The 70,581-nt window shown below is 35.5% G+C and overlaps 9 protein-coding genes across 11 annotated transcripts; 4 read left to right on the forward strand and 5 right to left on the reverse strand.

The window, feature by feature from the left end:
* The first annotated feature begins 2,850 nt into the window (after nt 1–2,850).
* Nucleotides 2,851–4,553, forward strand: LOC118744703 (60S ribosomal protein L11). The gene is made up of 4 exons (XM_036477914.1): nt 2,851–2,871; nt 3,043–3,162; nt 3,231–3,528; nt 4,384–4,553. The coding sequence occupies exons 1-4, from the start codon at nt 2,866–2,868 to the stop codon at nt 4,509–4,511; spliced, it is 552 nt and encodes a 183-aa protein (XP_036333807.1). The 5' UTR covers nt 2,851–2,865; the 3' UTR covers nt 4,512–4,553.
* An 847-nt stretch (nt 4,554–5,400) lies between these two features.
* On the reverse strand, nt 5,401–7,265 carry LOC118744700 (WD repeat-containing protein 47). Its single transcript, XM_036477909.1, has 5 exons — nt 7,051–7,265; nt 6,626–6,783; nt 6,165–6,561; nt 5,801–6,024; nt 5,401–5,734 (listed from the first exon to the last, which is right to left on the reverse strand). Exons 1-5 carry the CDS (start codon nt 7,081–7,083, stop codon nt 5,509–5,511), a joined length of 1,038 nt encoding a protein of 345 aa, XP_036333802.1. The 5' UTR covers nt 7,084–7,265; the 3' UTR covers nt 5,401–5,508.
* A 535-nt stretch (nt 7,266–7,800) lies between these two features.
* LOC118744697 lies at nt 7,801–9,196 on the forward strand. The gene is made up of 2 exons (XM_036477907.1): nt 7,801–8,426; nt 8,486–9,196. The coding sequence occupies exons 1-2, from the start codon at nt 7,839–7,841 to the stop codon at nt 9,143–9,145; spliced, it is 1,248 nt and encodes a 415-aa protein (XP_036333800.1). The 5' UTR covers nt 7,801–7,838; the 3' UTR covers nt 9,146–9,196.
* Nucleotides 9,197–16,761: 7,565 nt separating this feature from the next.
* On the forward strand, nt 16,762–20,112 carry LOC118744696 (tubulin beta-1 chain). Its single transcript, XM_036477906.1, has 2 exons — nt 16,762–17,015; nt 18,715–20,112. Exons 1-2 carry the CDS (start codon nt 16,959–16,961, stop codon nt 19,999–20,001), a joined length of 1,344 nt encoding a protein of 447 aa, XP_036333799.1. The 5' UTR covers nt 16,762–16,958; the 3' UTR covers nt 20,002–20,112.
* A 4,253-nt stretch (nt 20,113–24,365) lies between these two features.
* Nucleotides 24,366–36,166, reverse strand: LOC118744693 (probable ATP-dependent RNA helicase DHX35). The gene is made up of 6 exons (XM_036477898.1): nt 36,048–36,166; nt 35,151–35,371; nt 32,033–32,209; nt 31,386–31,968; nt 30,794–31,123; nt 24,366–25,182 (listed from the first exon to the last, which is right to left on the reverse strand). Exons 1-6 carry the CDS (start codon nt 36,085–36,087, stop codon nt 24,500–24,502), a joined length of 2,034 nt encoding a protein of 677 aa, XP_036333791.1. The 5' UTR covers nt 36,088–36,166; the 3' UTR covers nt 24,366–24,499.
* Nucleotides 32,982–36,179, reverse strand: LOC118744699 (ceramide phosphoethanolamine synthase). The gene is made up of 2 exons (XM_036477908.1): nt 36,048–36,179; nt 32,982–34,469 (listed from the first exon to the last, which is right to left on the reverse strand). The coding sequence occupies exon 2, from the start codon at nt 34,279–34,281 to the stop codon at nt 33,169–33,171; it is 1,113 nt and encodes a 370-aa protein (XP_036333801.1). The 5' UTR covers nt 34,282–34,469; nt 36,048–36,179; the 3' UTR covers nt 32,982–33,168.
* A 4,075-nt stretch (nt 36,180–40,254) lies between these two features.
* Nucleotides 40,255–41,086, reverse strand: LOC118744708. The gene has a single exon (XM_036477917.1). It carries the CDS (start codon nt 40,580–40,582, stop codon nt 40,418–40,420), a length of 165 nt encoding a protein of 54 aa, XP_036333810.1. The 5' UTR covers nt 40,583–41,086; the 3' UTR covers nt 40,255–40,417.
* A 4,462-nt stretch (nt 41,087–45,548) lies between these two features.
* LOC118744710 (alpha-catulin) lies at nt 45,549–56,900 on the reverse strand. Of its 3 annotated transcripts, none has more exons than XM_036477918.1 (7): nt 56,732–56,899; nt 55,870–55,991; nt 53,400–53,580; nt 51,677–53,187; nt 49,073–49,387; nt 46,410–46,616; nt 45,549–46,019 (listed from the first exon to the last, which is right to left on the reverse strand). In XM_036477918.1, exons 2-7 carry the CDS (start codon nt 55,894–55,896, stop codon nt 45,891–45,893), a joined length of 2,370 nt encoding a protein of 789 aa, XP_036333811.1. In that variant the 5' UTR covers nt 55,897–55,991; nt 56,732–56,899; the 3' UTR covers nt 45,549–45,890. The 3 variants fall into 3 exon arrangements, with proteins under 3 accessions (XP_036333811.1, XP_036333813.1, XP_036333812.1); XM_036477919.1 differs by having other exon boundaries at nt 45,926–46,237; nt 56,732–56,900; XM_036477920.1 differs by lacking the exon at nt 49,073–49,387 and having other exon boundaries at nt 56,732–56,900.
* A 288-nt stretch (nt 56,901–57,188) lies between these two features.
* On the forward strand, nt 57,189–60,055 carry LOC118744711 (5-aminolevulinate synthase, erythroid-specific, mitochondrial). Its single transcript, XM_036477921.1, has 2 exons — nt 57,189–58,557; nt 59,554–60,055. Exons 1-2 carry the CDS (start codon nt 57,285–57,287, stop codon nt 59,943–59,945), a joined length of 1,665 nt encoding a protein of 554 aa, XP_036333814.1. The 5' UTR covers nt 57,189–57,284; the 3' UTR covers nt 59,946–60,055.
* Nucleotides 60,056–70,581: the final 10,526 nt, after the last annotated feature.

Consider the following 70,581-nt stretch of genomic DNA (forward strand, 5'->3'; position numbering starts at 1 on the left):
AATGAATTCTTGAAATTACATATAGTAAAGTATAAAAGGACTAAGTGGTGATACCACAATACTTCCCTTCCTCCAAATGTCATTAAGAAATAAATATATATACAGTTCTAGAAAATTACTTCAGAAACTACCTGGCGTTTTTGACAAAAACTCTGAATCCTCATGTCACACAGAGGCCAGATTTTGAACATTTTATCGTTATACGTAATTGCAAGACTATTTAGTTTAGTTGTATGATCTATACATCTCTGCAGAAATATGCATTATATAAGTTTCACTATGTAAAGGAGGACCACGCCCCTGGACTGATTTCATATACTATCTCCATACCAAGTTCTAGTATTCTACTGCAAACTCCTCTTCATATGCAGTATGAAAAATTCAGTTTGTATGGGAGGTGCCACGCTCACAAGACATATCCGAATTAATTTTGGTCTATAACCATGCTTGGAAAGTCGGAAATAGGTGTTCAAAACTTAAAAAAATCGGAACGGCTGTTCTCAAGCTTTTCGAACAGAAAAAACCGGCTTTCAAAAAAATTGTATTTATTAGTATAGACGTGCCCGTTGTACTAGAAAAGCGACAGCTAAGGAAATAGCTGTATAAATCCATCAAATAACAAACCGTTATACTCACTGTTAATAATTTGATTAACTTACTCTTTTTCTACTTTAAAATGGCGGGTATTTTAAGGCAAAGTGCAATAATTCAAGAAAACATCGCAGCTTTTCATGTGGGCCACTTCTAATGTGAAAAGTTGATTTGTAAGTGTCCAAATCCGGTATCCCCAGTTATACCTATTTATCTTTTATTCTATCTCAAGTGAAATTAATACCAGTAGGTGCAAACTTATTAAAGCAACTTCGTTTTAATAATAATAATACACTTTTAGACGTGGGTTGAATTGGTGTCGTTTATATAGTACAGAGAGCGCAAATGGGTTAATACTACTACTAATAATAACTTATAACAGGTTCATTCCTTATCTTTTTGGACTAAAATCTGGAAAGTGTCAAAATGCCAGAGCGTAAGTAAAATGCGCTCACTAAAAGAGAATAACAGGAAAAGTAAAGCAACGCAAAAACCCAAATTTTTAGTCCAAAGAATGGCAACAACAAAACTAACGTCAAATAAGAATGGAAATGTATGTACAAAACACATTCACACAAGCACAAGCACAATAAACACTTAGTATAACAATCAAGGCGTATTTAACAAGGTGGTGTTGGCCGTATATAAGTAAAAAATTACACTAACAAATAATACGCTGATGTCCATACTGTCATTGGTATGAGTTACAACAAACACATCATTTTGACGTAATGGCCTCCACGGCGAAAAACTCAGCTGGCGCCCCAACACCACCTTGTTTAATACACCTTGATAACAATTATCTTTTGCCTCCTTCCAATTTCAATTCACTTTTTTTACTTTTGAGATTATTATCACTTTTTGCGTATTCTTTAATTTCCGTTAATTTAAAATCAGTTCAGTTTGACACTTTTCAGGATTTTGCGAGAAAAAATTCTTCCGACTATGTGAATACTTCGGACTGATGAGAGTCACTCTCACTTGTTGCGTTCCAGATGCTTCACGATATTCACGATTTGCAGGAATAGATGTTTTCTTCATTAGTCTGCGTTCAAACACGGAAACTCGAGTTTCTTATTATCGGCGATTTCTCTTTTGGTGTTGCCCTTTGCATTCACACACAGAAACTCTTTTGTACGCAATTGTTGTTGTCAGCTGTGAATCGCCAACTTGAAATACTCAGACGAACGAGAGCACAAAGCGTGTTTCCCGAGTACGGGCGACTCGGTACCCGTCCCCTTTCCTCCTCGCTCTCTCCCCAACAAGCTTCGAGTTTCCGCAACAAAAGTTTTCGTGTCTGAACGTCGACTTAGTAAACCTTATGGGAGGTGGTCACCTGGAACGACTTCCTGTAAAAACCTGTAAATCGTGAAGCATCTGGAACGCAACTACTGAGTGTTGATCTCTAATTTTTGCTGTTATTTCCGAGTTAAGGAACGCTTTTTGGCCTAAATCTGACTACTTCGGACTTTTTTGGCTATTTCTGGGAGATAAGGAACGCTCCTAATATAAAGCACTCACCAAATTTTATATATGGTTTCCACTCCATGAATTTTCTTGCACTTTTAACCCACAAAACGTATAGTAGCAATCGCGTGAAAATCTAGAGATGTAAAAAGACATCGATGAATCGAGCAATAGCGATGGTCGTGGCTTCAAGCATTAACTCGTGTCAGCGGAGCTCGCTTGAAATGCAAGTGTTTATATGCAAATCAAGAGATTAGTCGATCGGACACACTTTCAAATAGAGTTTATCCCGATGCAACTCTGTTAATACATGTATCAATTCTTGAAAATAATTAACATTGAAAAATAATAATTAAAGACTCAAACAACCTTGTAAAAATGCATCATAAATGATGATAAATGAAAATAACGAAATTCTTACATTTGGGGTGCTAAAGGCAGGAACCGTAAAATGAAAAAAAATTAATTATAAATGTTTGGCTTAGGAACAAACGTTAAAAACGGACGAACAATGAAGAACAAACGACGAACTATCGATTGCAATAATAATTAACCCAAAATAATCTGTTGCGGGGGCTAACTTCAGGAATTACGTAAAGTGAAAATTGAAAAATTAATTATAAATTGTTGGCTAACGAACAAACGTTAAATATCGTTATCGATTGCAATACAAAAATCGTAATATTTTCACAAATGGGGTGCTAACGTCGGTTGGGTAATATGGTAGCATTTGATCACTGCTTTGCCGACGAAAGGAAATGACCACTGAACCATAATTGACATATCTCTCTTTTTTCTTCTACTACCATGGCGGTGGGTGTTTAGAAATTTTTCAATCCATTTAAATCAATTCTTTTAATATAATTACACCTAAAATGAGTTGTGAATTTCCCAGATTTTTAGTGCTTTATATCCATTGCAATCATATTTCTTCAATTCAACTATGTTTTCATGGATTAATTGGTGTTTTCTTTTCATGTAAAGAATGTCAAGAAAATCAAACGCGATCCTGCTAAGAACCCAATGCGGGAGCTTCACATCAGGAAACTATGCTTGAACATCTGCGTCGGTGAATCTGGTGATAGACTTACTCGTGCTGCTAAGGTAATATGGATTTTGCAATTAGTATTCTACAGTTTGTTGTAATTAATGTGAACCAAATGTCTATGTAGGTGCTGGAACAACTGACAGGTCAACAGCCAGTTTTCTCAAAGGCCAGATATACTGTTCGTTCCTTTGGCATTCGTCGTAATGAAAAGATCGCCGTCCACTGCACAGTGCGTGGTGCAAAGGCTGAAGAAATTTTGGAACGCGGCCTGAAAGTGCGTGAATACGAGTTGAGACGTGATAATTTCTCTGCCACCGGCAACTTCGGTTTTGGTATTCAGGAACACATTGATTTGGGTATCAAATACGATCCTTCCATTGGTATTTATGGTCTGGACTTCTACGTTGTACTGGGTCGTCCAGGTGAGCATTATCTATGATTTCGCGTTTATGTGTTTTGCACTTAATTAGGTGTTTGTGGGTAATTCGCCTCTGGCACTCAGTACTGTGCATAAAGTAAGATAATCGGAATCTATGCTTAATGTGACCAAAGATTTATTTGGTTGCACGGTATAGATTTTACAATTATTAACAGGAATGAAATTCGGATATCAAGACGAATATAAAAAATATAATTAATGGCTTCATTTCTTTATTTATTCTGAACGTTTGGAATAAAGCTTTTTGTTTACTTATTCTTTGGAACGTTCCTGATGATATGCTAACGTATATTTCAAACGCTTTCTGTTTATTCTGGCTGGATTATCTGGAATGTATAAAGAAACGCAGCCAATATAAATTCGCCTTGTTTAGATATGTGAAAAAGCAACGGGAATGCGGTAAAGATATGCATATATCGCACGATTAATAATAAAGATAATTATTTCAAAACATTTTGTGGGAAAATGCAATCAAAGTAGTTAACATACAAAAAAACAGATGGAAAGACATCTTCGACATCTGTTAGACAAAACTAAATATCCGTTTCAAGCTTTTTAATTGAATGATGGAATCTTCCAAAACGTTAACGTTAATATATTTTAAACGTGCGATATGGTTTAAGTAGTTTCTTTATTCATTGAGCCGTTTAGGGTCGTTTTTGCATTGTGGAGTTAACTTACGATTAATAGTTAACATGCCAATTATACACACATTTTACTTCCGGATGAGTGCTAATTTGCCAATGTAAAAAGGCAATGATTATTAAAATTAAATAATTTCCCCTTTCATTAATTAACTTTATGAATTTCATTTAAAAGCCTTTGTTTTCAATTTCAGGTTACAATGTTGCACATAGGAAGCGCAAGTCTGGAACAGTTGGCTTCCCACACCGCCTTACAAAGGAAGATGCCATGAAGTGGTTCCAACAGAAATACGACGGCATTATTCTCAATAGTAAAAAGTAAATAATACCAACGTTTGAAATATAACTTTTTTTTTTAAACTTACTTGGTGCATTTTTATTGTGTTAACACAACATATCGTCATTATAATGTGTCTCTAAAAAGTATAAAATTTGCGCCAGTTATTGATTTTTTTTTTTAGAAAATAACATAAAAAATCCGACAAATTTATGACCTACCCTTTCTCCTTTTTGTGAAGTCGGTTAAAAACATATCTTTCAGGCAGTTTTTAACCGACTTCCAAAAAAGGAGGAGGTTATCAGTTCGTCGGAATATTTTTTTTTTTTTTTTTTAATGTATGTTACCGCATAACTTTGGACCACGTCAACCGATTTGGATAATTCTTTTTGCATCGGAAAGGTAGTGTCTCAGAGGTGGTCCCATACTAATCTGGTTAAGATCCGATCAGCGGATCATGAGATATATATATATATATTTTTTTTTTATATGGGAGTTGAAGTCTGTTTTTTTTTGCTAAAAATTACTAGTTACAATTCGCTTCGGAGTGAATTTCAACCAAAGTCACTTTGGGGCAATTCATCTAAACGGGTTATTAACCAGGTGGAATTTACTCGTTTTGAATTCAAATTGAATGGGGTTAACAATTAACTCGGAAGTTAATCGCGGGTCTTAATTAATTTTCTTTCGAAACTGCTTTGTACAAAAATCGCTCGATTACTAAGGAGCTAATAGGTATAATAAATTTTTAAATTATTTATTAAAAAATAAACTTGCAACTGAAAATCTTTAGATTTTATAACTAACAACCCGTTCGATAGTTGTCCATACAATGGTGACGATATGCCTGCATACAAAAAAGGTCGAAGTAATTGTACAGGCCAATGGCGTTTTAAACTCCAGCAGCGCTATACAAATATACAACTTAAACTGGTTTTTCTAATAAGGCATCGTATTTAATTTTGGATTTATAAATAACATAAAAAATAAAATATTAATTTGCGTAGATATTAGGATCACTGGTAGGTGTCAATTAAGGCATTCAGAACGGTGGCAAGGCCCATAGTGTTGATGTTTTATCAGCCGAAGTGGAGAGGAAGGAGAAATCAGTCGGATGCCAACGTGCTGAAATAGCTTTATCGCTGTGCTGTGCAACTAACACAGATGGAAGGGGAAGGGTTAGATCGCCTTGTAAATCAGTAAGTACAATATTATTGTCATATCCACATGTAAGTAAATAATATGCCGAGGGAGAAAAACGTATCGATCTGCAACAAGTATAAATATTTCGTAAATGCGAAAGCAACTAATTCAAATATTCATTTAAAACGCACCTTATATCCGAAGTATGTGGTTGAAAGCATTGTATCGGCCTGTTTCCACGTATATCGAAAAGCACACAGGCACTATCCTCGTGACCAGAAACAAGTAAACGGCCAGAGGGATCAACACATACTGAAGCGACAGGTGAACCAAATGTAGACCCCTGAAGTGTTATTGGAGCTACTGTGTTTACACATTCATTGGTTCGTAAATCCCAAAAACGAACTGTTTTGTCCTAAATCATTAAAAAAACATCAGTCTAAATTTTATAGGTGGTAAAAACAAATTCATTTTAAGAAAATGTTCAGTCATCAAAACAAAACTATTACAAAAGAATTTGTTTCACAATGATATAAGAGCTAATAATAAACTCACCTGCGATCCTGAAACAAACATAACACCTCCCCAGTTATATAAAGACAGTATATGTCCGCTGTGACCACTGAGCGCCTGATAGGGGGTTGCAGTTGCACAATCTGTAACATAAATCTTACAATTGCCAGCTCCACCACTTATAAGCAGCCGTGATTTGTTTATGGAATCTTCTAAGAAGCATAGATCTCTAACTGTGCCATCGTGCATAGTCAAATCTATTTCCCGTCCCTCCAATTGTGTTTCGTCGTTATTGAAATGCATAAGCTTAACGGTTTTGTCATTGGAACCCGTTGCTATAAGTAGCCCATCTGCCGACCATGCTGTACAGTAAATTGAGCCTTTATGGTGTTTTGTGCGTTTAAATAAAACAGTAGGCTGTTGTACTTCCTGAAACTTTCTAAATAGAGTAAAAGAAAACGTATTAAAATTAGGAGTATTATAAAATCAATTGAAATATTTACTTTAGTTCAGACAATTGCGGATATTTGCAAATTCGAAATGTTTTCGAATTTGATCCGACAACATATAACTTTCCATTCGGATGAAATTCGGCGCATCGAACAGCTTGGACATCTGTTAAGGTAGTGACGGGTACAAATCTTGGGCGTTTTGATTCGTTCTATATTTTAGAAATACAAAAATATGCGTAATTAGTAATTGAATACATTATATGTATGCCTATAATATCAATCAATATAGCAATAAATTTTATATATAAACACAACAGTTTTTGCTTTTGTGTACACAGATACACCCATAAAGCACCTGCATCTACATATTTACATTAAACGCATGAATATGCAGTACACTGTACACTAGATACAAAGCTAGAAATTTACAGCACAAGTAAATAAGAACTCATTCCGAAACATGGCTAAATACTCACCTCGTTAGATGCTTTTGTTTTTCCCGAAATCATTTGCAATTATAATGCACCTATTTTTTATTAACGGAAATTTATTACTGATTTCACTCCTAACCTTCGATTATGACGTACTTTACTAACTATGTCAAGATTGGAGAAACTATGTGGTAGTTGAACCATGCTTCGCTGTTGTTGTATGGGAAAGTATCTTTCACCTGGCTGTAGCTTTTGATTTAGCAGTTTTTATTTAATCTAATATAATAATCTGTTTTTATTTAATATTTAAAAAATAAGATTTGTATATAAGTATGTATGTATGTAATAGCGAAAATATGAATATCAAGCCAATTTTTTATAAATGAATTATTGTAAAAGTTTTTAATGCGGTTCGTCATAAATTTATAAAGAAACAAAAAAGATTTAAAATGATTTATAAAGTATGACTTAACAAAGCTTTTAAACCTGGACATACAAATTTTTTTTCAAAAACTTGCAAAAAATTTTTTAAAAAACTGTCGAACACACATACATACGTTTTACTTTGGACCGTCAGCAAAATAAATTAAAAATACCAAAAATCAGATATTATACCAAAATTTAGGGCAAAAAAAAAGGTTAACCTTCATACTAAAAAAAAAAAAATCTGTTAAAAAAGGTCAAAGATTTCATTTAGTACACCCTGCAAATTGAACCCTGCCATGTTTTAATCCATATTTTTAAATGTAGGATTTTTGGAAATTTATTCATAAGCGTACCCTGTGTTTCACTTCGTTTCTTATTGTATAATCAAAACCGAGAATTTGCGAAAAATGTTTAGGTTAAAAATACCTCGCACACAATTCAAGTTTGGTATCCAAATATGTCGAAATTATTTATCACATGAATATAAAAGCGTTTTAAGTGAATTTGAAATAACTGCAGCAGACGTAAATTATGCGCGTACCAAGAGTTCGCCGGCGCAAGGAGTTATACGGATTGACATAGTGAATGGCATTGCACATGATAACAGGAACAACGAATTCAGTGAAACATTTCTGAAGTTGCGTTCAGAACCACAAAAGGCAACTGTATTCGAAGCCACGAATTATGCTATATTCCGAAACTTCATTGATAACGAAAATTTAGATGAATTATTGGCCAACGTCAAGAATCGACTGCAAAGCGGTTTATTCGTAGATGATTTCATCGGTTGTTATCTTTTGAATCATTTTCTGCAAGAGCAAAATTATTTGGCTGCTACTGAAATTGGTTTGGAAATCTTTAAACAAGACACTTTGGACAATAAACTACTAGTCAGTTTAATGTTAAAATCGTTCTTTGAATATTTAAAGCAAAATCTTGAACAAATTGCTACACCTTTGGTTAAGGAAACAAAACCAACAAAAAAAAAAGATGAGGTGGGTATGCTTTTATGATAAATGTATAATAAAATCGGACTTATAACTTATTTTCCTAGGTAAAAGTACGAGTGAAATTTCTTCGAAATACCGAGGATGGTCAAGATTTACCTACCCAGATTGGAAGAGCTATTTGTAAAATATCCCAGTTGTACTCGAATCACGTCACTTCCAACTTTAAATTATTAGGAAGTTTGTTGGCTAATAAAAATGATTTGGCCACATCGCTTTTGCTAGCAACTAATACTAATTTCTGTAAGGACACGTTACAATACAGTCAAATTCTGCTAAAAAACAAGAAGGGCGTGGATGAGAAACTAGTAAACGCCATAAATTCTAGTTTGGAACAAACTACAGATTCCAAAATGCTGCATGATCTTCTGTCATCGTTTTTAGAAGCGGTTAAAAAAGAAGAGGAAGTAAAACTAATCGAGCAGCAAAAAAACAAATACGCCGCATGGAAAGAACAAGATGTTGTAGAAAGGAATAAGAGTATAAACGGAGTGCCATCTGGTCAGCGAAAAGAAAATATTGACCAAATCTTAACAGATCTGGCTCAGAAGAAGCAAAAGCTTTGGTATTTTGATAATGAGGAACTAATTGATCTTGAAATATTCAAAAAAAATAAAAGCTACCCCAAGAGATGGTTTGGAAAGAAGAAAAAGCCTAAAGTAGTTGATGACAATTACGTTCCACCTGAAATAAGAAAAATAGCATGATACAAAATTTGAATTAATATTTTTATCATGGAAAAATAGTAAAAAAATAAATGTTTGTTTTCTTTTTTGTAAAGGCCCATCTACATAGAACTTTCGCGTTGGCTATTCCTTTGGTGGTGGTTTGACAGTACGCCCGTTCAAAGTATGCTGGCTACAATGAACGCTTGGTAGCTAATGCTTTGCCCAATAAATTTACATGCTAACGACAGATAAATTCATATCATTCACATCAATAATTGCATGAAAAGCTATAGATAGATAGATAGGATGATGCCGTATGCAGAACCGGCGAAGGTCATTTAGTCGTATCCTCAGCTTGAATATAAAGATGTCTTGTTGTTGTTGTTGTTGTAGCGGCTACAACAACCCCGCCCAGATCGGTAAATATCTCAGTCGCTGTCGTCAAGCTCCACTAACGGAAGCCCTAAGAAGCGTGCAGCCTCAATAGGGCCGATCCACAGGGACAAAGGCGTTAGGGTTTTCGGGTTTTCCGGGCATATGAAGGGATGTTTCGAGTCATGGGGTGTCTCTCCGCATGCCGTATACTCATTTGAGACATCTGCGTCTAATCTGCGTAGGTATGAGTTTAACCTGCTGCAGTAGCCAGAGCGAAGTTGGGCTGTTGTGGTTCTCTTCTGGTGAGGCAGATGAAGCTCCGTCTCGTCAATGTCTGGTGGTTGTGCGCCTAGAACGGCATTCACAGGTCTGGAGTCTACATAACTCGAGATTGACGGGTCCAGAGGTTGTTTAATGAACGTCAGTTCGTAGAGATGCCTCCTGACGTGCTTGGGCGAGGGCTCTTCAGCAAGCAGTTGTCTATTTGGGTGACCACGTTTATGGCTCTCAATAGATGCCCTCTTAGTCTGCAGTGTCCTGTAAGAAAACCTGTTAGTATTCTCAGCTTCTTCCTTCTTGTTATACCCGCCCAATAGGCTTTTTGTCTGACACATTCCTACCGAACTATACCAGTTCGAGTCCCTCATATTGTTCCTCTCCTCCCTGAGCTCTTTTCTAATAGTGTTGGGACCCATTTATATTAAGGGCTCAGGGCCAACTGGAGTAATGGCTGCCACCTCTCTTGCAATCGGTCCGCCGCTTCATTTCCCTCTATTCCCATATGGTCAGGAACCCACGCCAGTCTGATGTTATTGTGCATACCAAGGGAGTTGAGCCTCTCTATGCACTCAAGGACCAGAGACGATTTGATTTCAAAAGATTAAAGAGGCTTGAGTGCCGCCTATCTGTCACTTAAAATTACATTTCTCTCATTACAGTATCCTCTGTTTACGATGGTCTCCGCACACAAATAGATGTCGTAGATTTCTGCTTAAAATATGCTCGGGTACTTCTCCATAGGAATGGAGATCCTGGTCCTGGGTCCAGAGATTCCAGCCCCGATTCCTTCTGGGGTCTTCGAGCCGTCTGTGTACCACTGCAGTGTACTAACTGAGTAAAGTTCTTTTGGCGACCTGCTCTATGGTTATATAAAGGGGCTCCAGTTCAAGGACCACTTCCAGCGCTGTCGTGCGTATTGCTCTCGTTGTGCATACACATGCCAGTCTTTGTAGCTTAGCGAGCGATTGTCTCACGGTAACCAGAGTGATTGTTGAAACCCAAGCCACTGCCCCATATGTTGCTATTGGCTGTACTATCAGGGTGTAAAGCCATCTTAGGATCCTGGGGCTACATCCCCAGGATTTTCCCGTCAGACGCTTACACACCGTTAATGCTTATGTGACCTTGGATGGGGTCGCATCCACATGTTTCTAGTATGGGTCAAATGAATAGACATCAGCCGTTTTTGGCCGATTCATGAATGAGGCCGATACTTCGGCCGATTAAATTCTGAAATCCATTTCAAGAACAAATTTTAATAATAATAAAAAAACATAATCAAATAACTAAATAACAATACCTCATTCAAGAATCAGCCAAAACCAGCCGATTCCGATTCCTTAGGCCGATAATAGCCTCGGTCTCGGCCCATTGCCCGGTAGGGCCTTTTTCCTAGTAAATGGAACGATGGCGGTTTTTGGCTGGGTTTATACTAAGCTCTAACTTGGCACACTACTCCTTTGTTAATCTTAAGCCTCTTTGAACGGTGTCGCAGAGGGTGCTCTCAAACCTCTCTCTAGGAAATGATCACTAAATCGTCCGCATAGCCTTGGTAGCGGATACCACTGTTCATCCACTACTAGGCTCCATAGATGGAGAGATACCACCATTTCTCGACATTCAAAGGCCTGCCGAATCCCCGTTGCCAGTTTGTACAGATTTGTGTCCGTGGACCTTCCAATTCTGTATGCGTGCTTATATGGGTGTTGCCTTGAGAATGTTATATCTGATATAGTTGACCACTATCTTCTCCATTGCCTTCAAAACAAAGGAGGTTAGACTTATTGCTCTGAATGGCTTCGCTAGCGAATAATCTCTTTTACCCACTTTCGGGATAAATATTACTCGTGAACTTCAGCACAACTGTGGAATGTAAGCATCCGCAAGAGTGCTTCTCATTATGTCCACCAGGTGCAGTGTTAGGTTCTCTCCACCCTGTTGAAGCATGACTGGCCGGACGCCATCCCACCCCTAGGGCTTTAAATCGCTCAAACGAACCCAGCGCCCATCCGACTGAATACTAGGTGAATATACTTCTGGCCAGTTTCCATTCAGATGGTCGCGGCCTGGCCTGCCAAATCTCTGGCTTCAGTTCAATGGGAGTGGCCTCCGGGAAGTGAGTCTCAAGCAGAGTGGTAGCCCTCTCTTCCCAGCTTCGAGTGTAGGTGCCGTCACTGCGTTTTAGCGCAAGTTACGTTTCTCACCAGTTCCTCTGGCTAGAACTTTGTGTAGCCTCGCAGCTGCTGGGGTTTTCGAAATACCTTCACAGAAGGTTCTAAAATAGGGCTCCCTTCGCCTTCCTAATCTCCTTTCTGTAGATCGTTACTTTAGCTGCATACTCATACCAATCTCCTGTATATTTAGCTTTGTTGAAAAGTTTGTGTACCTCTTTCCCGAGCGCTGAAAGCTCCCTTAACTACCATGCGGTTTTGGTCGTCACTTTCGGTTTGGTCTCAGGGCAGCTATAGTTACAGGCATCGGTCATTATGTCCGTTAGCCTGTTAGCATTATTTTCTAGCGAAATACAGCCATCTTTTCTATGTTCCCTCTCTAAACCCGGTAGGTTTATAGCTAAAAGCTCTCTATATTTATCCCAGTTAGCGTTTCTTTGGTTCCTCATCGGAGCGTATGCCTTGACCTCTCTCAAAAATCCTGAAAAGTGTCAAACTCAACTGAATTTAAATTAACGGAAATTAAAGAATACGCAAAAAGTGAGAATAATCTAAAAAGTAAAAGAAATGAATTGAAATTGGAAGGAGGCAAAAAATAATTGATATAGCAAGTGTTTATTGTGCTTGTGCTTGTGTGAATGTGTTTTGTACATACATTTCTGTTCTTATTTGACGTTAGTTTTGTTGTTGCCATTCTTTGGACTAAAAATTTGGTTTTTTGCGTTCCTTTACTTTTCCTGTTACTCTCTTTTAGTGAGCGCATTTTGCTTACGCTCTGGCATTTTGACACTTTTCAGATTTTAGTCCAAAAAGATAAGGAATGAACCTAATGAGAAGGAGCATGAATTTCTTTGATTCAGAGTTGCATACACAAGTACTATGGTATGAAAGGGAGCAACAACGGTACTAAGGCAGAGTGGCACAGGTAATTTTATCAACGAACACTTTTCTTAACATTCTAAAGTGATAATTGCTATTTATTTTTCAATATTCACATTGGAACAGCTACGGCTAATGGAACATTGAATGTGTTGGCTGAACTTATGACCGCCATGACCAACGCACTCGCCAACCGAATGCGTGTCTTGAAATTATACGGTAGCAATTCATAGCAATTGCTATTGCATGTGTGTATGATTCATATTTGTGATATTCTATACTTTGATGTTAAGTATTTTTGAGGAGTTCCGCTCAAACTTGGGTGTGCTTAATGAGTTGTCTGGGCGAAGGCGCTGGCAGGCATTGGCGTCCCTATAACTAAACAAACCTTGTTTTTTTTTTGAATAAAGATTTCAATATATTCGGAAATTTAGAGTTTTCTTTGATAAATACACAAAATTCACGTTTTTTAATAAAAAAAATACGACTTAGTTGCCAGTTTATAGACACACAAGCGTTAATTATGTAGTTAACTTTTGATTTTATTCTTAATTAAGCATTGATACTATACTTAATCTACATTTTGTTCATTGTTAATATATGAGTGCGCGGAAATTTCAAATCTGTGTTTTAAATTAAAGCTCAATCTTTTAACTACACGGGTAAGTGCTCATTTACACACGGCGATTTTTGTTTCCGCAACTCGACGAGAGAGCGTGACGACGAAAGGAGAGGGGCACCGTGTTGCTCGTGCTCGGGCAACACACTTTGTGCTCTCGTTCGTCTGTGTAAATTGAGTTAGCGGTTCACAGCTGACAACAACAATTGCATACATAAAAATCGCCGTGTGTAAATGAAACGAGCAACACCAAAAGGGAATTTGAAAAATCGCGTCGACAAAAGTTTCCGTGTACCTATAAACACAGTCTGAGTTGAAAGATTTTAATTTAGATCGCGCGTTTTCTTGTAATAACCCGAAATAAGTGGGCAAATAGGATAAGAGTACCCTTTGCTAAGTCCAGTTTTCACTGTAAATTTTGGAAGCCACATTATTAATGCTCCGGAAATTTAAATATTAGTGCTAAATTAAGACTTAGTCTTTTAAGTACACATGTGAGTTGAAATATTTTGATTTCAATCGCGCATTTTCATGTAATAAACCAAAATAAGTTTGCAAAAACCAAAGGGTACCCTTTGCTAGGTCCAGTTGCCACTGTGAATTTTGGAAGCAGCATTATTAATAAACTAGTGCTCCAGAAATTTAAATATTAGTGCTAAATTAAAATTTAGTCTTTTAACTACACATGTGAGTTGAAATATTTTGATTCCAATCCCGCGTTTTCATGTAATAAACCAAAATAACCTAGCTTCCATTAGGCTTATTAAGATTTCTACCTGTTTCTCATTTGTTGCCTTGGACCTAAAATTAAAGGTTTAAACGTTTTATTACACCAAATTTCCTTTAAATTGTAATTAACTTACAAATGCTTTCGGGAAAAAAGTAGGTATTATGAATGTCAAAAAGGAGGAGAATTGATTTCGTTGTTCTGGGAGAATTTTCACCGGTATTTTAAAAGGGAAATCAATTCTCCTCCTTTTTGACATTCATAATACCTACTTTTTTCCCTAAATACATTTGCCCTTTTTCGAAGATCGTTTAGAATAGGAGAATAGGGAAAAGGGGAAAAATCCTCAGGAAATTTTTATTCACGATACGAGAAAGAGAAATGAGCAAAAATTCCTAGGGACTTTCTATTCAGAATCGGGCTGTATACTACGCTAAAACCGATGATATCCCAGCTCTATTGTCTGGTGGAAACCCTGGGTAATGCTGCTATCTGTTTAGGCCCTGTCACACGATCAGTAGTTATCGCGATATTTGGATCGCGATCCATATTGATCGCGCACGAATGCTACATGTTCAATATATATCGCGTCAGTATTTGCATAATTTTTCTGCCGAACGCTTATTATGACGCAAGAAAATATTTTTATTTTGTACGTATAATTTACAGATGATGCATTCCACAATTATTTTAAGATGTCCAATGTTAATTCAAATTTGTTTCAATTTGTTTTGAAAAGTTTTTAGCACAGAGAGCGAAGGCAGAGCAGTTACGTGTTCGATGTTCGCATTATGAGATTAAAAGATGTACTGACGAAATGTATGGATTGCGTTTTGAAAATGCTACACGTTCAATACTTATTGACGGTATTGCGATCCGCGATCCAGATTTCAAATTTTTTTGGGCTCTGTCACACGGTCAGTAATTATCACGATATTTTGATCGCGATCCATATTGATGGATTGATGGATCGCGCACGAATGCTACATGTTCAATATTTATCGCGTCAGTATTTGCATAATTTTTGTGCTGAAAGCTTATTAAGACGCAAGAAAATATTTTTATTTTGTACGTATAATTTACAGATAATGCATTCCAGAATTATTTTAAAATTTCCAATGTTAATTAAAATTTGTTTTGAATCATTTTAAGCCCCGAGAGCGAAGGCAGAGCCGATGTTCGCATTATGAGAGTAAAAGATGTACCCGACGAAATGTATGGATCGCGTTTTGAAAGTGCTACACGTTCAATATTTATTGACAGTAGGTGCGTTCGTTTAAAATCTCCAGCAGAAACCAACCAACTGCCAAATTTCGGCGAAATGTCATCTGTTCTCTCACAAGAGAGAAATATCCAAAATAGTACGCGAACAGAAAATTTGCAGAAACTTGCAAGTTAGACGAACAGCTGATATAATTTTTGTTTACATACAAAAGTGTAAAATTTAAAACGTACGAAAAGTCATCGCAAGGTGTTATACTGACACAGTTTATTGATTAAACAAATAACTACTTATTTCTTACAAGTTTAATTAGTCGCATTTTGTAATTTTTATCTTCCAAACCATCAAATTCAATTTTGTGATTTGCGTAAATGCCAACCAGCTGTTTTGATCAGCTGTTTTCCTGTTGGCAAAAATTTTTCCAGCAGAAACCAGCAGCTTCCCCTCAAAATGAAATGTCAGTTTGCTCTCTCAATTTCCCCTACTTTGCAAGTTTTTTGCGTACGCGAACGTAAAAACTTGTAAGTTTTGGTTAAACATGAACATTTAACAGCTACGGGGACGAACATAATATTGCGATCCGTGATCCAGATTTCAAAATTTTTAGAAATTTTACGATATGGATCACGATCCATCAATACTGCATGCTACATCATCAATAAATATCGCGATACTTGGATCACGTCAATAAATACTGACCGTGTGACAGTGCTCTTAGATATTTTGCGATATGGATCGCGATCCATCAATACTGCATGCTACCTGGCCGTATCCACAGGATAAAATTTATTGCTGCCCAGCTGTCATTTTGGTCGCTAGATATAAGTTATATCAGTGGCAATATTTGTGTGGGCTTTTTATGTCTTGATATAAGCATTTGTAAGATAGCTTCGAAAACGTAATTTTGCCGGATTTAATCGCTTAAAAAATTTAGAAAATACGCTATTTTACATCCAAATACATAATTACAAATATTTTAACAGGAAACATCTCAATTTTTACTTAATATAATAATGATGTTGCAGCCACGAAGTTTTCGTGCAAATGAAAATGTAGCTGTCAAACTACCAAATTGCCGGCAATAGATGGCAAGATATAAGCTCTGATATATATTCTTCTCGAAGAGCAATGAGCGGTCTCCACTGGCAAATTATATTCTGACATATGTATCAAGATATAAACTTTATCCTGTGGAGACGGGCAGTAAACCATCAATAAATATCGCGATACTTGGATCACGTGAATAAATACTGACCGTGTGACAGGGCCCTTTAATTTGCCTTGGTTTGAATGCAAGCCTGTGATAGTGAGAAATGTGCGCGTTTGATATTACGCACATTTTTTACTGCGGCGCTTTGATCAAAAAAATGTGAAAAGTTTTGGCAACCCTGCGTGTAGCGTCGGCCAGCGCAAGACGTATTGGGCGTTGTCTGCTAGGTAAAAAGGGCGGTTGAAGCGCTTGCTGTTTTTAGAAAGTAACCATAGCTTGCAGTAATCAGTTGTTGGAGAAACAGCGTCGGGAATTTGCGAGAATTATATTTGTATTTAAGTGGAAAGTGTATTAAATTTTATTGTACAAAATGAGAGAAATCGTTCACATTCAAGCTGGTCAGTGCGGTAACCAGATTGGAGCCAAGGTAAGTTATGGAATTTCAGTAGTAGTGTTGGAAAAAATTTTAATCTACATATAGATATGTATATCTGTTATGTACATATACATAATTTCTATATAAGAGGAGAAATCGATATTTTCCGGGTCATATGCGATAATTGATGTATTTGATATATAGAATTTGTTGGCATGTGTATGTATATAGCATTAGAAAATTGGCAATAATCGAGGTTTTTATGTACTGCAAGTAGCTTAATCGACCAGGTGTGCTTGGAACGCATGTAGATGTACAGTTTTTCGGAGAAAAGGTTTGCGCAAACTGCAAGCTGCAAATATATATATATATATATATGTATGTATGCATGTACCGGCAGATAAAACAAATATTTAGACATTCTTTAATGTAACGGTCATAGTTACGGTATTTTAGTTTGTAAAAAAAAATAAAATTAAGACTCTTACCTTTATCTAAAATTGGATTAATAATTGAAAGACTATTTTGTAAAACTATTGGATATAAGTAGGTCGATTTTCGCCGTTGGCGTTCGTGACCATTTGAGTGACGTCGACATTTTGTATATATGTATACCTATAGGTCGTGTATGTATATACATCCATATGTATATGTTCGTATATATACAAGTAGTTGGAGAGGTTAGAACGAAAAGTTCGTGTTTGCATTTATGTACAACAATTTTTGGCCGGCATGAATCATAGGAAAAATTGTATGCATTGAAATGGTATAGTAGCAGGAAATATAAAATAACTAGACCAAATCTAACGCAGGATGACTAAAACTCGTTTCAAAACTAAAACACCAACTAAAATTATCTATGTACATAGTTGGCAAATATAATTTTCTTTATATATGTATGTATCTATGAATGTAGATATGTACGATATCTGGTTGGTAGGTTGGTTGTTTATGCGATATGGAATGCTTAACATCTGTCATAAAACAACAAGAGGCTAGCCTCAATTTGATTAATCGGAACACCCACGTACATTTGTATGTTTTGTAATGAAAATCCTACTTAACCGCCCACACCTTGATATTTGTTTAGAAATGACGTAAGCTTAAAAGCAGACTTAATATCTTTCTTTAATTTGAGATATGGTGATGTAAGAGTTTTGTCGCATTCTATGTTTGTTTAAATCGTTTTTGGTATTACATTACATATGTACATCATACACATTATATATGTTCTTACATGTTGTTAATATGTATCTCCGCATAAATGTGACCAACTGCAGACTTCAGATTTTTTGCCCACGTATCGCCTTGGCTTTTATGATTTGCTGCGATGACTTCATCACTTAAAAAAAGCTAAACATGGTTGTGGGTAAACAAGTTCTGCTCTTATATATGTATGTATGTATGTATAAAAGTTAGCGATAAATAGTAATAGTGAAATAATTGTAGTTATTTGTAGCTTTATATATGTAGATATATACATAGTACATAATACTTATAGCTATGTATATACATATGCATACAAACTTCAATATGCATGTGAATATGTGTACATACATTTGTATGTACATCTGTGTGTATACAAATCAATACATGGATACATGCCAAAGTAGGCGAGCATAAAGAGAAAGGTGATGTAGAGATAATTTGTGATTAAATTCAAAGCTTAGATTAGCGCTTCAATATTCATTTTTTCGTTAATTAGTCTTAAAATTTTTTTAATTATTGTATTTGTTTTATTTAATTTTAGTTCTGGGAGATCATCTCTGACGAACATGGAATTGATGCGACTGGAGCCTATCATGGTGATAGCGATTTGCAGTTAGAACGCATCAACGTTTATTATAATGAGGCGTCCGGTGGAAAATATGTGCCACGTGCTGTCCTTGTCGATTTGGAACCCGGCACTATGGATTCCGTGCGTTCGGGACCTTTTGGACAAATTTTCCGTCCAGATAACTTTGTCTTCGGACAATCTGGTGCCGGAAACAACTGGGCGAAAGGTCATTACACAGAAGGTGCTGAGTTGGTCGACTCTGTACTCGATGTCGTCCGCAAAGAGGCTGAATCCTGCGATTGCCTTCAAGGATTCCAACTGACACATTCCTTGGGCGGTGGCACCGGTTCCGGTATGGGAACTTTACTCATCTCTAAAATCCGCGAAGAATACCCCGACAGAATAATGAACACATACTCAGTTGTACCCTCACCTAAAGTATCAGACACAGTTGTTGAACCCTACAACGCGACCCTCTCAGTGCATCAGCTGGTCGAAAACACAGATGAAACGTACTGTATTGATAACGAAGCTTTGTACGATATTTGCTTCCGCACACTGAAATTGACCACCCCAACATATGGCGATTTAAACCACTTGGTCTCATTAACAATGTCTGGTGTAACAACTTGTCTCCGATTCCCTGGTCAACTGAACGCTGACTTACGCAAATTAGCAGTGAATATGGTTCCTTTCCCTCGATTGCATTTCTTCATGCCTGGCTTTGCTCCGCTAACATCACGAGGATCTCAACAGTACCGTGCTCTTACAGTGCCAGAACTTACACAACAAATGTTCGATGCCAAGAACATGATGGCTGCCTGCGATCCCCGACACGGTCGTTATCTCACTGTTGCTGCTATCTTCCGTGGTAGGATGTCAATGAAGGAAGTTGATGAGCAAATGCTGAATATCCAAAATAAGAACAGCTCATACTTTGTTGAATGGATCCCCAATAACGTAAAGACTGCCGTGTGCGATATTCCACCCAGAGGTTTGAAAATGTCTGCTACATTTATTGGTAATTCGACAGCTATTCAGGAATTGTTCAAGCGTATCTCGGAGCAGTTCACTGCTATGTTCCGTAGGAAAGCTTTCTTGCATTGGTACACAGGCGAAGGCATGGACGAAATGGAATTCACTGAGGCTGAAAGCAACATGAACGATTTGGTCTCAGAATACCAACAGTATCAAGAAGCAACCGCTGACGAAGATGCCGAATTCGAGGAAGAGCAAGAAGCTGAAGTTGACGAAAATTAAATTTTTGAAAATGGGTGCTCAGATGTTCGGGGGATTCGTTAAATCGAATTGTATTTTTATTTAATTGAATAAAGTCAGTTGGCTTCAAAAGTTCGAAAAAAGCAAATAATACTAAATATTTCTGTATTTTTAATTAAATTAGCTAAATGCTTGGGTTCGAAAAAAAATTGGGTACGTAGAGGAATGTTTTATAAAATGCAAACAGAGGCGAATACATTTTTTCTTGTTCAGAAATGCAGTCTCTTTTATTAACCGACTTCCAAAAAAGGAGGAGGTTATCAGTTCGTAGGATTTTTATTTTGTATGTATGTTACCGCATAATTTGGGCCACGTCAACCGATTTCGATAGTTCTTTTTGCTGCATCGGAAAGGTAGTGTCTTATACTACGTTTATACGTAAGATATTTGCAAATAACAATAATTTGCAAATACCTAACTCACTGTTTATTCGATGGTGAAAATTTTTTTTTTAATATTGGCCGATTATAAAAAGGCAATAACATGACTATCGAAAAACAAAATAAAGTTAAAAATGGCAACGTCTTGATTATAAAAAGGCAATAAGATGATCATCGAAAAAGAAAATAAACCTAAGAATGGCGGCGTCTTGCGCTTATTTGCAAATAGTACCACTAATCAATACTTATTTGCGTGATTCAGTTATTTGCAAATAAAAAATTTACTCGGCGTTTATACGGCAAAATTTACCATTTTGCAAATTGTTATTTGCAAACAATACGTGCGTATGCCCGTAGTAATAGAAAAGCCCTAACTCATATAGTCGCTAAAATGCAAAAAAGGCGTAACTGACAAAAAAATGTTTATTGCTTAAAATGATGTGGGGACTTATAATTCGATGAAATGCAATAATAATCAATCAAAAAGAGAATTTGGAATTTTTACTTAGTTACGGCTTTTGTATTTCAGCGGCGATGTGAGATAGGGCCTTTTTATATTAAGGTAACGGATATGTACATTTGATATATAGTTACTATTAGAATCTAAAAATGTTTCAGCAAACTCGGAAAATTTAATAAATAGACATATATATAAATATTGCTGACGTAATCATCAAGCAGGCCCCAGGGGTTTTTGGGGTTGGTCCTTGTCATCAAAAATAAGCAAAGGTAAGCACGTAAATGTTGTTTTCGCCCTAATACTTCTGCTTGTTTTATATGCCTTGATCTACAATACAGCCTATCCAGGTACATATTTTTAGGCTTCGTGTTCTGCATAAACATCCGCAGCTTAGTCATAGTAGTGCCATACTTGAGAAGTAGAAACGCCCGAAATTATGCTTATATAATAGGAAACAAATGAGTGCATTGCTTTATGCATGAACTATGAGTCATATTAGTTGCATAAGCGTAAGTAAGAAATTTAGCCAGAGCTGCATTCTTACCCCGTGCATATGTATTTCTTCTATGAATCATTTTCATTTTCACCCTTATTATGTCCTAAAAGGTAGAACCAACGAGGTAATATGACTCATCCTGTCAATTGTTTACGTAGTTACACGTATATAATGTGTATGTATTTCCACCTTTCATGTAGATCGCCAGAATAACAACAACCAATTTACGCACATATGTAAGTACATCGATATGTATGTGTGTATGTACTTAGACATATATGATATATGCCGCGGATATAGGCGTACACCAAATCGGTTACTAATCGCAGCGCTAAAACAACGGCATGCAGATTAGAGGTATACGCCGCCGAGCCACGCCGCCGCCGCTGATTTTTGTCATTTCTCACGCGCCGCCGCCGAGTTACGAAAATATCGGCGCGGCGGCGGCGGCGTTCGGCGCCTAAGGAATTTTGTACAAAATTTTCACGTTGTATGCACATTGAAATACATACATACATCGTTTGAAGGAACTAAATACTACTCGTTTAAAAACACAGTTTTACGAAATGAAAATTACTTTTTTAGAGGAGTTTTTTTTTTGCATAATTTGGGCCACTGGACAAGAATATTATCTTTATTTTTCCAAAAAGAGCGTAACTCAGAAAAAACATAGGTAACATATTTTTCGATCGAAAGCGTTTATTACAGTTAAATTAGGGTCGAATACTAGTAATCTAACGATTTCTTTCCGCATTAGACAACTTTGTCCAATACTACAACAACAATAAAGTTATACACATCAAAAACTTTAACGCCAATATCTCAGAAAGCAGTTTTAACCGAAGCAGCTTCTGTTCATCTAACTCATTCCATCTAACTCCTCAATTATTAGAGATAAAACAAAGGCAAGTTGATTTTCCTGAGTATTTTTATTTTTTTTATTTTAAACAGACTTTAAATAAAGAGCAAACACTTATTTTTGCTATCTTTTACATTCGTAAGTTATTTTATTCTGGGGTCCCACATACGTATACAAGTACTAGGTGGCTGTGTGAAAATTACGTTAGCATTCCTTAAACCCCAGGAATCGCAACGTTTTCTACAAAGGGTTAAAGTTCCCCCTTTTTGGTAAAAATTACTATTATTTTTCATTACATTCGGTTCTCCTTAGAAATATTTGGCGCTTAATATGTTAGTGGACATTTTAACCATCTATAAGCCATTTTTTTAAACAGTGGGTCAAAAAGAACCGTTCTGTTCGAGTTGATGGGTTAAACTTTTTGAAAAAAGTAGACCAACCTTGTTTTCAATATGTAATCCGCAAAAAATCGTAAGAACTCCGTAACATAACGGTTGATAAGATTACTGCAAAAATTTATTGATAGCGACATAAATTATCCCAATAACTTAACTTTAAAATTTTTTTATTTCTTTAAATTTAAATAGTACATACGGATCTGTCCTGCAGAAAAAAAATTATCAATTGATAAAAAATAACGCGTTGTAGTTAGTTTTTTTGCGGGATTTCTTTAAAATATATAACTTGTAGTTAGCTACAAAAAGCTAGCTTGAAACTAGTTGACTAGTAATGCAGGAGTAATGAAGAAGATTGTTTTCTTTAAACGCGTTTGGACAAACAAGTTGAGGACAAGTAAAAGGAAGATCGAAATTTCACATTGTCATTTTGAAGTTATGTCTGACGAAGTTCGAATACAGCAGAAGATGAAAACAAATATGAAATGTAATAAAGTAAATAAAAAAAATAAAATAAATAAAAATAAAATAAAAAAATATTTTGTTTTTCCTATTGATATTTTATGTCCCAAAGTAGTTAGTTACAAGTTAGTTACATCTAATGCAGAGGTAAACCACCCTTGACTATTTCCGGGCCATCGCCATGGAAATATAGTTAGCTTTCGTCAAAGAAAATATACAGATAATAAGTTACTTTTAGCTCCTTCCTAATCAACTTAAAGTTAGCTTAAGACTTTCTTCTGTTCGTCCATCGTAATTTAAATTTAAAACTAGTTCAATTAACAAATTAAATAGAATTATAATCTGAATTGGCATGGCGTATGCCTAACGCTGACGAGATGACATGATAAGATTAGTAGCCTCATGGCTCTTTGGAATCTACCTCATGGGCAGTAGCGCCGGCGTCGCCGCCGCCGCCGATTCTTTTTGAAGTTGACCATGCCGCCGCCGCAAGGCCTCTCGGCGTAAACCTCTAATGCAGATATTCTGATGGTTAATGAATGCAGAACGACCAAACTTTGCGCAAATTGTTACAACGTAAACTTGACGTCCAAATCGCCACACAGGTACCAGTTTTGTCCCAACTGCCGTACTTGCTGGAATCGCGACGTCAATGCTGGGAAAAACATTCTCTACCTGAGAGAATGTATCATTAACCAAGAACAAAAACACGAGAATTTTCACAAATGAGATGTCATTATTTCATTTATGGCGAAAAATATGTACATCTGACTGGCAACAGTTTAAGTGCGATTAGGCATGCTTTTTCCTTTAAAAATACTTCAAGCCTGTTATATAGATTGGAAATGTCGCGTACGCTATAAACATGTGGCTGGCGACATTTTGTCAACTGCAAACGCTTCCGTCCAAAATCCGGCTGTATACACACATATGTACATTTGTGCATACCCAGCGAGCAAGAAAACGCACATTTTACGAACATTATGTTTTACGAGGGATTATCGATCGGCGAATAGTTAGAGAAAGGCTCGTAAAAAAAGAAAGAGGCTTGTAGTAATTTGACAGCACAAGCAAAAATTGTCATTCTGTTGGAAATTTCCCTTGAACCACAATATTTTATAATATATAATATTCGCATACGAATGCCTTTTCGATCCGTTTACGACTGTTCGCAGGCGCTCGACGATTTCAAGCGAAAAAGTACGTTTACGATGATTTTGCTGGCTGGGTAGTACAGTGACAGCGATAAACTTGAGACTAAATTAGAAATTTGGGGAATAAAATTAGTATACCCTTTTTGAATTTAATAAGTAATGCTTTTATTTAATGAAATTTTTATCCAGATGTTTTGTGGAATTTTGTGGAAATTTGGAACACGACAATTTTCACAAATGAGATGTCATCTGACTGGCAACGGTTTAAGTGCGCTTATCCAGATGTTTTGTAATAGTAATGCGACGATAGTTCAGCTAACCATTCCTCGCGAATAACAGTTACGTTGCTCATAAAAAGTTTTGTCGTATGAACCAATTCTGTGAAAATAATATATTGTGGTTGTGGCAATGTATACAACGTTGAAAGTGGATGTATGTATAAGTCAAGACCTCCTTGTATTCTTTTATAGACACCTGTATAATGAAGATATGCTGCATTGAGGAAAAATGCCGATGTAATGCATTTACAAATCGTTTCTACATTTCCTTCACATGATTTCAAGGAAATGTTTGTATGTTTCTTTGCAAGTTTTACCAATTGTTCGCGCAATTCATATGCACAGTTGAGATTGCGATAGTTTAAATAGTATGTACGACAAAATTGTTTGCTCTGATCATTTTCAACAAATGCCGTGAAAACATTTAGTAAAGTAAGTAAATCGCCTTCGGCAACTTCGAAGTGACGTTTGGCTACTCGTGCCTTTATCTGGCCTTGTCCGGTGGCTGGTTGGGCGAAAACCGATTCCACTTGAAGCATAGAAATTATAGTAAGAATCTCTTCGGAGCAGCCCATGGAAACTGACATGTAAAGCATTCTACTGAGCATTGGTGGAAGTGGCATTTCGGCCATGAAATAGCCAAGCGGTTTCGTAAGAGTTCCATCATTATCGATAGCCCCTAAAAAGAAGAATTGAGAGCAATTAATAAACTTATATTACGTTCAAATTTACGAGTTAAACATGTTAAATGGGCTGGAACCAGTTAAATGAACAAAACGTCTTTATAAACAAGTTAAATCGCATGCAGTTTGATCAGTTAAATTGTTTAACTGTTTGAAAACCACTTCAGCGCAGAGTTGTATCAGAAAGCTTTCTGCTTCAGCCAATCAGAAAGAGCCAAAAGCTTTCATTTGATACGCCAACACTCATAAAATGAATATTCTCAAAAATATTAACAATTAAAAACTAATAAAAAATATAAAAATTGTATGCATGTTTGCCCGCCAAAACAGAGGCCAAGGCGGTAATTAGTTATTGCCCATCGGGTCTCATCGTGCGCAGAGATAAATAGTTCATATGAACTAACCATTTTGAAGTCTCTAAGTACTCCGTATGCGTTAATATCATGAAGCAGTCATTCGCACAAAACAAATTGAAATACAAAAACTTGATTTTGATCATTTTTTTAACTTTCCTTTGAAATCAAAAAACCGTCAAAGTTAACTCCAAATGTTCAAGGCGGATGATTGTGTTTTAAAAAACGATCTTTTCCATTTAACAAGTTAAATGGGGCCAATTTGAACGTAAAACCGTCAAAGTTAACTCCAAATGTTCAAGGTGGACGATTGTGTTTTAAAAAACCCTCTTTTCCATTTAACAAGTTAAATGGGGCCAATTTGAACGTAATAACGAAAGCTTTTTTTAAGTTTGCAATACAAGCTTACTTTAAGTTTACAAAACGTTGATTATTTTTATAAAAGTTAGCGTATTATAATCGAAATGGACCCTAGGTTATAAGCTTATAGAAATAAACTTATAATAAATGTTCAAAAAAGAAAGCTTTTTATCTATCTATACTAGGGCTGTGCGATTAATTGATTATTCAAAATTTTAATTAATCATAAAGTAAATAACTCAATTATTCGATTAATTGGAAATTATGATTACTCAAAAGTTCAGTTACTCGAGTATTCAAGATTTTTGATTAACCAAAAACAAAAATATTTGAGTAATTGGCTTTATGATTAATCAACATTATGAGTAAAGTGAGTAATCAACATTTCAAAGTAGTGTTTACATATAAAGCAGTTAAAGTTCCTTGAAAGTTTGAAAACAACGTTTCTGTTTCCAAAAATTTAAATGAATTTTTTTTTTCTTATACAGAATGTAAAAAGAAAATAAGCATTTTCCAAAGCAAGCTCTTTTAACGAGCAAAATTAATTTTTTTTTGAGTAATCATCTTTTAAGTAACTCGATTAATCATCGTTTTGAGTAATCAAAATCATGATTACTCGAGTAATTGATTAACCGAATAACTGATTAACCAACTTGCTCGAGTAATCGAATAATCGCACAGCCCTAATCTATACTAAGGGCCGGTTACTCAATGTCCGGTTAACACTAGTCTGCGGTTAAACATCGTTATCGACGTCTTCGACTCCATAGCAGGGAGTCGGTAACGTCGATAACTATGTTTAACCGGAGATTAATGCTAACCAGACATTGAGTACCCAGCCCTAATTATAGAAAGAGAAGTCCCTTTTTTGTAACAGGTAATTTTGCGAACGGCTGGTCCGATTTTTATGAAATTTTGTACATAAATAACTTTCAGCGACCACCACGTTTTATTCCAACAAAAATTTAATTTTTTCCGGTAGGTGGACCAAGGACCGATTAATTTGAAAAAATCTTATTATGGTCCGATTTGCAAAAAATTTGGTACCTAAGTAGCTTTTTACCTAGATTAGCATATAGGATCATTTTTTCCGGGAAGTGCATCAGGGATCGATCTATTCGAAAAAATCGTATTTATGGTCCGATTTGCTTAAGATTCGGTACGTAGGTAGCCTTATGCCTGGATTAGAATATTTTTCCCGAGAAGTGGACCAGGAACCGATTTATTCGAAAAAATCTTATTATGGTCGGATTTGCTTAAAATTTGGTACCTAAGTAGCTTTTTGCCTAGATTAGCATATGTGATTCTTTTCTTCCGGGCAGTGGACCAGGAACCGATGCAATTGAAGATGGTTAGTACGTAGGTATATATAAAAAGTTTTCATAAATACATTTTGCAAATTCATCAATATTTAATGATTCGTTAATTTTTATTTAAGAAATACCAAAATTTTGGAGAAAGAAACAAATAAAACAACCTAACCTCGCTTGTTTATTTCGAGACCAAATAATTTGAAAAAAAAATCAAATCAGCTGCTCTAATGATACTACCTGTTCAATGTGCCTTGCCGCTAACTCAGTCTTTCTCGACTGAGAAATCGGCCGGGAAAAATACTTTTTTACGATTGAATTGCCATTTGTATCTCACCATTTACATATCGAACCGTGTTTATTCGTTCTTCTTATTTAATTATTCATTAAAACGTGTTGAATTAACTCTTCTCTAGTTATAGAAAAGTGTAAATTAGTGGTGCTTGTGATGTAAAGAAATGCTCAGCTGACGGACCCGCTTTCACAATCTTTTTTCTCAAAACCAGTTACAAATACGAGGTCGCATTTCTGCGTGATCTTGTATTTTTGGTTCCTGAAATATAAGCCGTCATCGATTCGCCACTTCGCTGCTTGCTATGTTTGAGTTCCTGCCGCTTAACGAACAATTTTGCATGTGAAAGCAACAACACGCATAGACGATAGCGAGTTTGGTTGTACCTCATTGAATTCGTTCGTTTCGCCACTTGCTAAGGTCGGTGTTATGCAGAAATTTTGTTTGGCAAACTGCGTGCAATTGTTGTTGCAGCAAACTCGGAGAGAGCGAGTTTGGCGACTCTCACAGCAAACTAATTTTGTTTGGTCAAACTGCAGCAAAATCGGTGTTGTCATATACAAAAATTTTAAATTTTGCGCGTTATGTACATCTGAAATTCTCATTTCGTGTTGGCAATAGCCATGAAAACCATAATGAACATGCAACCCTGTGCCAAACTCCACATAACCACCTCCGAGCAAACTAAGCAGCCGCCATTTAATTTGGCAAACAAAAGTTTGTCTGCATAACACCGACCTAACTGTTGGCGAATCGATGACGGCTATACTAGTACGACATTCAATTAGTAAACACTGCACACTGCGTTATTCACAAAGTACTGCATTATCCACATGTATGCAAAGGATGTTTGTAGTTTTGCATTAAATGCAGTGAGTGTGAGTGAGAGTGAGTAGGAAACGGAAATTAACTTAAAAGTAATTCCGGCAGTGTTCGCGTCAGAGAGATGAGACAATTGAATTGTCAACGAAAGTTGAACGATCGAAAGAAAGTGTGTGCGTGTGTATGTATGCATATGCATATGAAGTCGATTGCAGTAACGGTAGTTGGTTGTCAATTGGCGTCTGTTGCAGAATGAAAATTTCTGGGCAAAAAAAGTGAGATTTTGTGCAAAGATGTTTAATAATAAAATGCAAAATATATTTTGCATTGCAAATATAGTAAGGTGCTTCTTGCAATGGAGTAAAATTGTGAAGAAATATTAGTAAATTGTTTAATTGAAAGCGAGGAGCTGATTTGTGTCGCGGTCAAATTAAGTGCCTAATTCATGCGCATTTGGGCGTGTACAAATTAATATTAAATAAAAAACTGAGTGTAAACAATTAACTTGCTGCTGGTGGTTGGGCTGTAATGGGAAGATGGGAGTGTTTTCGTGATGGTCGCGATTTTATAAATGAACTGCCTTTCGTGTTTCGCCGCTATATCTTTTGATGCACCAGTTAACAGTTGAATGCACCGAAGGACTTCCGCTGAAATACTGATCATGCTGTCGTACTGACCATGATATCGTCGTATCGGTAGCGTATTCGTGAGTGTGTTTCCGTCCGGTTGAGATTCTTGGCCCAGTATTTTCGAAAATGCACATATGTGCGCACTTGTATTAATATATACATACATATGTATGTATGTACATACGTACCCGCATAAAGCCGGTATCATACGATTTGTACATTAGTACAGATTTGTACATTGTGGTAGTTACAGAGTGATGTTGCTTAGAAATTTTGATCGAGCATGAGTTCAGTTCAATAAAAAAATTCCCAACATCTCCACTCTGCATGTAGTTAAATTGGAGCGTTTCCGAACAAGCCCAGGTATTACGAATGAAGTGTTTTGAAAATGATTGGTAAGTGATTTTACATACATATGTACATATACATACATATGTATATACTAGGGCTGATGATTTGACCCGAGTGATGACTTACCCGGGTATCATGAGCCCTAATATATACATACATACATATCGCACACCGTCACAACTCAAAATAATACGTTTGTCAGAAAATGCGAAACATCATTTCTTAGCACATGATAATCATATGGGCAGGGCGAATTTACCTTGCGTTTTGCTAACAAATTATAACAAAAATTTGTTCCAGCTTTTGCTGAAAGATAAATAAAAGCTCTGTGTACATTTTTAGCGCATAATCTCAAAAGTGCCAAATTTTGAGTTGTGACTCTTTTGAAGACCTTGTTTTAAAGTTTTAAATTTTTTTTGTTCTTTAATTTTAGTAAATTTTTTGGGTATGGTTTAGTTATTTGTACAATGATTTTGGGCTGCTGCGCCCAAACGCGTGACTCGAATAAAAAAAAACTTACAATTTCATAAAAAAAATACTATATTTGTGCACTAATTTATACTACTACTATTATATTTTAAGACGTCCACTAAAATATTTTGGAAAAAATATTAAGATTTAAGGGAGCTGGACCGATTTGAAAATACCTCCAAAAATAGAGTTTTTTATGAATAAAAAATTTCTTAAATAACTTTTTGAAAAAAGTCCCTCAGATGAAAAAACAGATTAGGCTTAAAAAATCTGCATACAAATATTTATTATTTCGTATCGTAAATAGTGATCGGAATCGTAATAATGAGATTTCTGATGCTGTTTTTCAATTGTTTCAAAGATTGATTTACGGAAAACTTAAATAACTGGGCCAAAACTATTCTGATTTAGACTTATGGGATCTCGGTAGAAAGGTATTTTCCAACTATTTTCATTTATGTGCAAAAAAGTCATTCGTGTCCCATTTTTTTTCAAATACCAACACATCTTAATTCAACTATGAATGATGTTCGTTCATCCTACCTTTCTCTTTCATCCTATGAATGGCATATTACAAAGAAATAAAAAGGGTGAGAAAATACCTTTCCAATGATACCTAACAAGTCTAAATCGGAAGAGTTTAGGTTCAGTTATTCAAGTTTTTCTTATGCCAATCTTTGAAAAAAAGTTAAAAAACAGCATCAAAAATCTGATTACAATTCCGTTCGAAATTTTTTAAATTATTTTTAAATATTTTCATGCAAATTTTTTGAGCTTAACCCGTTTTGTCATTTGAGGGGATTTTTTCTAAAAACCATTTTTAAGAAACTATTTTTATTCATAAAAAACTAAATTTTTGGAGGAAATTTCAAATCTCTTAAATCTTAATATTTTTCCGAAATATTTTGGTGGATGTCTTAAAATATAATAGATTTTATAACTCCAATGGAGAAACAATACCGATTTTTTTTATATGGGGAGTGATGCAGTCTATGGTATTTATCTACATACATACTTACCTAGAGCGTGCAGCGTTTCTAATGCAGCCAACACGTTTTTGGCGGGCGGGGCTGAAGGGAAATTGAATTTCAAAATATTACTTATTCCCAGTGCTGCCAGTGCCAGAATCATTGCGCTCAATTCACAGCGACGTATTTCAGGCGGAAATCTGTCAGGTAATTTTTCATAATCTTCCTCAGTAAATAGGCGATACACTTTTCCAGACCGTGTGCGGCCGGCACGTCCTGCTCTTTGAATAGCAGTAGCTTTGCTGATGGGCACCACGACCAATTGATCGGTCGCGCTGTCTGAATCGAACCATTTTAACTTCATAAAGCCACAGTCCACCACTTGAAAAGAAAACATTCCATTTACTATTATGAGAGTATGTTTTTAAACAGAAACAGAACCGACTTCAACGCTCATATTAAAATGTAACGTTAGTTTATAAAGTTTATTAGTTAGTAAACTAAAATAAAAAAGAATTAACGAAAACGGTTGACGGTGACCAAAGTTATCCGGTAACATACATAAAATAGCTATTCCAACGAATTGATAAACTGCTCCTTTTTTTGAAGTCGGTTAAAACTAGCTTCAAAAAGTTAAAATTACCATAAACAACACCCGGTATAGTGATGGATGTTTCAGCGATATTTGTTGCATATACCACTTTCCGCACGCCTTTCTCCGCTGCAAAGAACACCTTCAATTGTTCCCTATGCGTTAGCGAACCATACATCGGCACCGGCTGTAATGTACTGTCATCGTTAGAGCTCATGTAGTCCTTTGTTAGACTGACAGCTTGCATTACTTCTTCTTGACCCGTTAGAAATACTAAAATATCGCCTTGTGCTTCCTTCTTATGTATCTTCCACACTGTTTCGACAGCTTCATTCACATAGTCTGCACAAGGTTTGTTTAAATAGAATGTGCCGATTGGATGGGATCTACCTTCAACAGATAGAATTATGCTGGAATTTGCTTTAAAAAAATCGGCAAAGTCATCAGCATCAATTGTGGCAGATGATATGACCAACTTGAGAGCTGGCCGCTTGCTAACAATTTTCTTCAGTAAACCAAGGATTATGTCGGTTATTAAGCTGCGTTCATGCGCTTCATCAATTACAATAACGCTATAACGCATAAGTAGAGGATCTGTGAGAAGTTCGCGCAGTAGGATGCCCTCTGTCATGTACTAAAAGAAAAAGAAAAAAATGAAATGATTAGTGATTAGCTCCTTAAGGGTATTGCGTACTCACTTTTATTGCTGTAGCATCGGAACATTTTTCCAAAAATTTAACTACAAATCCCACAGTATCACCAATGATTTCACCTCTCTCCAGCGCTACGCGGTTGGCCAATGTTATGGCGGATATGCGACGTGGCTGCGTTAAACCGATTACGCCTTTTGTATGCCAACCCAATTCATATAGATACTTAAAGACGAATTAAAATTATTAAAATTAAAATTTAATTAACAGCAATAATTGATTTAAATTTAGAGATGTCAGAAACCGGGTAATCTTATTTGTATTATTCGGAAATGAACAACTCAGTAATATAGAAACAGCTTTGAGCAACTTCAAACTTGCACTTAATTATACTAAAATTAAATGTGATATTAAACTGCATTTCCGAAATTTTCTTAAATTTTTTTTTTAATTTGAAACTTTAATTTGATGCATTTTTCTAAATTCTGCATAAAGTTTATAATAGTTTTTGTGTGGTTTAAACTATATTAAAAATAAAAATTTGTTTATTAATTAAAAAACTGTACCAAGTTTAAGGTTTGCGTGGCCACGAGGGCATGTTTATTAGTTAGAAATTCAGGCGTTATTTCCCCTATACTTAATTGAAATATATAACTTATTTAGCTTTTATTTGAAAATCAAATTTGTTCTTCGTTTACTTTTCCTGTCCTGTTCTGTCTTGTCGGCGTAAACCTCTAATGCAGATATTCTGATGGTTAATGAATTCAGAACAACCAAACTTTGCCACACGGGTACCAGTTTTGTCCAAACTGCCGTACATTCTAGAATCACGACGTCAATGCTGGGAAAAACATTCTCTACCTGGGAGAATGTATCATTAACCAAGAACAAAAACACGACCATTTTCGCAAATAAGATGTCATTATTTCATTTATGGCATCTGACTGGCAACAGTTTAAGTGCCTTAACATGCGCTTAATTGAAATGAAAATGCACGCTTACACAAATATATAACTTATTTAGCTTTTATTTAAAAATCAAATTTGTTCTTCGTTTACTTTTTTTGCAATATACATATGTATGTTATGTTGAATTGTGAGTTTTGTATATAAAGTATTAAATTTTACATAAAATATTTCGGATTTAGTAACAGTTCACATTTTATACAACACGACATTTAGAAATCAGAACGATGTGTTATTACCAGCAATAGTGTTAAAAATGAAATTATGAGCCTCAATAACATGCATTTCACTGATACAAATTACAATTATTAATATGATGTAACCGACATATTGTATGGCCTTTAAGAAGTCCCACAATTTATCGCAGAATATACTTAATAACACAAGATGAAGCAAAGAATGTACGTTTACTATGCGCCACATCCAAGCCACACACAAGAACCATGCCGACTTGAATGTGATATTTTGACGAATAAATTGCGTTGGCTTTACGTCGTTACGCTCCAACATGTCTTGGTATACGGCGATGTAGCGATTCCAAGCAGTCGAGCTAACAAGCAGCTGCCCTGTGAAGCTTAAAACTTTCTTGACAATTTTCGGTGTCATAGATTTCATTTTGGGTCTCGTCACTGGTTCAGGTAGTTTTGATTCACTCATTGGTATTTGAGAGTAACCCCGACGTGGCGGATTATTTTTTAGATAAAAGAAAATACCTAAAAGTAGTGCAATACAACCCAAACCGTCGCAAAGGCCATCAATATAATAACCGGATGTTCCAACTTCCGAACGTTCTCCATGTATATGCTTCTTGGCACGAGCCACATGGCCATCCAAGTCATCAAGGAATGTGCGGAATTGGAAGAGTACCACACCCAATCGGCGATAGCCCAAACTGTCGGATGAAACCATCTTTCCTGCAATGCATGCCACTCCCACATGGAAGAAAGATATCATGTTTGCTGTGATGAATGTGGTGCGCGAAATGCCAACGACATTGTCGAATATGGTAGCTAGCGGTGCAAAAAGATAATGATTTGTATGATCGAGGAGCACAGCTTTTACAGTCACATGGCAAAGTGGATTTACATCACAAGATACCCATTGGTGTTGCTCGTAATAACCGACTGATTTGATTACTGTCAAATCTGTTGTTGCTACACCACCCAGTACATTATTTGTTATTAGTGTTGTTATGTTCAAGTGGTAATCTCGTTCGATTGGATAATTTTTTATACGTAAATATAATTGAATGTCCATAAAAATATAAAATGCCAATAACAGGAACAGAAGGCAAAGTAGCGCTTTACTAACTTGGGAGCTTGGACCCACCATTTTGCCGTCGATTGTGTGTTTTGGTGGGTTTGTTTGTTATGTGATTAAAATAAAATTAAAATTAGTTTATTTCTCGCGTTATGTCTTCACAATTTTTTGTTTCTATTGAATTGCTCCGATTAGCATTGCAAATAAACGTTCATGTCACAACAGTTGTGTGATCGAGCAAATATGGTTGAAATGTGAATCTGCAAGTAATATCACTTTAACATATGTAGACAAAAAGAGGTGATCGGAAAAATGCAAGCAAATAAACAAGCTGTAAATGAATCTGGGGAATACTGAATTTTCAATATAACGGATTTCTGATATTTGAACACAACTGCAATTTGTACTATGTTATTATTCATATAACCGCTACAAAAACAACAGTATTAAGTCCAAAGTGGTTTATTACTCGTACATCAATGTGCAATGTAAGAGCTTGATACAAAAATATTTTAAGCCCATATTGGTTTTAAGCTTCCTAAAAGCTTATAATTAATTTAAAAACAAAGGTTTTATTTTGATAATTACTCTTTGCATTATATGCTTACTATTTTACTTCAGTAGATACAGCCATACCCACAGATGTATATAGCATCTATAGTCCCATGCTGTTTCCTAATGGCGAATTAAATATTATTTACTAATCATGAATCGGGATATAGGTACCGAAACTATCGGCTATCTGATTTAAGCAGTCAAAGGTGAAAGTCCGCCAAAAGCCGAGTTGTGTCATATAGAGATTGGCAAAGTCAAGGTAATAAATTTGAGTTTTGTATTTTCGATACAAATATAAATATGTATAAATACATGAACTAGAAAAACTGCACATAATTTATATGCACACATATACATACATACGTCTACATTAAACAATTGTATACCTGTGGAAGTTGAGTACTTTTTCCGCTACCAGTTTCGCCAACAACTATCAAAACCTGATTTTTTTCCAAACAATATAGAATATCTTTGCGATATTTATAAATTGGCAGACGTTTTCGCTGTTCGATTATTGGTAAAGAATGATTTGAATTGAATACAAAACAAGATTCCGTTTGATTAGAGGTAACATAATCGTCTTTTTTTGTCCCTATTTCATCGACATCTGTAAAAAAATTAGAAAGTACAAATTTGCTGATAAAATTCGCAAGGACAATTTCAATTTCTAAACCATAACATGAGTCTAAACATAGAATTCGGGATCTTGCTTGATAGCATCAAATCCAAAAAGACGTAATTTAAAAGTATATATAGCTCAAAGTAAGATATCTTTCTGTTAACGCGCGCCTCTAAACCAATTATCTTGGTAAATATGTGCGCTTTAGCTACTTTGCCATTGCTTCGACAGGCTAGATGCAAACGGTGAGGTAATATTTTCTAGGTGTACATTTGTACACGGTGCATTTAACACTAAACCAATTTCTAGGAACAATTAGGAACTAATCCCTAAGTATTCGCTATCGATTACAAATGTGGGTTATACCCTGTGTCACACTTATTTATATGCATACATATGAGTCGAAACAATTTGAACCAATATACATATGTTTGCAATAATTCTGTTCGAAAACCCCGTAGTACTACAGCATTACGGATCGCTTTTCAGGCATAATCATAATAGTATCTTAATCTACTTAGTTGGGGTATTTGCACATAAATTACTCAGCCCTTTTACATAGAACTATTTTTTATTTATAGCTCAATTAATTTAGGCCACCACTTTTTCTGAGCATTTCAACTTTGTGTATTTGCTTGCAATTTGTATAGATATATTTACTAACCTGGGGCGAGAAAATTCGGTTTCAATTGCAGTGAAACCATAATACTCCAATATAAATAGTAATTTTTCGTGTACGCCTAACTTTATTAAAAATGTTGACAAATACGACAAATGGACTTCACTCTTAATTAATTAACTATATTTAGTGTTACTTCAGAAACAAAACTAAATAAGAGAACCAGTGCAGTGTGATTCATATTAATAAAAAAATGGCGAATTCATAGGGTGATATGTAAAATAAATTTCTTTCCAAGGAGGGTGTCAGACTAGAGAAATATAACTTCCACGCGATTCGCACTCAATTTGAGAACGAGAAATTTTTTTCCACGTGTGAACTGTCAGAACGGTAATTTTGTCACTTTTTCCAAATGAGTTTCAGTAATAAAAGTTTCTAGGTGTGAAGGTAAGTTACTAGACAGTTGCTACAAGTTGCTTTCAGCATGAACAAACCTTTGATCCGAGAATTCGCTCATATACTGCCGTCCCTAAATTGGAGTGCTATGCGTTGCGCTTTCCCATTGTCAATGAGTGTCAACGCGCGCTATCCCCAAATTAACGCAGCGTAATTTTAGAGGTTTTCTCATTTCCTCCCGTTTTTATTCTCGTTTCCTCTTTCACTCTTTTGACATTTCTCTTTCTTTCCGTCTTCTGCAACCAACTTTAACACAAAACGACATGTGAACAATGAAAATTCGATTTGCACGGCGCTAGCGCCGCGTTATGGTGGAATTTTTGACGCTTGATGCGCCAATTTAGGGACGACAGATAGAGAAATATGTATGTATATCCATAAAAGTACGTACATAATACCCTTACCAATTTGCAAGTTTCCTGGACAGCAGAGCTGTAAAATGATTGAATCAGTAGGTTCTGAATTCACTTGGCACTCGTTTCAAAATTTTGATTGTTTGGTTGAATAAAAAAAAACCTCATTCCTGAGTGGCTTAAATTATTTTGAAACAAAAACAAACGTAATGCGTTATTGAATGGCAGAGTCCAATTCAGTATAGAATGTGAATGTAACAAAAGTATTCGCAATCATCGTGATTGTAAATTTTGGTTGAATGCAAACAGTTTTGGTCATTCAGTACAACACTGAAAAAATATGCCTTGCCACTAGAAGAAAATCTTTATAGGAGAAAATAGTCGTTTTACTTCTGCTTTTCTACTACTGCTACAATTTGGTAAAGCATTACCTATGACCAGAAGTACGTACCAGCTTTGGATAATGCATGTTTTTGAAGGAAACTTGCGGTCAATTTTATTTAACGAACTAAATTTTTATTTATACAAAGATATTTTTATTTCTCAATACCAGGCGCTCATACATACATATGAAGTAGCAAGCATGATAAAAATATAGTAAGGTAGAACCGCTGAGAGGAATTTTTCAAATTCTTGACGTTTCCAAGCAATTTAATTTTTAAATTTACTCACAAACTCACACACACAATTTCATTTTCAATCTCAAGCAACAACAATTTCGAACAATTTCATTTTTTTCTTTTCAGTTTTATATGATTTTAAAATGTTGGCAAACTTCAAAAAAAAAATCATGGCCGACAAATTGAGAGAACGGTTCTACCTTGCTATATTTTTATCATGGTAGCAAGCTTTCTATACGTATAAATTTGTTTGTAGAACTTTTAAATAAATTTTTTTTTTGTAGAAGCCTTTGAACTTAACACAGTAGATTTTTGGAAATTTAAAAATTTATACAAACAATTTTGTACGTAGAAATAGAAAACTTGTTACTTCACATGCATGAGCGCCTGGTATTGGGAAATGAAAACATCGTTTTTTACAAATAAAAACTGATCATAAAGGGTGGCCTCGCGAAAATGGGCACAATGTATTTTAAAAAAGGACATTATATGTATGTGGATAAACCATGGACTGAATGATAAAAGCTGCTATCATTCGATGGTTGTTATGCTTGATTATTTCTCTGCAGATTTTCCAATCTTTAAAAGAAAAAAAATTATAGATACTAATTGTCTTGGAACATTTTGCACTCAGTTTTTAAACAACCAAAACTATAAATTTGTACAATATGTTCATGTGAATCAAGTTGCGTTTCATGCGTGGAGGAGTCCAATCACAACCATTCATTCGTAGGACATGGCTTAGCCCGCGTGGCCGCTGTGCATTGATACGCGACACTATGTCAATATCGTTTAAAGTTCATACACCTCATTATTCCATCATCTAAACTTACACATTTTTCTTAGTGTATAAAATTTGATTGGAACTGAATTAGAGAATGCACACATAGCAAAGTGTTCATTCATCTGGAAGCTAATTCAGTATTGAATTCTGTTTACTTCAGCATTCTCAGTTTTTCATTCAGGTGTTTGCCACCTTACTGTGTGAAATCAATTTTTTTTTTAATGATTGTAGATTGAAAAAAATATAAGCCACACCAAGGCGTATTTAACAAGGTGGTGTTGGCCGTATATAAGTAAAAAATTACACTAACAAATTATACGCTGATGTCCATACTGTCATTGGTATGAGTTACAACAAACACATCATTTTGACATAATGGCCTCCACGGCGAAAAACTCAGCTGTCGCCCCAACACCACCTTGTTTAATACACCTTGAGCCACACCATGATTCAATAATAAAAGGTTTGCTCAAGAAACTGTTTTCTCGCTCCCTCTTGACAAAATCGGCTCCCTTAGCAAGGCACAGTGTGTGGGTTCGCGTGTGTGTGCAAAGCTTTTGTAAGGGAGCTAAGGGAGTGTCAAACTCGAATGTCACTAATGAGCAAACCTTTAATTATTCAATCATGAAGCCACACTACCAGACCAAAGGAAAAAGAATGAAATCCTACTTGTAAATATTTCATGATTAAGATTTTAAATGGTTTCATAGTTTCACAGCTCATAAATTTGAAAATAGATTTTGAAAATTATTTGCTACATGGACATTAGGGTGATTCAGAATTATAATTTTCTCCTCGGAACCGTGCTTAAAAATTTCGTTTAGACGCCAAAATAAGTCTTAGAAAATATGAGCCTTTAATATTAATATTAAGATCAAGGCGAATTTATATAAGGTGGTATCGATTTAACAAATACAACCTTTACTTGTATTTTGTTTTTGCTTTGAGCGGGCCATTGTCAAGTTTTAGCTATTCTTCCCCGACGGAAAAAGGTTGTCAGAAAATACAAACACTCTCACGTTTTCACTCACTCACTAGCGAAATACAAAATTTTGACAATCACCCGCTACTCACAGCTGATGAAACAACATCACCTTGTATAAATCCGCCTTGATTAAGATAGTCCGCATCGAACTTTTCGATTTCCCCCCATAGGAATAGCACAGGACAAATTGTTTTTGTAACTGTATTTTTGTAGAGAATTGAATGCTTTACAAAAAGGTCTGAAGTCATTTTTCAATCAGTCAACTTGGTCAAAAGTTATTCGAGGTCAAAGTCAAATACACCATTCTGTCAAATTTGAACTCGAATAACTTTTGACCTAGTTTACTTATCGGAAAATGACTTCAGAACTTTTTTGTAGAGCGTTAAATTCTCTACAAAACCTTTACAGTACAACGTATCTTTCACTAAATATAAAAATCAGAAGTAAAAACAATTTTTCCTTTGTTATTCTTATGGCAAATCGAAAAGTGCGATGTGGACATTCTTAACATTAATATTAAGGGCTTATAATTTGGCGTCTAAAACAAATGTTTTGAGCATAGTTCCGAGGAAAAAAGAGGAAAGATATTTTTCTGAATCGCCATAACGGACATGCATAATATAGGAAAATTTTGAATAAAATATCAATAATACTCGTAACAAATTATTTGTCGGAATTGAATTGATAAGTTAATAAATTAACCTGTAAATTGAAAATTACGACTGAAAAGCGTTTTCCTTTCCTTTCCTGCAATTCGGTTTTCGGAAATGAAAAACCGCTTTTGAAGGACACTTTACATGTAAGGTGTGATTGCTAATGTAACTGCCCTCTTACTTAGGACAATATTGTCCGGTGTAAACTCTAGGTTACATTTCTAAAATTTTCAGCCTTTTCGAAATACATTGCATTGCCACGTCTGACACGCTCTTAAGTAAAAACTTTTGCACAGTGTATTTTTTGGTGTGAAAATTTTTTAAATATTAACTTGATTGAAAATTTTAAAACTCGCGTTTTAAAACTTCACGAAATTTTCAATCAATAGTTAAAATCTAAATTATTACGTTCAAAATAGTGGTGGCCATTTTTATTAATTTATTTAATTCAGTAACTTATGAACACTTAAGAGGAATACAATGATGCTATTATAAATATGATTTACGCCTTAAAATTAGTTCTATCAACAGTGATCTCTCGAAAAATGAAACTGCGCTCGATTTTTAAAGTAAGTAGCATTTTCTTCTCCACAAATAGCAGCAGCACGAACGATGGTATGTGCGACAGTAACATCTGTAGTATTTGTAATGACTGCAGCATGAATGTAGACTTGAATGACAGTAGCATGAGTCATGCAAACAATACAAATGACAAGCTGAATCACACATGGTTTAGTTTTGCTGTAATGTTAATAATTACATTTAGTATATTAAAAGTTGAAAAAGTAAAAAGTTATTATTTTGATTAACAAAAAATCATTTAAGATTCTTTTGTTCAATATAATATAATTTGCAAGCACTTACTTCCGCTAAACAATTTACTTAAAATAAATACGTTCCGACAAAGATTTCAAATGCGACTAAAGTCATTGGTTGTAGATTTCAAAATATTTGTAGGCCGATATAGATGAACAATTTATATATGGTTACCATGTGAACCATGTTAGATCGATATAATTTGATTCGAATAGTATTAAATGGTAAATATACATTTGAATAAACCTTGCATCTTTGCCCATGTACATACATACATACATAGTGGGTATATGCGTGTTTATGTAGGTAGGGTCATGCAAGGCGAGTGTTACAGTAAACTCGCTTCCAAGTGAAAGCGCAGGTACTGGGTATAAAAAAAATTATTTAAGGCGTCTATGCCTCCAATTCTTATTTTGCATGTTTATAAATATTTCCTTTCATATTCGTACAAATTACATATATGAATTTAAAATTTTTCTTATATTTACATACATATGTATGTAAATATATGTAAGTAGGATTTGCAGCGTTAAATTTTTTCATCGATTTCTCGTTACATTAAATATATATATGTATGTAAATATAAATATACTTAATTTAATTGAGCTTATATTTAATATTATTATAATTAAAAGTTACTATATATGTACATATGTATGTACATATCGTCTCCTGGGTAAAAGATTGTCGTACATATGTTACGCACGAACGTATGACGCTTACGACAATCAAAATTAAATTTTTTGCACCTTATGTTTGTTTATTTATTTTTAATATGTAGTTTTCATTTAAAATAAAATTCAAAATATAACAGAAACCACATAAATAAAAGTTCAAAAGCTTGCACAAATTTCCAAAAAATTAATCAAACTTCAAAAAATTGTCATGGCCTACAAAATTGCATACCCGAAAATTTTCTAAATATCACTAGCTTTGAGCGCAAGATTGCTAAATCCATTTTTTTCAATTTTACAAGAGAGGGAAAACCCTCTCATAGCCATTTTCTTCAGGTTTTTGCAAAGCTTTGAATACAACATTTTGCGTGTTTAAAGCAAAGCAAAACTCCATACGAATAAGAAGGAGTCGATCTTTATTAAAAGGTTTCGTATTATTTTGGTTTCTTCAGATTTTCAGCGCCTCTTTTGATATTTTATGAAACTTTTTTGAAGCTTGAATTATTTTTTTTTTGAAATTTTTGCAAGCTATGAAACTTGTATTTATGTGGTTTCTGTTATCGATTGAATTATAATTTAAATGAAAATTAAGTAAAAATAAATAAATAAACATAAGTTGCAATGCAATATCATTTTCTAAATATTCTGTAAGCCAAACTTAAAACTTAATAAAAATCAGGGCTAAGTTCTCATTTTCTTTTAAAAATTGCTCAAAGATAATTTATGCTGTACACAAAAAAGTTACGAATAGATAAATATATACATATGTATTTGTATGTACATGTACACCTTTAACCTGACCTAGTGTCAATAAATAAGCATTGTGGTTAATTTTTGTTGTTGCCATTGTTACTGTTATTATTAAGGTACTACAGTAACTTCATTATTTGTGCAATTTATGTACAACGAAAATCTTGGGTGATACTGATTATGTGCACATTAAGCTGCCTCACCAAAAAAATTGCGGATGCAGAAAAAAATTCTGACGCTGAATAAATAACCATATTTTATTCCTTGGGAAGACAAAGCGTGGCATCACCGCCATCCAAAAAATGCGATGGATGGGCAAGGCAAGGGAAGTGTAGTTCACACCGGCGGCCGAGCGTCAAGCCACAATCCGCATCAAAGCTTGGTTATTCAACATTTAGCTCATCTGCGACCACGCCACGATGGAAGAGAAGGACGAGAAACTCAAGGATCTCTTCTATGAGCGCTTGGAGCGCAAATAACGCTGATCGACTTCGCCGGGGCCCGAAACACAGTAGTATGCAGTACAAGGTTCCAGCATAAAGAGAGAGATGGAAGGCAGGCACGCTTCCAGTGTTTTAGACGTACATACATACATACGTACACTCCGAGGGCCAAACATCGACTCGGACCACTATCTTGTTGCAGCCAAGATATGCACCCGCCTCTGTGCAACAAAAAATGTACGTTCAAAAATCCAAGGAAATCTCAACTTCGAAGAGCTGCATATACAACAGACGGCCAATTTGTTCGCCACTCGACTCTCACTCCTTCTCTCTTCAACAAACCGACATATGCGAGCAGTGGAACCACATTTCCCGCTCATTAAGTACCGCCGCCAAAGAAGTAGTCGGATTTCAGCGAGCCCGAAAGAACAACTGGTACGATGAGGATTGTCAGGAGGCTGCTGAGAAAAAAGATGCCGTCTACAGGGCCACGCTGCGATTGGGCGCAACGTGCGCTATGTGGGACCGCTATAGGGATCTGAAGAGGGAAGCGAGACGTATTTGCCGCAATAATAAGAGAGAGGCCGAAATACGTGAGTGCGAAGAGCTTGAAATGCTGGCCGACAGGAAGAACGCCCGAAAATTCTACCAGAGGGTCATGCGAACTACGGAAGGGTTCAAGACCGGGGCGAACTCTTGTAAGAACAACAATGGCGACATAGTGACCGATTCCAGAATGTACTTAAAATTTGGAGGGAAAACTTGTACAGCCTACTGAATGGTAGCAGCGCTGAAAGTAGTGACGAAGACGAACCCGAGTCCCCAGTCGATGATGATGGAGTAGATGTCCCACCGCCTGATTATGACGAGGTACGAATAGCGATTACGCGGCTGAAAAACAACAAAGCTGCTGGAGCTGACGGCGAGGAGCTGATGAGGTGCATGCATCAGCTCGTATGTAGAATATGGTCAAATGAACGCATGCCCGACGACTGGAATTTAAGTGTGCTCTGCCCAATCCACAATAAAGGTGACCCCGCCATTCGTGCCAAGTACCGTGGGATCAGCCTTCTAAGCATAGGTTACAAGATCTTATCGAGCGTATTGTGTGAAAGACTGAAGCCCACCGTCAATGAACAGATTGGGCCTTATCAGTGTCGCTTTAGACCTGGAAAATCCACCGTAGACCAGGTATTCACAATACGTCAAATCGTGAAGAAGACTCGTGAGAATAGGATCGATACACACTTTCTATTTGTCGATTTTAAAGTCGCTTTTGACAGCACTAAAAGGAGTTGCCTATATTCCGCTATGTCTGAATTTGGCATCCAAGTTGGATAGGGAAGCAAAGCGAATGGGTCTGGTGGTAACGAGGACAAGACGAAGTATCTCCTGTCATCAAACAAACAGTCAGCTTATTCGCACCTTGGCACCCACGTCACTGTTGACAGTTACAATTTCGAGAAAGTAGAAGATTTCGTTTACTTGGGAACCAGTATTAACACCGATAATAATGTCAGCATTGAAATCCAACGCAGAATCACTCTTGCCAACAAGTGCTACTTTGGACTGAGTAGGCAATTCAGGAGTAAAGTGCTCTCTCGACGTACGAGAACCACGCTCTATAAGTCACTCATCATGCCCGTTCTGGTATATGGCGCAGAAGCATGGACAATGACAACATCCGATGTGGCGGCTCTTGGAGTGTTTGAGAGAAAGATTTTGCGGAAGATTTACAGGCCTTTACGCGTTGGCGACGGCGAGTACGCAGACGATGGAACGATGAGCTGTATGAGCTTTACAACGATATGGACATGTCGTTCGAATGCACACCGACGCTTCAGCTCTGAAAGTATTCAACTCGGAACCCGCTGGTGGTAGCAGAGGAAGAGGGAGGCCCCCACTGCGATGGAAAGATCAGGTGGAGAAGGACTTGGCTCCACTAGGCGTTTCCAATTGGGGTCAGTAGGAACAGAGGAGAAACGACTGGCGTGCTTTGCTGAACTCGGCCAAAATCGCTTAGGCGGTTACAGCGCCAAAAAAGAAGAAGAAGTATATAAACTTAACGAAACAAAATGATGATAAAAGATTAGGCTTTGTATCCGGATTTGCGATCTTTTTGCTGCTCCAAGATGAACTTGTGAACAGGGGATGGCCGCTGTGGTATAGTGGTAAGCAGTGCGCGCTTCTACTCCGTCGGGCCTGGGTTCAAGCTCTAGTCAAAGCAGCATCGCAAAAAATATAGAAAAGAGGTTTTTTCTTAACAGCGGTCGCCCCTCGGCAGGTAATGGCAAAAATCCGAGTGTATTTCTGCCATGAAAACCTACACAAAAATACTATCGCCGTCAATTTAACAGCCTCTTCCATTTTTCCTTTGCTGTGCGTTATTAGAGTTCAATTTGAGAAATGTTAAAAACCAACGGTTGCATGCGTTTGAAATACACAGGTTTACAAAAAAAAAGTTTATGCATGTTAAACCAAACCTATATACCCCTATGTTATTCGACATGCTGAATGTGAATCCGAGGTCCGCTGGCCTCTAGATTCATGGAACTCGAATCCGAGGTCCGCAAACCTCCATAATGTAAGCTGAGGGTCAAATAGGACAAAATTAAAAATAAAAAAATGTTTTTGTCCGAATATGGGGTCCCTTAATTCCTCAAGGTCATGCCAAGGTCTTCCCAAGGTCAAATTCAGAAGATTTTTATTGAACTTTCAGGTTTATTCAATAAATTTTTTTCCTACTTGATCTTCAAATGACCACGAACCTGACTTGATGGAGGCTAACGGACCTCGGATTCGCATTCAGCATGTCGAATAACATAGGGGTATATAGGTTTGGTTTAACATGCACTTTTTTTTTTGTAAACTTGTGTTATTGTTTAATAATGGAAAAAATATAGAACATTAAGCAAAATTTGCTTGGCAGGAAGCTAAATAAAAATATGCTTATTCTATTTGATGATACTATAACTTGTTCGAGAACTTCAGGGCGAAAATACAACGCGAGCATAATAGATTCAGTAAACTTATTTTCTCTTTATTTTCTTATTTTCTCAGTTTCACACAATCGATTTAGCGTATTTATTAATTTATATTTAGAAACAAAAAGATTTGATTTGTAAGTTTAAGCAAAAGTTACATGCATAAAAAGGGGGAAAACAACATCTATCAACCTCAAAATAGTACATTACATAGTATCGTCAATTTACAATTTTAAATTGATTTTTGTTTTTATATGTTTGTATTTCCTTACTAAGTTAGGAAATAAATTTTATATCTCACTCAAAATAATAAAAAGGATACTCGTGTTCTGCGCGCATCACCTTTGGCTCTTCGAGCCATCCCGTAATGTCACATGCTCCCTTCCGAGCTGCTTGTTGTGCCTTTGGAATCTCCCATACCACCAGAGTTGTTATCGTCTCCACCTAAAGCACCCGAAGACGACAAGCCACCAGAGAGACCGCTTAGGTCCAATTTGTACTATAAAAGAAAGTTAATGTGCCTTGTTTTAATTACAGTTAAAAGCGATTTCGTATTCAACTACATAGTATGTATGTATGGCTGTGATTTGAAAAAAGTTCTTGAGAGCCAAAAAGAAAAAAATATTGTACTCTCTTAAAAATGTCCAGTTCCAAAAAACAAATATACGAAGAAATTAATCCTTCTTTATTGAACCAGTTTCGTCATTTGTGGTAAAACTTAAAATACGGTAAAGAAAATTACATATTAAAACAATAGGGGAAAGAAAATATTTTCGAAATATAACTATGCTAGTAAATTTTATATAAATATACTACTTTAAGATAAGTATTTGTATAAATAATAAATGTAAAGTAATTGTTAATTTCTTAGTTCAAAACGAACATTTACCTTAGTCGCACATTCAAAACATTTTGTTACAACCTTGTTAATTACACTCATAAGATTTTTAGTTTCTCGTATAACGTGATCCACTTTTACAAAGGTTGCATCCTTTCCAACAGTGTGATCCTTAACAGTGAATTGAAGAGTTTGAACAAAAGTTGGAACTCTATCTAGAATATTCAATAGATCCTTTTTATTTTGGCTTGCCGGAACCTGTGGGAATAAGAGAAAAGGAGTTTTTAAAGTTCTTATATTGCATAAAACGTATTAGTAGTAAATAATTCGCTCATTTGATAACGCAATAATTTGTAATAATTACCAAAATTTATCGGGCTATGGCATTTTCTTTTTCAAAAAACTAAAAAAAAACTTGCAAAGTAGTTTAAATTGAAAGCTAAGCCCCGCCTATGTCGGGTTTCCCATAAATAGTTTTCTTCAAGCTCAACTAACGGTAGGCCCAGGAAACGAGCTGTTTTGACGGGGTTGGACCAGAGAGGTTGAGCTGTCATGTGAAGTGAAGCCGGCTGAAGGTGGCTGGTGTCATAGGTGGAGTCTCCACATGCCGGACACTCATTGCTGTTTAGGTGGCTACAATATCCAGGCCGTAACTAGGCGAAGCTCTGTGTATGCAATGGGTGGAGATTGGACTCTAATTACGGTATCGTGGTAGATGGTGATCGACTGTATGAATGTCGTTGATCACTCGTCTGTACGTCGTCGGGTTCAAAGGTTGTTCGAAGTAGGTCTGCACCACGTCCATATATTCGAAAAGATGCCTTCTGACGCGTCTGGGTGGAGTCTCTTCGTCAAGAAAACGCCCGTTTGGGTGCTCACGTCTATGCCACCCCACCAAAAACTTTGCATTTTTTTGTGCCCCCATTCAGCAAGCATTTGCGCCTCGCTATGGAGATAGTGCTTAGGCGACATCAAAAGGCATCCACTGCGTCCAACTAGTCCCTGGTGACCAAATAGGTGCAGCGTAATTCAGAGACCGCTGATAAGTTGCTTTGTATGTTGCCTTGTTGAGTGCAGGAGAGCGGGGAATCAAATGTGCCCTCTAAAATTTTTGTATTGTTAATTGGTGTGCCATCGACATGCATGCCTAGTTGAATCTCGACCTCCTTCGTACAAGTGGCGAAGGGGGTCGCCGTTGATTTTGTCGGGGAAAGTGTTGGGCTCCGTGCAGTGAGGAAGCGATAAAGTCCGGAGAGCTAGGTGTGCACTTTGCGGAAGCCATGCTGTTGCTTCGCTGAGGTCAGGTGGGTACGTAAAGTAGGGGGCAAGCAAGGATTCTAGTGTATTCGCGACGGGGCAGACTCCCCTGCGGGCTTCTGATCAGTCGGCGCTTGCCGAACAAAATAACTCACGCATTTCTTCGGGTCCGTCAGGGCATGGCCGTCGAATGAGATTTCCAATTTGGTCGTCACGTCTCTTTGGATCGGTTGAGCTGAGCTTACTCACACCAGAGGCGAAATTGCAGGTCTTCAAATGCTCCTCCCAATTTTTCACCTTATGTCTCCGAATTAAGAGTCTCCAAATTAAGAAAACCCCGAATCATTCTGGTACGTAGGTTCAGTTGCCGTGGTAATGACGATTACGTCGAATGTAAATTGAACGTAACGCCATTTGTGACAGTTATATGATGCGATATATGATGCGATCTGACGTATGCGATTAACGTCAGATAGCATCATATATTGAAAACTCGTTAACATTTTTTTAAATTTAATTTAAGTTTTTTATATAAAAATATAGTCCATTCTTTAACAAAGACCGTATATTTTGTGCAATATTTAATTCAACAGATTTTCGTAAAATATTCGAGGGTTTTAATCAAATTTCTTAGAAAGGTTTTTAGTATGCAGTTTTTTAGTCTTTAAGCTCTTTAGCAATTTAATTAAAAAGCTCGACATTTTTACGAAAGTTACTTGAATTTTTCTAAATTACGCACGAAGTTTGAAACTTGGACTTACGCTACTTTTGTTAAAGAATGAACTAAATTTTTATAAACAAATAACTACAATTAAATAGCAAAAACAAAATAAATTGTGAAAACTTGTACATATTAATTGTGTTTTTTTACAAATTATCCAGTAACTTGCCAGCAACTCTCCAGTAACTTAATTTCTAAGAATTCGCTCTCATAGAAAAAATTTACAAAAAAGTACGTGAACGCTTTTCCAGTAATAATTTGCAAGTTTCATGAACAGCTGATTAATTGGTTGTTTTTTCGCAGCATATTCCTAATAAAACAATATATTTTATATTTAAATATGTTTATTTTGTGAATTTCCACAATAAAAAGCCACAAACAGTTTCCTTATTAGTTTAAATTTCATCCAGCAACAAGTGATCAGCTGTTTTTCGTACTGGCAAATTCTTACAAGTAAAAGTTTATCCAGGAAAATCCAGTAAAAACTTGCAACTTCAGCTGTCATTTTTCGCTCTCTCAATTTCCCCTACTTTGCAAGTTTTTGCGTACGAAAACGCCAAAACATGAAAATTCGTAAAAACTTTTACTGGATTTTACTGGAAATGAGTAAAAAAACGCAACTAGTGTCATATTGCGGCTATAATTTTCTCGACCACTGTATGTCTTTCTGAGGGATATAAGACTCGACCAATGTAAATATTTGCAAAAGTTAGTACAATACATTCATACAGCTTACCTGATATGAAAATTGTCGCAAAACTTTATACAAACGATTTGCTTCTTCAGCAAAATATTCGGCTTGTGTAAAAAGATCCTGGGTAGTTCTTAAAGTGCCATTGCCTTTCGTAAACTGATACATTGCGAATGCCATTGCTGACATATTTTTAGCACGTTTTATTATGTCATTATTATCGTTTACTTCATCATTCCATTTCTCATTGAATGGGGCAATTTCCGAAGGTATTTCTTTTGTCTCCGTAGTTGAAGGCGCCACCTTACCTGGCTCCTCCTGACCAACGGACAATGGTCGGGCTGCAGTGGGTTTATATTTCTGTGGTTAAATTGGAATGAAAAGAGCAGAGGTAGAAAAAATAAATAAGAATTTCTATGGGTATTCATGAATATTAGTAATAACTCGAATACGAAACCGAATGAGCTTAAATTGGGCAAAAGCTTTCATAGTTTAGTTGAAAAGCCAGTTGACCAACTTAAAAGTCCTATGCACGCATTTATTGCTAGAAGTTGGGTGAAATAAGCCGTGTGGTGGCAAGTTGTAAAATGAAAATAAGATTGGCCTAGATCCTGGGTGTCGGCTCATTTTAGCTGGTATACATCCAGTTAAAATCAAAAATTCGTATTATCAACACCTTTCTGGTTTATATTCTCGCAAAATAAAACTATAGAAATACCCAAAAGATTTCACGATACAATCAAAATTGTCTGCGAATTCGTCAAAATTTGGACAATACTGTCAGCTTCAGCTTGAGATACTTGAAGAAAAACAAAAAATTTTCTCGCAAAGAAAGGTGGCACGGCTAAAATTGAAGAAGTACATTTGCCGACAAAAAGCCTGCAACCACATTGCAACAAAACTGGTATCGCACAGAGAAGAGAGTACGTTAATATGTATCGGTTCAACCGAGATCGCTGCGAATTCGCCCATACGCAGATATAGGCGAGTACCTAATCGCCTACTAATCGCAGCTTTAAGGCAACGAAAAGCAGACATTCTAATGGTTAACGAATTCAGAACAACAAAACTTTGTGCAAAGTTTTTTAGCATCAACCTGACATCGAAATCGCCTTACAGATACCAATTTTGCCCAAATTGCCGTACCTGTTGGAATCGAGATGTCAATGCTGGTAAAAACATATACCTGGGAGAATGTAAATTCAATCAACACGAAAAACACACGAATTTTTGCAAACAAGATGTCACTATTTCTCAGATCACGCAAGAACAAGAGAACGAGAAAAGTCGATTTGTATAGCTTGTTCTAAGCCATTTTTTTCGCTAGAAAACGAATGGAAAGTAAACAAAGCAAAGAAAGAAAATTATTGTCAGCAACTATAAACACCCAATCTAGGCAAAATTACGCATGAAATGTTTTAGAACATGTTTTCGTATTGCATTAAATTTTGTATTAAATGTCGATTATCATAAAAGGCAAAGTTTGTGTACTATTTTTTAATAGCAAATTTAATTTTCCTATTAAATAAGTTTTTTTTCCGCGATTGTTTCTTTGGCGTTCTGAGATTTTAGGGGTTTATTGGGATTTTTTGTATTTCTTTCCTTGATGTTTTCAAAACTTTAAGGAATCCTTCCTGTTTTATTTTTGGGGCCTTCGGTTTGTTTTGGGAATTTTTCGTTACCGTTAAGATTTTTTAGTCTTTTCGGCATTCTTCATGTTTTACATTTTGGGATCTTTCGTTTTTTTGGGATTTTTTCGTTACCGTTCCAATTTCTTACAGGCTTTTAATATGAGACTTTCGGGATTCTTAATGTTTTTCTTTTTTGGCGTCTTTCGGTGTTTCGGTGTTTTGGGGTTTTGGGGTTTTCGGGATTTTTCAGTTTTTCTCGTTCCTTTAAGGATTTTTCGAAAATTTTGCATTTCTGAAAGCCTAGGTACCTTAATTCACAAAGGTCCTAACCAACAAATTTTTTATTTTTCGTGAGAAGCAAAAAAAAAACATTATAAAGAGAGTATCAAAAAAAGTAGGACTTTGTAGGCATGTAACTCCGTTTTTATTGAAGGTGTATTTTAATACATCCTATCAAAATCTGTGAATTTGTAGTGTGATTTTAGGCTTCTGTATTTACATTCGGCTTCTTCTGTATCCACTGTAATAATGCCGGATTAAAATTCAGCGCACTAAAGGCCTTCGATAAACTAAAGACGATCAGGGTTTAGAATTTTGTCAAAATTGTGTAGGCCTGAGTTAATTTCTGGTAAAAGGATTTCAGCTTGCCTGCGCTTCTGCCCTATCCCTATTTTACAAACGTCCATTTATTTGATTTATCGGCGAACCAGTTGGTCAATTGCTAGAAGTGGGTTGTAAATAAGCCGTGTGGTGGCAAGTTGGTCAACCTTCGACAAGTTGTACGTTATTTCAAGTAATAAATCAGAGTGTGTTAGTGGAAAAGTGTGAGTGCCGTACATGCTGGAATCGCGACATCAATGCTGGGAAAAACGTTCTCTACCTGGGAGAATATATCATTAACCAAGAACAAAAACACGAGAATTTTCACAAATAAGATGCCATTATTTCATTTATGGCGAAAAATATGTACATCTGACTGGCAACAGTTTAAGTCATACTTATTATACTTATTACTTACATACTTATTGTCGCATTGTTCGCCTGTGGTGTCCAAAATTTGTTGTGCTACATTTGTTATTTCCGATATCAACCATTTCCACATTTCTGCGAAGGCATCCATATTTTCATTCGCAGGAACACTTGAAGGATATCTCGACAATATCTTAGCTGCTAGTATAACTTGTGGACCATATATCCGTAAATTAATGGCTAAGCATTTCGATTGTACTTGTAAGCTCTCTGTAAAAGCGATGTGTTGTAATAATTTGCATACATCGATAATATGATCACAACAGTCATGAAATTTATTTGACCACTCCTGAAAGGATGTCGGATCCTCGTTCATAGCTAATAAATGAAAATTATTTACTAATTCCACTGAGGTTTTCAGCGAATGATATAGATCAGATGTCTGATCGGCAACGGAGAGTATTAGCTGTTGTGTTAGATTTTTTGATGTACTTATAACTCTATCGATTTCTTCGTCCATTATATGTCTTGTATTGCGTTCGGTCTTATATAAAATATTTAAACATTTTTTAAGCTCTAGTTTACATCGATCACCAAGGAATAAAATATGTTCTCTATTTTCATGACTTGTATAAGCAGAATCAGTAAAGTCATGTGTTTTCTCTAATAATTTTTCAAAAGCATATATCAGTTCTTCGATTAATTCAATATTGAATGGTGTCATCAAGTCTCGATCCGAAAATGGTGAAATTTTTGTACCACATTGCTTATAATTATTTCCTATTAGAAGATTTTCATCTTCACTACCAAACGAGTTTCGACGTTTACTATATTCATTGTTCCATTTCTTTTCGCTTAACGTAGTTGAGGTGGCGATTTTTGAATAATTATTATTTCCTATATACATAGTAGATTTGACATCGTCCAATGGTTTCGAACGAAATTTCTCCAACAAAAATGTTAAATAGTTCGATGATGATTGCACAGTTTCGCCGCTAATATTTTTAGGGCCGCCGCCATGCTCGTTATATGGTAAGAATGCCGATTCGAATATGCAATCTTTCACAACAAAATGTATTAAATCCATAGCGCGTCTAATTTGACAAAATACTGTATCTCGATTTTCTTTAGCGATCATACAATCATAATGTAGAAGCGTCGCTTTGGACGATGATAATAATATAGAGATAGAGTGTTCCAATATTTGCTTGGCTGAGAACATTTGCGCTCGGCGCCGTTCTTCTTTGATATTATTCTGTTGATTTCGTATTAGATATGCAAGCTCTATCATTTCAATGCCGAAAAGTGAGTAAGCTCGAACAAATTCGGTAAAATTCACAACGGATTCAAGTTTTCGTAAACTTTTAACAATTTTCCTCTTAGCAGTGAGGAGCTGTTTAACAACAACAATATCAACTAAAAGCAAAATTCTAGTTACAGCAGATATGAGAGCTTTAGCTGCTATTATTATTGCATTTTCATCGTATGCAGGTATATCTAAAGTTGAGTAATTCATGTTATCCATGGCAGAAATATCACATAAGCGTTCTATTGATTTTCCTGTAAGTAAAAAAAAATTATTAAATTGATTGAAACAAAGTATATATGTAGATGTATGGTAAATGTTGGTTGAAAATGCTTAAGGCACGGGGTATAAGAAAACCAGGTTTACAACCACAATTTTTAAAAATAAGTAAGATGTCAATATTTCTTCTATAACGGCAGCTGTGTACATCTGACTATGAAATTATGTGAAATGATTAGTTAGTTACCTGCATCTCTTGCATTTCTGCAACACTCCAAAATATCTGATTTGATATCGAGATTGTCCTCGGCAATTATTTCTCCTATTGTCACGAACCTCTCAATTGCTAAATTAACAGCATGACCAACATGACTGATAACCTTTACGCTACGGTCAGGTGCGCCGATTTGATGTTTCTCTGTAGCAACCTGAAATTGAGGATATATTAATTTTTGACTATTTTAAACAAGTGCATATATATGTATGTGTGCAAGTATAGACACCCTGTCGGGAATTTCGTAGTGGACTACGAAAATAGCCAACTTTTGGTCGACTTATTACGGCTAACTTTTAATTTGTTTCAAAGTCAAGCAGAGCTGAATCGAGGGAATATGTGTGTATGAATTTATGTAAAATTATTTCACAATTTTCACTTTCGGCAAAAAAAAACTTCCCAATAAACATTCGGCTTGGTTAACAATTCGAAAACGATTGGAAAACCAATCTTTTTTCGAGTCTCACCTTCGATAACGAATGTGAAATAGCTTAGTATTCACTTCGAGAACTAGGACATTCTTCAGCAAAACGGAACCCTCGTTATCCAATGTATTTTTGTTTCGTTATGAATTCGAAATCCAGCCCACTATCGAATTGGAATTTTAATATGAGAGAGTTATTTTCTTATATTTCCCTTCGAGAATGAGCTAGATTTCATTTTCTCTCTTGTTACTATGGTTTCCATTTTTTTTTGAACCCATCTCGAGTGTATTTCCAATATACTATGAACGTTGGAAAACTAAGGTTGTTTATGGGTTGGTTCTCAGTTCAATATTCATATTGGATATCGAAGGTCATTTTCGAACGTTCGCCAAAATGTTTATTGGGTTGTGTTAAAATTTTAACAATGTCGTACATTTAGTTGCGTTCGATAACAAAATTAGCCAACACCAGCCAACAATCAAAATCAAGAGAGTAAGCGAAAATTCTCTCCCAAAGAGATGAAAAAGCAAAAAAGTAAACGAACAGGAAATTAGCCATTACTTGCAAAAACCGGAAGAAGAAGATACACCAGCTGACTTTGTTTATGTTTTATTTGTAAACAAACTGAAATTCATGTTGCCTCCATAGAAGAAAGAAGGAAAGTGAACGTTCAATGCTCGCCAGGAACATTTCTAGAAGTAAAAACTAGTTGGCGGTATCATAAAGTCACATAGCAGGCAGCCAAAAAGCATATAAATACCAAAACTCTGAAAATGCAATTTTGTTTGTTTACAAAAGTTGCAACCATATGTTTTGTGATCATATGTTTTCGTGTTGGATAATTTTTGCTGACTAAAATTTTTAGTCTGTTCCTTTGAACTTCGGACTAAAACCTGTGGAACTGTCAAACTACAATTTTACGCTCTCAAATGAGAGTAAAAGGAGAACAGATGCAGAGTGCATAGGAACGCAAAAAGCACTATTTCCTGTAAAAACGTCAGACGGTTTGTTTACATGTCATTGGTACTACACCGATTTGGCTGAAATATCACTAAATAATTATTAAAATTTATACATATTCAAATATTTCGTTGTTTACTTCCATTTTTCAACAAATATAAGCTTCTTTGCTTTCACTGCTTTCTGTTTTTGTTTGCACATGTAAATCAGCTGATCGTTTGACACTTTTCATGAACTTACAGGAAAAAAATCTCCGGACTAAATCCTGTAACTTCTGACTAGGAACAGTTGCTCATTTACTCTCTCAAATGTGTTCCCACTTACAGGTTTTGTGTCAATAGGAACGACTTCCTGTAAGTTCTGACTAAATCCTGTAAACCGGACTGCTATTGGAACAGACTATTTGCCAGTACAAAATGAACGCTTCCTTGGCATCAAAATGAACGCTTGCTCTCTCAATTTTTGTGTATTGGATAATTTTTTGTCGTTATCGAACGCCATCCAGGAAAAATTTGTAAAAACTATTACAAATTTTTGACTTGTCGAACGCACCTATTTATTGTCATTGTCTTCTTTTTTGAAAACGAGAAAACATGGATTTAGGTTATTTTATTTACAATATAGCCGAAAATGTACGTATGTATGTATGCTTATATATACATATGTTTCCTACGTATGTATGACGTATGTTAATAGCACATCTTTAGCGGTCTTGATACATGCTAACTAAATAGTTATCATGCCGCTAATAGTTAACCTAAAATAAGTATAAAAGCCGAGAGTACCAGAAACGTTCTATTAATTGGCACACTACAAGTGAACTTATTAATAACCGGTTTGTAGTTAGCTAAAAACAAACTGACTTTTTTTGCGACATTTATAGTTAGTTGAGTTCCCTACAGGGCATTTATTTTATTAAAATACACATATACATTTTGAATGATGTTTCGATACCAAATTTCGATCTACTAAATATTGTTCAAACATTTATTTTAATTTTTTGCTTTTAGGCAGTAGTTATAGTTTAGTATGTACAAAAGCGCTAAAATCACACTTACCCTTCTCTCACACTCATACGACGACATTTTTATTAATATAGAAGAATAGCATTCAGTTTAAATTCTTAGAGTTAGCTTAGTAATTTATATAGGCGCAGTTTGGAAAGTTCGAAAAAAGTTTGCTGGAATAGTTGAAGAAAAGTTTAATTTGCTTGCATATTATGTACATATTTACATATACACGAATACAAATTACGATAAAAGTGCATAGTACATATGTACGTTTAACAAAATTTTAACTAAAACTTTATTTTAATTTTTTTTAATGTTAAAAAAAAATGTAAGTACATATTTGTAATAAACGAACAGTCAGCTTTAGAGATTAAAAGCAAAATACTTTCCCTGGTCAATCCAATCTTTCTCGCAGCTTATAAATTTGATATCTATAAAAAGCATTAAATTTAGCCTGGCTAAGTATACATATATTTATATGTATGTACGTAAATATATGAAGTAGCGCCTAGCTGCTTCTTAAGAAACGTCCACTTCTTATACAGCCATACATACATACATAAATATGTTCATAAATACATATTTAGATAATGTCTATGTAAGTATCACCTACATACATACATCCAAAACCTATGCATTTATACACTACGTATGTATGTATGTATTCCAGCTCGTATTAGACGCGCATTATAAATTATTAAAATTTTATAGTAGGAAAACTTAGATTGAATATACTAGCGCGCAGTTTAATATGGCTGGCAATGGTTTCTAAGTTACATATTTGAAACTCTTTTTTATCAGTTTTAACGAATAATTTTTCCTTGTTTATGTACATTACTGCAAATATGTACATACAAAAAAGTTTTCTTTCTTCACAATGTGTAGGCTGATCGCAAACAATCGCTCTTACCTGCGCCTGTAGCACTTTACCGTTATTTAATTTCCTAATGCATCACGTCAGGATTGGATCCAAATATTTTTTAACAATAGTTAGTAGATATTTATATTGAATGAGTTGAAAAATCAACTAAATATTCTATACCAGCGACCTTGCCACATTTCCAATCAGATATGGAGGTATCGCTGCCATATTTGTATATTTCCGTATGTTTACCTTATGAGGTGGTTGCATATTTATAGGCGCATAGTCAAGAAATGCATGGTAAATTTGAATAATTTAAAAAAAATTGAACAGCCTCGTATCTTAAAAATCAAAAAAACTCATTAAATTCATTAGTTGATTCATATGAAAAACTCACTTGTTTATTAATTAAAAAATCCAATTGGATTTTACTGCACCGTTCTGGCCACACCAACAGCTGAGCAATCCAATTTGTTAATCAACTTTATTTATCGATAACATCTTAACTATATGACTTGCAAGTACAAGCAGAGTTTTCGTTCATAAGTTTTTAAGTGTTTGCATAATCCGGACGTGCCCAGTGAGTGAAGAAAGTTGCATCATGTCGTGCCCATTTTTAAGTCGCTTTAGTGCAAATTATGTTCGCAATTATTCGGAGTTTTTGGTGCAAACATATGGCGTTTATTGTCCTGTTTTAAGCAAGCAATTTCATACCAATGGTAGCGATGGCAATAAGGTACCATCGTCGGCAGTAGCAGCAGCTGTAACAGTGCCAAGGACGAACATCACTACCACTCCTCAACGCTCTTACTCTTCTGCTCTACAAACGAACGAATCTTTGGCAAAGCCAACAGCAAATTGCGTAAAGGAATTCGGTAATCGAAATGCTGCTGCTGAAGTGACCGAAAAGTTTGCCTATGAACATTTTTTCCGTGATCAAATAATGAAGAAAAAGCAAGATTATTCTTATCGTATTTTCCGAAAAGTTAACCGTTTGGCTGGTCCTGGACTTTTCCCTCATGCCTTAGAATATTCCAAAGATGAGAGGCCTATTACGGTGTGGTGCTCCAATGATTACCTTGGTGTGTCAGCACATCCAAAGGTAAAAGATGCATCCATCAAAGCTATTGAGTGTCATGGAACTGGTGCTGGTGGCACACGTAACATATCAGGCAACTCTCTTCACCACGAAATGCTCGAAAAACGATTGGCACAGCTTCATCAGAAAAGCGGGGCACTTATATTTACATCGTGTTTCGTTGCAAATGATTCCACGCTATTTACATTAGCAAAACTTTTACCTGGATGCCATATATTCTCGGATGCAGGCAATCATGCATCGATGATACAGGGCATACGGAATAGCGGAGTGCCAAAGCATATATTCCGCCACAACGATGTAAACCACTTGAGAACACTGCTGCAACAGGTGGATAGAAATGTACCGAAAATAGTTGCTTTCGAAACCGTACACTCGATGACGGGCGCTATTTGTCCATTAGAAGAATTATGTGATGTTGCGCATGAGTATGGCGCTTTAACTTTTATCGATGAGGTGCATGCAGTTGGTTTGTATGGACATAATGGTGCTGGTATCGGTGAACGGGATGGATTGCTTCCAAAAATGGATATAATATCGGGAACATTGGGCAAGGCTTTCGGAAACATCGGCGGTTATATAGCGAGTAGTTCAAATTTGATAGATATGATACGCTCATATGCGGCAGGATTTATATTCACAACTTCTCTGCCACCATCTGTAGTATGCGGTGCATATGCTGCCATCGAACTTTTGGCCTCAGACGAAGGACGCAAATTGCGTAGCAATCACCAGACCAATGTTAAATATTTGAGGAGCTTACTAAAACGCGAAGGTATGAAACTGTTATTAATATGCTGTTTTTTTTATTAATAAGGCATATATTTGATATGTATGTGTATATGCATTTGTAATCATTTTAACATTAATTTGCGGTCTCTGCACTTTTATATGCAGTTAAAATTACTACCAGTTAGGAAATAACCAGCGTGCGTGTCAGGTGGTTTTTGAAACATATGTATGTATGTACACATTCTGATTAACACCAATCGGTTGAATTTCTAAGATTCCGTAAAAAGTCGTTTATATATATAGTCATTGCTACTTACTTACATCTTGAAGATTTTTTATCTATTTAGTTTTAGCAAACATACATATGTATGTATTCATTTATTTGTAGTAAATTTCAGGTATATAAGTATGATGTACGTGACGATTTTTATGGCCGCATTAGTTTGTCAAAAGCTTGTAAATAAAATCTACGTGCGTACCCCGTAGCGAATGTCATGAATTACTCACCTAAGTGTCTTGTACGGCCATATCAAGTCTTCAATGACTTTGGGCTCCGTTTATATGGAAGTCGTTCATGACTTTTTCATACAAATGGTAATTTAGTCGTTGATGGTATTGCATGACTTTGTCATGCAGTGATCATTGATGATATTCAAGCGACAATGTCCTGCAATGAACTTTTTATAAGTGACCGCTGAAAGACATTGTCTGTTATAAGTCTTTGATAGGAGTACACCTGCATGACATTGTCACCAGTGGCATTGCCAGCTATATGTCGCTTATCCAAATCCTCATTAGTGACGATGTCACCAGTGAGCATTTTCGCTACTGGGTATGTATAAGAATACATACACTAGGTTTTTTTTCGGCACGCGATTTCGTAAATAATCAGAAAAAGTGTCGAATTTAATTATTTTTATTTAGCTTTTGTTTACGTTTTCCACACGCAAAATAATTAAGATAAGATAGCATTTTTAATGTACAGTATTTTTACAGTAGATAATTTAATCAACATACTTTTTTTGAAATTTTTTTTCAGGTTTTCCAGTTGAAGAAACAAGAAGTCACATTATACCAATTCGCATTGGAGATCCCTTAAAAACTACTCAGATATCGGACATCCTTCTCCATGAATACGGCCATTATATGCAGGCCATTAATTATCCGACTGTTGCTCGTGGTGAAGAAAAATTGCGTTTAGCACCGACTCCATTCCATACGGTCGAAATGATGCAGCAACTGGTGTCTGATATGAAGCGTGCATGGAAATCTTTAAAATTACCCATGGCTGTACCCGCTTGTCCTGAGGGATGTATGTTCTGCAACAATGGGCTAGGGAACGTCTCGAATATGCTCATTCCGCCATCTATAAGTGGTGATTTGAAATGTGAAATTCCAAATTGTCCCAGAGTGGTTGCTGCAATGGCTTAATGCATTTTATTTATAAATATCACTGAAATTTTGAATGGGTATACCATACATACTAAAGGGCATTTGGTGTCGGAATTGCTAATAAATGATTTCTTCAAGCACAAAATAAATTTGCTGACTTTTATTTTGCAAATATCTGTACGTACATACATACATACATATGTATACGTATCGTATATACATACATTGTGTATGGATGTATCTATGTATATGCGAATATCCGATAGATAAGTGTTTTATCGCCTATCGTCAGGCTTGAATGCATCGTATTGTTAATTTGGTTTTTGGCTTGTAGTAAAAAACAGCTTACAGAGAAAACCATGTCATGTGGGCTAAAGCTTTCGCATTAAACAAAAAACAGGTATTTTTCTTTGTTTTCGTATCAATTTTTTGTGGAGGTGTATTTGAACATAAACTCTTAAAGAACCGGTTTGGAAGTAAGATGTCATTTGAGGTCTTTGTAAATGACGACGGCATATTGAGTTGAAAGCGAAGTAGGGAATATATATTTATGCAGATATTTTAATGACCGCTCCCGGCGTTGCTGGAAATATTTACATATGCAAATGTGCGCTGCGTATTGTTTTCTGTTGTTTTCAATTCCGGTGAAATAGTTTATAAATTACATTTCCCTTTAAGCACCTTATCTGTAATAATCGCACTTATTCGCGCTTATCAGTTTCACACGTGGGTTAAAGACTGAATCATGATCTAACTGAAGAATAATAAAAAACTATTTGCTTTATATAGTATCAAAACCGGTTATATGTAATAGGTACAATATTTTTACTTGGGAAAATTGTTATTTTGTATTTGGCTAGCCAAATAATCTTATGACCTACTACAGTTTTGGCTGATAACCTTCAAATTGCAAAAGTGCACATGAATCAGCCAAAATTTCGATTATCTTAAAACGAATGTGAATTGCGAGTAAAACAAGTACACTTACATACATATATTGACTGGTAGTTACTCATAATTTATCTGATTAGCACCTGTTGGCAAAAAAAAAATATTTCTCGCTTGATATACAAACTGATAGGCAGTTTGTAGTTAAGCTTTCCAACATCGGACATACGACATATTTATGGGAGCCGAATATGGGGCAAAAAATAATTTTGCAAACTTTTTCCAAAACAGCTTATAGATCTTAAAGATGATCCTGAAACAGTATCCCTATAGTAACATCAAAAATTTGTAGGATAATTTCTCGAGATTTTTACCCCGTAAAATTTATTAAGTTTTAGTACAATAAAGTGCAATTTTGAAGTCGCTAAGGCCTACCATTAATTTTTGGGTTTTTGTTTTTTGTTCCGCCTTTTCACACAGTAAGTACGTTCGACCAATTTTTTGAAAGAGAAGCAAATGAGCTGCACTTTCCACTCGCAATTTATTATACTAAATTTTAATGAGTTACAAAATTGCAAACCAAATTTTTTCTAAAGATTCGAATTAAAAAGTTCGAAATTTTGGTGAAACACTGCAGAATTAATTTTTTTGGAAATTTGTTAGGAAAAGAGCTTTATTTTCATAAAATAATTAATAAACTTAAATAAACTAACGGAAAAAGCAAGATTTCACTGTAACTGACTAAAAAGTTTATAGCTTTTTTTTCGAATGTACATACTATGCATAAATACATGAGTGTCAATGAAAATCGTACAGTAAATTTTTTCCATATGAAATAACAAGCGATCATTCATGATATGGAAGAAAATGCGCAACATTTACATTATACAAAAATTGAATGGGCTATAAAACTGCATACCCATAAAAATTCTAAAAATTCGGAATAAAAAGTGTGAAATTTTTATTATAGTTTGACGATTCTTTTACATTTGTTACAAATTTAGAAAGTTTGAGTTTTATGAATTTTGTTGTAGTGTAAACTATATTTTTATTAAACACTTCCACCGCGCTTTAAAAGTATTTTTGAATGGTTCGATACCGGTATTGTAATATTTCATTTATTTTATCAATTTAATTAAATCAAAATTTTCAAAGAGGCAGCAACCCTCCTTAAAAATATTTTCGGAAGTATAAATTCCTAAACTACTTCATTTTGTTACCCATATTGCAATATTTAATTTATTTTATCAACTAAAGTAAATTAAGATCTTCAAAAAATGTAGGAACCTCCTCAAAAAATATTTTCGTCCGTAAGCCTTCTTAAACCTCTTTCTGTTGGCACCATATTGCAATACATATTTCCTTAATCTTATCAATTTACTTAAACTGCAATTTTCAAACAGGTGGCAACTTTCGAATCTTTTTAAGTCTATATTTTATGTTTGACCTTTAGCAATACATCGACGAAGACTGAATTCAATTTCATGTATTAGTTTTCGAGTGATGAGCGTACAAACATACAGACAGGCGGACAGACATACAGACAGACAAAAAATTAAAAAAATGGTCGATTTATCTTCTATTGCTCTAATAAGGACCCCCATATTAATTTTTCTTTAATATCTATAATCTACAGACATCGGTCTGTTATAATTTTATTATATGTATAGATTAATAAAATTTAAATAAAACAAAATATTAAAAAAAAATGGAAAAAAGTTTACTGTAAAATTTTCACTTACACTTACTGTATGTATTTTTTTTTTGTGTTTTAGTTATGATTTAGTTAGATGTATTATTTTTTACTTTTTAACGGTTCTTTGTTTTTTCTTATCAGTTTGCTGCTTGATTTGTGTTTACATCACTACATAGAAGTCCGGTTTCTCCGCACATGTCTGTACCTAAGTTAGAGCAAATTCCCCGAAGTCTTCTTTATTCTAATCAATTTACAGATTAAGGGGATTTCCATGGAAAAATAATTGAAATTCATTTGTATCCTTATACAAATTGCGCATATGCAACTGTGCAAGTAGTATTTTTGCATGTATGTACATGCATACATATGTATGCATGAATTTTCGTAATTGGAATAAAACAATTGTAGATTTGTACATATTGTACATTCATATCTGAATTTGTACCAGATGCAAGAAAATTAATTTAAATTTATGCGTTTTTAAACATACATACATATGTATGTGCTATAAATATGTATACATGTACATATCGGGATCTCGTATTCAATACCCTCTATAAGCAAATTGCATATATGTATATAAACGGGCGTTCGATATTAAAATTCATATAACAAAGATCACATGAAACCAATCTGGTCACATCATTTCACTATCGAATACCGTTGCCTGTTCATATTATACAGAATACATATATTTATTTGTATTTTGCATATGCATACCAGGGTTGTTGCGAATATTCGCAATCGCATTCGTAACCGCGGAGGTTTCGCATTAATTTTAACATTCGCTTTCGCTTTCGCATTCGCAATAATCAATACGGAGCTTTTCAGAAAGCGAATGTTGTGCAAGGGCACTGATAAAACGTATATGGAAAAATCTTTTTAGATGGGGCTTTTTCAATACAATTTTGCTTTTTTTTTCAAAATAGTAGCACACTTTTCCGTAATTTATCACTTGTCAAACCAATTGAAGTACATTAGTACATTATAACTAATGTGACCAACCGTACTTCTTTCGGAAGTACAGTACTTCTTTTTTCGCTCTTGTACTTCGTACTTCGAAGTACAGTCAAATGTACTTCTTTCCGATATTTTGTACTTCTCCGATCTTCTGGATGATCGTCACATGGCCTGGGCGATAAATTCGTTCAAACCATTAACAATTCCGCGTTTAAACCTACTTAATAAGGCTTATCTACCGCTCTCACCTACTCTAGATTGCGGTTGTAAACCACCTTCTAGAGGAACTGGGAAAAGTGGGCTGTCGGCTGATTGCCTATGTAGACGTTGGGGAACTTTAGGTTAAGGGACGATTTACCCCTTTTTTGATCTGACTCCCTTTCGATCTGCCTCAAGGTTACCTGAACCAGGTAACTAGGTGGGCAATGAACGGCAGCTGTCGTAGAATTCTAATATTGAGGAAAGGGTAGGAAAGGTGTCGGTTGCCTTGTACTTCTGTAGGGGAGCTATCGGTAAAAGGTGGGGTCTGTCGCCGAAATTAATTCATTAGCTCTAGAAAACCAGATTAAGCCTATATTGTTTCAAGGAGCCCCTGTCTTGTGGTACTCACTAGAGAAGACTACACTTGTTAAACATGAATTAGCGGAGCATTAGGAACCTACACTGGCGCTTAACAAAAATATGTTGATCTCAGCGCCTGAGGATATTGCAAACAGAATTGTCGCAGCACGAACTGCTATTAGGCTAAGGTAAACCGGAAAGAAAACTTTTCTCTGCTACAGCAAATGTTTTTATAGGGCACTTTAAAACACGTTACCTCTCAAGGGCTAGTGATGGGTGTTCTGACAGGCCATGTGCAGTTGGTATTCATGCGGTGAGACTAAGAATTTCGACTGATCATTTTGTGTCAGCTGTCAAGAGGAAGATGAAGTGAATCTCCACACTTTCTTTTAGACTGTCCAACCTTCGCGAGACTAAGATGGAAGCATTTTTGCTAGCAATTTTGAACAAACACTGAGCTCTCAGGGATCGAAATTAGCCGGATTCGAAATTTCATAATCAACTCGCGGCGTTAACTTAATCCAACCTAGCCTGTACTTCTTTGAGCTATGAAATAGTTGGTCACATTAATTATAACCCGTGTAACTAATATTTTTTAATTGTTACTCTATTTAAACCATACTACTTGTTCAATCTGACTTGGTCTAGTGGCTATTTCAAAATCGTACGATTTTTTTTTTGTTTGTTAATAACAGGTTTACAAAAAATAAGTGTATGCATATTTAACCAAACCTATATGTCCCTATGCTATTCGACACGCTGAATGCGAATCCGAAATCCGTTAGTCTCCATCACGTCAGGTTCGTAGGCAGTTGAAGGTCAAGTAGGGAAAAATTCATTGAATAAACCTGAAAATTCATATATATATAAGGTTTTAGATTCGCTGAATCCGAATCCGAGATCCGTTAACCTCCATAATGTCAGCTTAGAGGTCATTTGAAGGTCAAATAGGAGAAAAACATGTATTCAATAAAAATAAAAAATTTTGTTTTTGTTGTCGCTGAAACCAAGTATGGGGGTCCCTTGGTTCCTCATGGTCATCTAGAGGTCATGCCAAGGTCATCCCAAGGTCAAATTACGATGATTTTTATTGAATTTTCAGGTTTATTCAATGAATATTTCCCTAGATGACCTTCAAATGACCACGAACCTGACGTGATAGAGGCTAACGGACCTCGGACTCGCATTCAGCATGTCGAATAACATAGGGATATATAGGTTTGGTTTAATATGCATACACTTTTTTTTTGTAAACCTGTGTAATTTTAGATACTTCAAAATGTTAAAATTAAACGGTGAAAATGTTCTTCTTGCCAAAACGAACGAATCTAGTGTAATAAAACTGGTGTGCAACCAAATGAAAAAAATTACATTGAGTAAAAGCTGACTATGATTTGAGAAACTAAAATTTAATTTTCACAATTTTTATTGGCACGTTAGAAATTCATTCTAAAATTGTTTTATACATGAATAAAGCAATATATCAGTATGTGCATAAAGAATACTGGGTAAAAAATTTTCATGGGTTATTTTATTCAGGCGAAACTCACGATAATTTCAATCACTTGATATTAGAACTCGCTGTAAATCCATCTTTAGCGTTTCCCTTTGTGCATATATATTTTTATATATCACTTAAATAGATACACATTCTTTCCTCAAGACGCAATCTTGTATCTGGACTTTTAGGCATCAGAGAACTTTATTTTTGATATCATTTTGAAGAATGATGAATTTCTAAGAAAGGTAGGGAAAAAGAAGAAAACACCTTGATTATTCCACTCTTTATCAAAGTACACGAAAATTATGATTGTTATTTTGATTCACTTGAATAGGTGCGTAGCATCCTTATGTGTAAAGGAAAGTTACTAAAATTACACTTAAAACCATTTTAAAATTTAAAGGATAATTAGAACTATAACAGAGCAAGAATGGGAGAAGCAGGCGCAATTGCAACTGCAAAAAATGCATAAATGGAGTTCTTCACGGATCCAGGACTTTATTGACGATCTGCTGGAAGTAAAAGTGAAGGAAATGCAAATGTTTTTGACAGCTGAAGCCAGCTCACAGCATCGCATGAAAAAATCATGAAATGGAGCCACAGGTTCAATTCCCGTTCTGCGTTATCGTGAAGTGATAAAAGTAACACCTTCACACCGCATTTATTTCGGTGTTAATTTTATACTTTTCACTTCATTTCACGATAACGCAGAACGGGAATCGACCCTCAGAACACAAAAGCTAGACGGAAATAACAAAATTCCTTTACGAAGTCAGCATTTTATTGTCGAGATAGTGCACCAAAATGAAAGAAAAGCGTTGGTGTTAATGACATCACAAGGGAACTACAGATTACTCTATGCACTTGTATTCAGAAAAAGAAAAAGGCATTCGTTTTACTATACAACGTTAAGAATCGTGACTGGGAGTTTGCACAACTCGCATATTTGGAAGGACAGCTGGAGAAAATATGTAGTTGTTTTCTTCGGTGAATAGTTAAATTTTGGTGGCTTCAACGGATTTAATAATAATTGTCATGATTTTGGACAGGACTAACATTGTTTGTTTCCGCTCCATGAACAAGGACAAAGTATGGCAGTCTGAACCGCGATTTCGTAGTCTAGAGCAGATCAGGCAATAGTGCAAGTTTCAAGTAAGGATTTTTTTTTTAACATTTGTCGCATATATTTTCGCTACTTGTTCTTGAGTATGCCAGTAAAATTACGCACCCATTCGCACTACAGGAGCTATAAAACCGGGGGAAACGAAGCAAAGTCGTAATTTTTTCAGCGTTCGTCCTATTCAAAGGACCTAAACTTAACGGAAAATATTTGAAATTAGATTTTTTGCAAAGTTTGCGAGTCAGAAAATCTATGTGATGATTGAAAGAACAACTTTCCGACAATTGAAGTGGTTAGCAGTGAGATGTCCTTCATTTTTTAAAGCACCTCTAGAATTGTCTCCCGGATAGTAGGTTTTTCCATACATTAGAATTAAGGGTGTACTATCCAATACTAAAAGTGTTATAAAGTGGAATTGAAATGAATGGTATGCTTTTGTTGGTTCAATCTAGTCCTTTCCTTGTGTTAGAGCCACGTAGTTTGATAAAACGTGGTATAACATCGAAAGAAATAGAGGTGTTTTCTCCATTTTCACCACTTTTCTTTGAATTTGATCATTCTTCAAAATCAGATTGAAAAGATACTTCTTCGATGCCCACAAATCCAGATAGAAGCTCAGATCTGAGGAAGAAATTTGTACCTATTCAAGTGAGCCGGGCTGTATATACTTGTACACTCACTCCACTATATTTGCGTACACTCTGTATTTTTATAATATTCACAATGTTTTGCCAGCTATAATTTTTTACAAAAATAAGGTTTATGCTATGCACAAAACCATACAAATCAAAGTTTCCAACTGTATACCAAACTAATGAAAATTTAATGCATTTTCATCAAAATTTTAAACTTTTTACTTAAAGTTTATATATTGTTATATAATTGAATGGGCTATAAAACTGCATACCAGATTTTTTTTTTAATCTGATTAAAAAGTTTTAAGTTTTGATGGAAATTTGTTAAATTGTCCTTAGTTTTGATTTATATGGTTTTGTGTATAGCATAAACCATATTTTTGTAAAAAAAATAACAAAAAATTATAGCTTGCAAAACATTGTGAATATTTAAAAAAACAATAGTGTGCGCAGATATAGTGAAGTGAGCGTACGTATGCATATACATAAGTATACATATAAATGTATTCATGGGATTATACATCTCTGATGTTGCGGATATTCGCTTTCCTATTCGTAAATGCTGAGCTTCCGCATTAATTTTAATACTCGTATTCGCTTTCGCATTCGAAAAAAAGCAATGCGAAACTTTTGGCTTTGACTTTGAAAACAGAATTTTCTTCGAAATTTTCATCCCTGAAAATTGACAACTTATTTGTTTGTTTGTTTGTTCTTTTCACAACTTGTTGCCCTCTGGACCGACAAAAGTGCACAATTTTTTGCCCTTGTTAACGTTGCCCAGCAGATTTTGATTCATATTTTGTACTAACTATTCTTCATACAGCCAATTTCACGAAAGAAATTTAAGGAAAAAATGCTTTTAATTTTTTGAATGTTATATGGAAATTGACAGAAAATAAAAATATCATTTTCCATTTAAGTTGCTGGTAATACCGGCTGATAAACAAATTTTTTAATTCATGATGTCGTATTTATTACGATTAATAAAATAATTTGTAAACAATCATGAATTTTCTAGTTGTCACTTTTTTGCCTTTTCTCTTACGGGAAATGCAATGTCCTTACAAGGCGCAGGGGAACACTAACATAATGTTGCCATATATTGAGGCGCCATTTTCATTGAGAAAATAAAGCGTCTTAATATATTGTCAAGTTTGTCGCCTCCATTTCTTCATTTACCTACAAGAAATTACCTAATTTAGCTAAATTATTTCTTAGAAATAATCGATATTCACATCGGCATTCGCATCCGCGGATGTCTAAAATTCTATATTTGCAACATTCCTATTAAGCATACATACATACATACATATGAACATATTTATGTACGGTAAGATGTTAGCATGTCAACGCAATTATATGATGTGACATCACACACACATCATATCAGATCTTTCTGATATCAAAACAGTGACTCAAGTCAAAATCTGTTGGAATTTATGAGCTTAGGAAACAAACAGCTCAAAGGCGTCACTTCTGCTTCATATTCAGATATGACGCTGAAGCATAACTAAATCACGAGACATCAGATACAAATCATATCGAACCATTACGATTGGCAGTAGATATAGATGTTACATTCTCCTATTTTATATTTCTGAAGTGTAACTCCTAAATCGAGTTCGGAGATCTTTGCGTTAAATACATATTTAATGCCACAGTGAAGGTGGAATGTACATTAGGGTGGTCCAAAACAAGTAAAGACGGGATTTTAATGCTCTCACCCCCTAGGATTGTTTTATATCGAAAAAATATAATTCTATTTTTTATTTTGAAATCAAAAATTATCTAAAGGTCGCTCAAAGTGTTCCATGTATTTTACATATATGAAAAAAAATACTTTTCGTAACTTTTCTTGAAAATCAATATTTTTCGTTCGGAAAGCTCTGGTTCTCATCAGGAGACTTCCAATAACAATACCCAATAGTTCATTTAACCAAATTTTAATACTAAAGATTTTTTTTATTTATCCCCCATTGCATTTTCTGGAATTTTCAGCGTTTTCCGATAGAATTGTATTGCTTTTCAAGAATTCTATACCATTTCTAAAGTGGTTTTTCACCCATTAAAATACATGCTTTGAGCGACCTCTAAATATAATAAAGCTTTACGTTCAAATCATTGAAATACTGGCACATAACCGGCAAAAGCACCTATTTTGCCTGCCTCGTATAAGCCTGCGAAAATATGAGGTTCATTATTTTTGAGAACTATGCCTATTATGTCACCATGGGAGGCGAAGCCATGCTTTGATCTCCAATTTACACGAAAAAAATAAATAAATTGTGTCGATACTACTACTACTTAGTAATTGAGGAATTGAGTCCTCAATTAATACCATCGTGCCCGAATTATTTTGTTGCGTGCCATCAATGGCACGCGTGCTTTAGGTCCGTCAGCCTTGATCTAGAATAAAGTTTGCCTGTTTAAAATTTTGAAAGAAAAATTTGAAAATTGGACTTTTGGCCGCGGAAATTGCTTATTTCAGCCATAGTACACTATGGTGATTTAGTCGGTTCTACAACTGGTCGATGGGCGGTTTTGCAAAGGTATTGACGATATGACTCAGAAACATGAACCAATTTGCCGTTCCGGTTCTAAGGGTGCCAGGTTATCAAACTTTTTATTATTGAACCATGTATCCGATGTACCGTTGCCGTATATGTCCCTAAACTCTGCTACCCATATTAGGTTCAATTAGAATTGTTCAGGAATTGGGACTTTCGCTCCCAATTCGCTTTCCAATTGTGACTGGCTATCAGAGAAAATGTTTACTTGCGTTTTCGCTGGTGTATGGTATTTTGTGTCCCCTTAATTTCATCCGTTTCGACATGGAAAACGCTTTGTAGTCCGGTGGGCGAAAGGGCACTCTCAAACTAGAAAAGTTGGCCAATAAAAATCTTTCCATTACCTGCATCCCATTTTCGACCCATCTGGGAATTGGGTTTTTGTTAAATCGACGAAAATTCGACTACCGAATCCGAAGTAATACAAGAGCACATGAGTATGTACATACATATGTATGTGTGTGAAGAACAAAAAAACTTTACGAGTTTAGCAATTTATTGGCGTACAAACGCGTCCAGCTTAACACACGTCCATTATTAACAGGACAAGCCAGATGTAACAAAAATCTTACCAATTATATTAGTCAGTTAGTTAGCTAAAAGATTGGGTGTAACCCTACGATAAGTATCCAGCCTTAACCACTTATTTGGTTGACGAGTTTCTTATCTTATTCGATAGGGACCTGCTTGGCTGTCTGATAATATAACTGTAAATACGGTATCGAGGTTTTTACCTCCCTTTTATTA

The sequence above is a fragment of the Rhagoletis pomonella genome, unplaced genomic scaffold (assembly GCF_013731165.1).
Source record: "Rhagoletis pomonella isolate Grant_MI unplaced genomic scaffold, Rhpom_1.0 Rhpom_scaffold_00008, whole genome shotgun sequence".
Classification (NCBI taxonomy): domain Eukaryota; kingdom Metazoa; phylum Arthropoda; class Insecta; order Diptera; family Tephritidae; genus Rhagoletis; species Rhagoletis pomonella.

Excerpts from the sequence above, each read along its gene's own strand:
- LOC118744710 (XM_036477918.1), bottom strand. The coding sequence starts at position 55,896 with ATGTCGTCGTATGAGTGTGAGAGAAGG. Across the intron at positions 53,581-55,869 it reads CGTATGAGTGTGAGAGAAGG|GTTGCTACAGAGAAACATCA; the intron begins GTAAGTGTGATT and ends CCTCAATTTCAG. Across the intron at positions 46,617-49,072 it reads TGCGACAATTTTCATATCAG|GTTCCGGCAAGCCAAAATAA; the intron begins GTAAGCTGTATG and ends TTATTCCCACAG.
- LOC118744693 (XM_036477898.1), bottom strand. The coding sequence starts at position 36,087 with ATGGTTTCACTGCAATTGAAACCGAATTTTCTCGCCCCAG. Across the intron at positions 35,372-36,047 it reads ACCGAATTTTCTCGCCCCAG|ATGTCGATGAAATAGGGACA; the intron begins GTTAGTAAATAT and ends ATTTTTTTACAG. Across the intron at positions 31,969-32,032 it reads CCGATGCTACAGCAATAAAA|TACATGACAGAGGGCATCCT; the intron begins GTGAGTACGCAA and ends TTTTTCTTTTAG.
- LOC118744699 (XM_036477908.1), bottom strand. The coding sequence starts at position 34,281 with ATGGTGGGTCCAAGCTCCCAAGTTAGTAAAGCGCTACTTTGCCTTCTG.
- LOC118744700 (XM_036477909.1), bottom strand. The coding sequence starts at position 7,083 with ATGATTTCGGGAAAAACAAAAGCATCTAACGAG. Across the intron at positions 6,562-6,625 it reads CCGCAATTGTCTGAACTAAA|AAAGTTTCAGGAAGTACAAC; the intron begins GTAAATATTTCA and ends TACTCTATTTAG. Across the intron at positions 5,735-5,800 it reads CCACATACTTCGGATATAAG|ATCGATACGTTTTTCTCCCT; the intron begins GTGCGTTTTAAA and ends TACTTGTTGCAG.
- LOC118744711 (XM_036477921.1), top strand. The coding sequence starts at position 57,285 with ATGTCGTGCCCATTTTTAAGTCGCTTTAGTGCAAATTATGTTCGCAAT. Across the intron at positions 58,558-59,553 it reads GAGCTTACTAAAACGCGAAG|GTTTTCCAGTTGAAGAAACA; the intron begins GTATGAAACTGT and ends ATTTTTTTTCAG.
- LOC118744703 (XM_036477914.1), top strand. Across the intron at positions 3,163-3,230 it reads GACTTACTCGTGCTGCTAAG|GTGCTGGAACAACTGACAGG; the intron begins GTAATATGGATT and ends ATGTCTATGTAG. Across the intron at positions 3,529-4,383 it reads CGTTGTACTGGGTCGTCCAG|GTTACAATGTTGCACATAGG; the intron begins GTGAGCATTATC and ends TTTCAATTTCAG.
- LOC118744696 (XM_036477906.1), top strand. The coding sequence starts at position 16,959 with ATGAGAGAAATCGTTCACATTCAAGCTGGTCAGTGCGGTAACCAGATT. Across the intron at positions 17,016-18,714 it reads GTAACCAGATTGGAGCCAAG|TTCTGGGAGATCATCTCTGA; the intron begins GTAAGTTATGGA and ends ATTTAATTTTAG.
- LOC118744708 (XM_036477917.1), bottom strand. The coding sequence starts at position 40,582 with ATGTGTGATTCAGCTTGTCATTTGTATTGTTTGCATGACTCATGCTAC.
- LOC118744697 (XM_036477907.1), top strand. The coding sequence starts at position 7,839 with ATGTTTAGGTTAAAAATACCTCGCACACAATTCAAGTTTGGTATCCAA. Across the intron at positions 8,427-8,485 it reads CAACAAAAAAAAAAGATGAG|GTAAAAGTACGAGTGAAATT; the intron begins GTGGGTATGCTT and ends TTATTTTCCTAG.